This window comes from Pollachius pollachius (assembly GCF_949987615.1).
Source record: "Pollachius pollachius genome assembly, chromosome: 16".
In the NCBI taxonomy this organism is placed as follows: domain Eukaryota; kingdom Metazoa; phylum Chordata; class Actinopteri; order Gadiformes; family Gadidae; genus Pollachius; species Pollachius pollachius.
The window spans coordinates 7,158,111-7,215,610 of record NC_136949.1 but is presented as its reverse complement, the minus strand read 5'-3'; the positions used below and the strand labels follow the sequence as shown (position 1 = coordinate 7,215,610).

Below are 57,500 nucleotides of genomic sequence, written 5' to 3'. Positions count from 1 at the left end.
AACACACACACACACACACACATACACATTGCATTTCACGGGCAACGTTGAAGAGGGTGCCTATCTTCTCCTTTCTCTCATCCCTCCCTTTAGCCCGTATCCTCCGTGCACACTGTTCTTAGCACAGAGCTAATGATAGTGATGAACATATTATTATAGAGATACACACCTGCCAGAGCAGCTCTCCTGCCAGCAACACACCTGCTCCCAGCCCAGCCGGGCTTCCACTCCTGGCCTGGAAGATGGTCGTCTGCCAAAGGTCACACCCATCAACAGAAGAACAACCTGCTTGTGGCGATTACTACGGCATGTCAATCCTCAAAGTCGCTCCTCTATAACTCACTCTAAGGCCATGGCATTGATTTGTTTTTTTAGCCTAGTGCTGTTTATCATTTCTGTGTTTTAGCTGCTTTGGACTGAAGCAACCAAAATGGGATGAAACAATGATTTACTGCATTTTTGATCTGCCAGGGTAAAGTTGAGGTAGAGATAAATGATGTTTCCCTCCGTGAGAATCACAACCGCTTGACATCGGAACATGTGAGGTTACAGCTGGGATGGATGTTTCATGGCGTCATTGTGTGTTGTTAGGGGTGGGTCAGACACAAACAAAGGAACACACAAAAATACACACCCTGCAGGTTGTGCTGGGTCCAGTTCAGTACAGGTTCCAAAGAATAATACAAACCGTGCGTCTTATATTCAGTTCAACTGTTGCAACACGATTGTAAGAGATCACAATGGATCGCAAAGGATGCATTTGGCATGGTTTTCAATAAGAAATGTAATGGTTTCATGTTATATGGTACATTTGATAATGCATCTGTGTGACACTGTCTGTCTCGCTCTACAATGAAAAGAATAAAACCGTCCAAAAAAATGAATAATACTATCTATGTATATATATATATATACATATATACATATATATATATATATATATATATAAAAGGATGATTAGGTACGGGGGGGGGGGTCAAGGCATCAGTGATAGATGGAGAGCCAGGTGGTTGGAGCTCAGCCGTTGTTACAATAAAAACAAGAGGCCTTCCTTGAGTGCCAATACATGTAACAGCGCTGGCACCATGTCACTTTACATGTAACACTAACCCTTAATTCAATTAACGAGCGTCAGCTGTTCGGCATCACGTGCCACCAAAGTGACTGACAACAGACTTGTATCCCAATGTTGTTACATAAAACGGAAACACACTGAAACATGTACATGATACAAAGTAGCTGGCCTGCGGTAACCTGTAGACGGCTGGGATTCAGTAGCACAGCACTCACTCTTGAGTGGATGTGGTTGTATGTTACATTACATTTTGTCTTTAAGAAGGTCGTCTCATATCTAGCTGTGGTGAGTCTTGAAGCTAAGAATTATAGTGTTTGGCATTGCAATTGGTTGTACTAACTTTAACCCTAGTTTGTGCAGTGTTGGTTTTTGCTGTGTTGTTGTTGATAGTAAGGTCGTTGAGTCTAGTTTCGGTCGCAAGGTGTGAACAATAGGCTTGATTGACTGGGCGGAGCTAAGGCTGCCTGAGCTACCATGTGCATTTAAAGGCTAAGTGTTAGCCTTAGTGGTAGAGTCAGCTTTAGCGTCAGGACCCAGTAAACGAAGACCCGGGAAACAAAGACTAAGGGAGTCTCTCTGTGGGAGTCCCTCGAGGAAGACCTTAGAGGCCGCGGTATTGTAGTTATGTGTCGTACTTCAATTATCATTAGAATCTCTACTCATAGACGACGCCACAATAGATCCTCTGCTCGGCGTCGTAACCCATTCAATCTATGCCATTTACCCACCCTCGCCACCACTGACCTTGAAGTGATGGGAGGACTCTGGAATTGCCAGTCAGCGGTCAAAAAGGCAGACTCTATTTCGGCCTACGCGTCCCTCAATACCCTCCATTTCCTGGCCCTGACAGAGACCTGGATCACTCTAGAGAACTCCTGGGCCACTCCTGCTGCCCTTTCCACTGTTTACTCATTCTCACACACCCCTAGACCTTCGGGGCGAGGAGGAGGGACCGGACTCCTCATCTCTCCGATGTGGTCCTATCAGGTCCTTCCACTAGAACACTTGGCCAGATCTGCATTTGAACTCCACGCTGTCACTGTCACCCTTCCTATCTCTTCATTGTGGTAATCTACCGTCCCCCTGGTCCCCTTCGTGACTTCTATGACGAAATGGATGCCCTTCTCAGCTGCTTTCCTGAAAATGGCACACCACTCGTTATACTTGGCGACTTTAACATCCTGCCAGAGAAGTTGCACTCACCTGAATTAACCAACTTTTTGGCCACCTTTGACTTAACACTATCCCCTTCTCCTCCCACACACAGGGCAGGGAACCAGCTTGACCTGATATTCACAAGGTCCTGTGGCACCTCTGCTCTCTCTGTTACCCCACTCCCCGTGTCTGACCATCACTTTGTTGCTTTTTCTCTCCCCTTAAAGTCCTCTCGCCCCTCCTCTCTAGTCCCCACATTGTCACCACCCGCCGCAACCTCAAAACTCTCTCTCCCTCTACGTTTGCCTCAACTGTTCTGTCTTCACTACCTTCTATTGAACAATTCTCTCAACTATCCACAGAGGAATCCTCTGACACTCTGCTATCCTCCCTCTCCTCCTCTTTGGACTCCCTCTGTCCCTTCCACTGAAGACCGGCGCGATCTTCACCCCCCCCTCCTTGGCTGTCTGAATCTCTGCGGACCCATAGAGCAGAGTTGCGGGCAGCTGAGAGGAAATGGAAGAGATCAGACTGTCTATCTCACTATCTCTTTAATGATCTATCTCACTATCTCTTTCTTCTCTCTGATTTCACCTCCACTGTGTCATCAGCCAAATCTGCCTTCTACCGGACCAAAATTAACTCCTCCGCCTCAAACCCCAGGAAACTGTTTTCCTTGTTCTCTTCCCTCCTCAACCCTCCCTCCCCTCCTCCTCCTTCCTGCCTCACTGCTGATGACTTTGTTACCTACTTTACTCAGAAAGTAAAGGACATTAGCTCCTCTTTTATCACTGCCACTATCCTCCCTCCCCCCACCCCCACCTCTGCCTTTACCCAATTCATCCCTCTCACCTCAGACGAGGTCAACAGAATTATAACATCTAACCATGCCACCACCTGCCCCCTGGACACTATCCCTTCCTCCCTCCTCCAGGCTGTGTCAAACGACATCCTGCCATTTCTCACCGCACTTATTAACTCCTCCCTCACTTCTGGCATTGTTCCAACGTCTTTCAAGACTGCCAGAATAAAGCCTCTCCTCAAAAAACCAACCCTTGATACCACTGACATCCAGAATTACAGACCGGTATCTCTTCTTTCAGTCGTCTCTAAAACATTGGAACGTGCCGTCGCTAACCAACTGTCCTCCTATTTCTCAACTAACAACCTGCTTGACCCTCACCAGTCAGGCTTCAAAACAGCACACTCCACTGAGACGGCTCTCCTCGCGGTGACTGAGTCCCTCCGTGCGGCCAGAGCCTCGTCCCTCTCATCGGTTCTCAAAGGGCAGATTCATAGCTGAATCTGCCCTTTCCTGGTTCACATCCTACCTGATGAATCACACTTATCAGGTAACATGGAATGGCTCCTTGTCCAAACCTTGCACGCTTGATACAGGTGTCCCTCAAGGCTCTGTACTGGGGCCTCTTCTGTTCTCCCTCTACACCAGATCTCTGGGCTCTGTAATTACATCCCACGGCTTTTCCTATCACTGCTATGCTGACGACACTCAGCTATTTCTCTCCTTTCCCTCATCTGACAAAGCCCTGATTGCAACACGCATATCTGAATGTCTGGCAGAAGTCAGCACCTGGATAACTGCCCATCACCTAAGGCTTAACCTCAACAAGACTGAGCTCCTCCTAATACCAGGGAAAGATTGCCCACACATGGACTAACTGGTCACTGTTGAGAACATCACTGTATTTCCTTCTCCAACTGCCAAAAACCTTGGTGTAGTGTTGGACAATCAGTTATGCTGCACCGCAAACATCACTGCGGTGGCCCGATCCTGCAGATTTGCACTTTACAACATCCGCAGGATCCGGCCCTTCCTCACAAGGGAAGCAGCTCAGCTTCTAGTCCAATCACTGGTCATCTCCCGCCTCAACTACTGCAACTCGCTCCTGGCTGGACTCCCTGCCTCTGCGATTAAACCCTTGCAGCGCATCCAGAATGCGGCAGCGCGCCTCATGTTCAACCTACCAAAGTTCTCACATGTAACCCCCCTCTTCCGAGACCTCCACTGGCTCCCTGTAATAGCTCGCATTAGATTCAAGATGATGGTACTGGCATACAAGGCAGTCGATGGAACTGCCCCTGCCTACCTCCAAGCATTAGTAAAGCCACACACCCCAGCTCGATCCCTCCGCTCAATTACCTCAGCTGGACGTCTGGTACCGCCATCGCTAAGAGCAAGCAAAGGTCGATCAGCGAAGTCACAACTTTTCTCTGTTTTGGGACCTCAGTGGTGGAACGAACTCCCTACCGATGTCAGGATCGCAGAGTCGCTCACCGGCTTCCGCAAAAGACTCAAAACTCACCTGTTCAGAGTTCACCTCGACTCTGCATAGAAACCAATGCACAGCCACCATTGAATGTTGTACGTCCTGGCACTTGCACATTGCACTTATTCAAGGTACTTAATTGTGTAGCATCTACAGTAGCTGCTATCATTGCTTTACACGGGGAATGGGTTAGCCTAGCGATTGTAATACTTGCATTTGGTTCTAGGAACATCTATAGTGTGCCGACTGTGCGATATATTGTTTCACTTCTTATGACAAATGTACTTATTGTAACAAATGCACTTATTGTAAGTCGCTTTGGATGAAAGCGTCTGCTAAATGCCCTAAATGTAAATGTAAAATGTATCAACAGTTATTTAACGTTGTGCTGTGGTTCGCTCTCTCTCTCTTGCAGTGCCGCTGGGACCCAAGCACACACGCTGAAGTTGTCATGTGAAGAGGAGTGTTGTGGGATTTAGTATAGGCCCCGGTAGGGTCTTGTTGTGTCATTCAGTGGACGTGCCAATAAAGTATTTTTTGTTTCAGAAAGAATTGCCGTCTCTCCTTCCTCAAAGTCCAGCTATGGAACGCAACTCGACACAATGAGGAGGATTATTTGTGTGAGTAGTAGTGGGATTGTTGTTATGACTATGATTATGATTATCCTGATTATCCTGAATATCAAGATTACTAAATAAATAGATGATAAATAATAAGTATTATTATTATTGATGTGTTATTATAATTATAAGTATAAACACTATTACTATTATCAACTTATTGAAACTTTGAAACTCCCATGCAAACTACCACAAGATATATTTGTTACAGATTCATGGTAAATAAGAAGTATTTTAGACAGAGAGAGAGGGAGAGGGAAAGAGAGAGAGAGAGAGAGAGAGAGAGAGAGAGAGAGAGAGAGAGAGAGAGAGAGAGAGAGAGAGAGAGAGGGCCCTGTTATATCCAGTACTTTTAGAGGGGCCTGGAGCCACATATGCCTGGACATTCAGTGTGGATTGGGACATCCCCTATGAGCCTACCTGGAATCACGGTCGTTTGACACAAAGGTTCGCCTATGTGCACGCTATGTTCTCGCTGGTCTATTCTTTCACCAGCTGTTTCCAGAATGGTTTGCACGTGAAGAAAATTACAGAATTGTATTGGAAATGTGCATATTTAAACACAATGTGAACTGCGGTGTCATTGTGTCGGAACAGGTCAGGCCTGATAAATTTTACAGTAAAACACACCAACCAACATATCAGGTGACATGTGTTTTTTAAGCCCAAACCTCCACTTCCCTCCCTCTGTGACGCAAACATGCTCTTTCACTTCCTCTCGGCTCTTAATTTGGGATTGATGGCCGCTTGATAACATAAACCTTTCTCCTTCGAAGTCTCTCTCTCTCTCTCTCTCTCTCTCTCTCTGTCCCTCTGTTTCTTTGTCTCTCTGTCTCTCTCTCTGTCTGTCTCTCTCTCTCTGCCATTTCAAGCATTAGTATGGCAAAACATCTGCAATTTTCGCAGTCAGCCGAAAAGTTAACCAAATCTTTACACACACACACACACGCACACACACACACACGCACACACACACACGCACACAGACAAACACACACACACACACACACACACACACACACACACACACACACACACACACACACACACACACACACACGGGGCAACCTCGCTCAAAGTGAAAAGAGCTGTGTGTGCCTTATTTTAATTCAGGAATACAAATTAAAAAACAGTTTGGTGGATTTGCAGAGGGGAAACTATGCTTTGTGGTTGGTGGAGGCTAGAATGTATCCAAAGCCACCCCGTCTGAAGTCAAAACAACAAAATAGAGAATAACGCCGGACTTCGGGAAAAGAGACGCTATTGTGAGCGTGGTCTCCAATCACAATCGATGGAATCGTCGGGCAAAGGGAAATAAATCGTGGCCGTGCTCGCAGGCATATCCAGCTGATCACATGACCATAACAGGAAATGACGGGTTACATAGTGAAACAAACAACAGTGTTCCCCCCCCCGCCCCCAAGGAAATCGCATTCCTTCTTATCTGATCGGAAGTGTTCAACCGGGATGCTACGACACCCCAGGGAGACCAGGGGATCCTGGAAGTAGAAGTCGTACTGAACTACTCGGGGGGGGGGGGGGGGGTAAGTAGACTGAGTGGCCCGACCCAACAGAGTGGATTATGCAACATGGTCGGTGTAGTCTAATGCAATAGCGTAATGTCATTGGAACAGACACACACTGATTTAAATTAATTTAATCTATTACTTCATTAGACCGCACAATATTAAAGCTAACATTATAAACTCATTGGACCTGACACAGTATTAGAGCTAAAAACAGTTCTGGTTACTTTCTGCTCCAACAGAGTGGTCAAAACAGACCCTAAAGGCGTGACTTCTTCATATGGCAATGAGCCGAACGAGCAAGGCGACAGCCAGCTCATCAGGACCAGCTAGCGTCAGGGACACCTCGACACTCTGGTAGGAGCCGGTGATCCAACTAGCGCGGCTTTTTTGCAGTACTCTGCGGTTAACCGCCATCCCGCTGTACCTCCTGAGCTACTGCCGCCCCATCTCCATCCTGTCTTCATCATGGTATCCTTACCGATATACACTATAGAATTGATTTTTTTTCCCAGAGATGCTTCATGAACCACTTTCCTCCACAGTTCATGTCCCTTGGACTCGTATCTCTGTATATGCCCCCCTGTTTAACCGCTCTTCCAGTCATACCTCGCCCCTCATTCTAGGTATTCTCCTGTCTCACACTGAGGCTATGTTGACCTAAAGGGCCCTCCGGCCGTCAGATCCTCCACAACCTGTGCACAGGTGTGTGACACACACACACACACACACACACACACACACACACATCATATACATAGTATACACACACACACACACACCCACACACACACACACACACACACACACACATCCTACACATCATAGATACACACATACACACACACACACAGACACACAAACACACACACAAAAACACACACACACACACACACACACACACACACACATCATACACAGACTGACCATTACTCAGGCGGGGTCGTGACCTTGGCCCCTGGAGTCGTCTCCAGCATGAGAAGCACAGAGACCCCTTCAGCCAGCACTGTCCCAGTGTACCACCGTCTGTCTCCCTGGCAGCCACACAGTCGGAGTGTATGCACAAGAGGCTCCCGTTTACTATTATAAGAAGGATCATTTATTTACCAAGAGCTCTGCGACGAGACAAATGTCTGAGGAAGCAATTGACTGATCCCAGGAGGGAGATGTGGTCAGTGCACATTGTGTTGTTTGAGTACGACTAGACCAGTGCATGTTTGCACGGGCGACATGGATGGAAGCATAAAAAACTTATCATCATTCATATCTTAATGCGCTGTATGTTTGTTTTTCAAAGGGGGGTCGGTCAACACAGTTGGCAGATGCATGAGAAGGGACGTGGGAGTTGTGAACACCCAGTCTGTCCGCGGCCACAGTGTACTTTGAATCAGAAGGGTGGGGACTGTCGTAAGTGCCCTGTTTGGATGTCGATTAATCAGGTCACATACCAGTCGGCTGTACACCCGGCGTGAATTCATACCTCAGCGTGAGGTGGACAACAGAGCGAGAGAAACTGAAAGGAGAGTGAGAGAGAGACTAAGAGAGAGAGAGAAAGAGAGAGAGAGAGACAGAGAGAGAGAGAGACAGAGAGAGATAGATAGAAACTGAAAGGAGAGTGAGAGAGACTAAGAGAGAAATAGAGAGAGAGAGATGGAGTTGAAGAAAGCAAGGAAGGACAGAAAGATAGATGGAAAGAAAGAAAAGAAAAAAAGGCGCAATGAAATGAAGGGAAGTAACAAATATGAAAAAGTTGCAGAAATAGAAATAATGAAGTAAAAAAGTAAGTACATTTAAACATAGAAAGGGAATGAAGCTTTTACTGTGCGCACTTGGAGAGAGCTCGGGTTCCTCCCTGTGGGGGGAATAAAGCAATAAAGTATGTCTGCTCCTCAGCATATTTTCACAATTCACCTGGCACCTAACCCAGGTCAAGGTGAAGGGTTTGGGGGGGGGGGAAGCGACCAAAAATCTGTAATTACTTTCCTATTAGCCTGAGCAACACACTAATGCGATTACAGTTGAAAAAACGGAAAAATTCCTGACCTCTCGGGAGCACGTCTGTACTAGTCTGTGGCCTCCTGTGAGCTGAGGTCATCTGTTTCATATTGATGTGTTCTTCGACGACAGAGCCACTAATGGAGATGTGACAGCTAGCAAAATATTAAGACTTGGAAAGGGGCAACTTGGATCCCTGTTGATAGTCTATGTGTGTGTGTGTGTGTTTGTGCGTTTGTGTGCATCTGTGTATGAGGGTGTGTGTGTATGTATTTGTATGTGCGCGTAAATATGTGTGTGTATGTGTGTGTACGTGCGTGTGCGCGCGTGCCTGCGTGTGTGCATGTGTGTGCATGCGAAGGTGTGTGCATGTGTACGGGCGTGCACTGCAGTCCACCCTGGCGTTGGTTGTGTTAACGCACATCCAAATCTCCAAAACATGCTGTTCTCTCCCAGAGTCATCTGAGCCCAGCTGGGGTACAGACTGCCGGGGAGAGAGAGGAGCGATCGGGAGACATGAAGGGGGAATGCAATGAGCGAGAGAGGGAGAGAGAGAGAGAGAGAGAGAGAGAGAGAGAGAGAGAGCGAGGTTGACGGAGGGGACAAAGGTAAGCTGGGGTGAGGACAGGCTCACTGGGAGATAATTGTGGTGTAGGCTAACTCAGCGAAGGCACAACGTTGCATAAGAGGAAAAGAATGACACCAAGAAAACGATGGGTTAGATAAATGCTTTCTTGGCTAAGCGTTTAATACTTAAAGGGAAGTCTTATCTGCTTTATCTCTGACAGGATAACAACTTTTCGATACCCGATTTATTGCTCTCTGAAGGCTCCATGATGCTGTTGCAAAAAGTTTGTTTCATGGAGATCCAGGTGTTATATTCATGACTTTGATAGGATTACTACGGAGCCCCCCAGGTTACATAGAGGATTTATTTTTTCGTGGCCAAAATATATTAATTTGTGGCCAGTGGCACAAACTTTAGTAAGATAGCCCAACTTGAATATTTTTTCAGCCAAATCCCCTTTTCACCAGCAGAAAACCTTGAGAGGGGTAAAAAATAATTAAATGAATAGAAGTAATCTATGTGCTGTGGTTTTAGAAAAATCTGACACATTGGGTTCCATAGCAGCAAGCTCGAGGGGCGTGGTCAAAACTCCCGTCACCCTTTAAATGAGTCTTGCAAATAATTAGTTAAGTTAGAATAAGTTATTTATTAAGGTGGAATCATGTTACAGCTGTTTATCACCAATATTAAAACTACAAAAACAACATATTTTCTGAAATGTTGTCAGTGCCCCTGCAATCCATCAAAGTTCCCACAGGGGAACCTTATTTTCCCCCGTTAGAGGCCCGATGATCCAATCATTGTCTCCCCTACAGTTCTTCATTATCGTCAGTTGCTAACTCGATCTCACAGACACACGTTTGCATGGAATCTCTTACTCATTTACTCCGCAGGGATATTCTTGGTTCAGGGAAATCAGCATGGCATATCGTATCATACCTCAACTATAACTCACACAGATAATGTGAGTCAGATGACAATGAGGTAGAAGACGTGGCCAACTATTCTGTTTCTGGCTTAAGATGATCCACTGTTCTCTTTCCAAGCTCAGAGCTGTCTTTACAAAATCATTTCACACCTGTTTTTGACGTGTGCCATTTTGGACAATCTCCATACATACATAGACATTAAAAGCATGTGGACACACACGCATGCACACACACACACACACACACACAATCACACACACACACACATATCAACATGCATACAGACACACAATTGTGCGTGCGCACACACAAGCACAAACATGCACACACACACCCCCACACACACACACACACACAAACACACACACACACACACACTGGTTATTTATCAGACTTTATTTTCTTGACTACAATCTTCCCGCCAGTGAAGTGGACATTTGGAACACCAGTCGGAGCAGCAGGCCTGACCCCTGAAGGTTTTTACGCAGGAGGGATTTTTACTATATAGTACCGTATATATAGATGACATTCCTTCATAGTCAATAACATTACAGATTACCTGAAGAACCTCACTTTTAACAAAATAATGTTCCTTTTCAGAGTTTATATTAAGGATGGATCTTCATGCACAGAGCTGCCTTGCCTTTATTGGAAATAAAGTCTCAAACTAAAACATGATGGTCTCTCAGACCAAATGTTCCACAAACTTGAAGAAGCGACATTGGAGAGGGTTGTGGGACTGAGTTGGCTAATTCACCAGCAAAGTTATTCAGTCGCTAACTGAAACCAGCAGTGGACAACCAAAGGTCCGCTCGCGAAACAAAGGAACCAAAACATTTCCTGTCTATTGACTATTGGGGTTACAACATGCAATGTGGAGACTTTTTCCACTGAATCTCAGAAATATTTTGAACCTGACCCTGTTGATCACAATATAATAGTATAAAATTTAGTAGAATCTGACAGAATATAATATAATCAAATATAATAGAATATGATGGATTTGAAATGAATATAATCAAATTAAATGGAATAAATGATAGTATTATAGTATAATATATGGAGTGTGATAGAATATAACTTAACCAAGGATAAAACAACACAGACAGTTGGATCGAGAAGTGTGCAGTTCCATTAAACATCTGTGGCCAGGAAAAGGAACAAAGACAGAGAAAACTTTCCCCGCCCGCACATGACTCCTGTGAATACCTCAACCATGAGCTGAGCTCACGGCAGAATAAAACTTCTGGCTAGCGAAGACCGCCTTCTGGTGAGATACCTGGAATCCCCTTCAAATTTAGAAACGGAAAATATTCTCCACCAGGCTTCGCGCCACCAGACTGTCTAAAGGGATGAGCCCGCTCGTAATAAAAACTGAGAGTGGAGGAAAAAAACAGATGAAAGCAAAAGTTAAAGCGCATGGAGTTTGTGTTTCACAGGAGCAACAGGTTTACTTCGTGGAATTTGAGGAGTTGCCATTCTGTCGGCTAATATACTGCTTTTACTGTCAAATAACAGCATCAGAACATGATAATGGTGGTTGTGGCCGGTGGCCCATATGAGAAGGCCCATAATCATGTTTTACATCTTAAGGAAGAGGCCCAGGATACATAAGTTGGACAGCATCGTCAATCGTCACTTGAAGATGATGATCATAAACCACCAAAACACACACACACACACAGACACACACACACACACACACACACACACACACACAAAAAGCACACAACAGCACACATACACACACACACACACACTGGTTATCTCTCTGACTGTATCTTCCTGACTACGATCTTGCCTCCAGAGAAGTGGACATTTGGAACGCCAGCCGAAGCAGTGGGGCCTGACCCCTGGAAGTTGACTAGGTGTTATTCTTATCTTTTCAAAATAAAAGTTCACAAGATGGCCTTTAAAGGCTTTGAAAAACGGGAGTGTTCTTTCCTTGATAATAATCATGTTTTGCATCTCGAGGAAGAGCCCGGCCCATAAAACATAGGTTGGACAGCATCATCAATCACCATGGCGATGACTGAAGGGGACGGTGGTAAACCCACCCCCCAACTGGCAGCAAAGAGCAGGGGGACCTCACTGCTCCCAGAGTACAGCTGCTCCTCAAGCCATAGCAGGGGGATTATAATTACACACGGCTCTCACTTTGATTCTGTTTAACCCGTCGCGTCGCCGTCAGCCAACCATCAGCATGGGTCCGTGTGTGTTGTGTTGTCGCTCCCAATTGGAGTATAACAGAGTAACAATAACAATTTGAGTAACAGAATCCAAAAGATAATACATCATTGTGAATAAAGCATTATTTATGGAGATGTAACTCTTGCTAGAGGAACAGTATACCGGAACACCGGGTTAGTCTCAAAAATGTGGGGTCTAACCCCACATTTTTGAGACAAATTTCAATCCGTTGTTCCGGTATAATTTTCCTTTAATTGTTCCTTGTTCATTCCAAACACTGGGATGCAGACACACAATCATTTATTTTTGTTTGTGTTATGGTCAAACACATCCTTTTCCTGCGTGGAACTGAAGAACATCTGGTCCTCGTTGGGAAGGGGCAATGATTGATGTGGAACCACATGTGTGATCGTGTTGTTGTTGTTACTAGCCTCGGGTGCCCCCCCCATCCCACCCTACCCATATCAGAGAGTGACTTTAACATGATCCGACACTGTGAGCCAGAAACCCCACCTGCCCTCCTTCCACCCACAGCAAGGGGTATGCCTGGCCACCACAGGTCAGCGCAGATCTCCCAGGCAGTGACTAAAGATGTCACTCCAAGTGAAGGGAAAACAAGCCTGCAGGAACACTGAGACACACCGGGGCGGCAGTGGCTCAGGACTTAACGGGTTGGCTGGTAAACAGTAGGTTGCTAGTTCCATCCCTGGCTCCTCCTAGCCGAGTGTCGAGGTGTCCCTGAGCAAGCCTCCTGACGAGCTGGCTGTCGCCTTGCATGGTTGACTCCGCCGTTGGTATGCGAATGGGTTTATGTCTGGCAATATTATAAAGTGCTATATAAATGTAGTCCATTTGCACACTCTGAGGGAACTCCACAGCGCTGACTCCCTCCCCTTCACCCTCCATAGACTGTCTGGAGCATGCGCTCCTTGAGGTTGTGCTGGTGGTTCCTGAGAATGTCAGTCTGGTACAGGATCCAAACCATCGTGAAAATGATTAGCAGAATGAGAGTCATTGAGGTGTTTTTTTTTCATCTTGGTAGATATAGATTTTCTTCGATTTTGTACATGATTCCTCCCTCAGATTTACACACGTGGACAAAATTGTTGGTACCCCTCTGTTAATGAAAGAAAAACCCACAATGGTCACTGAAATAACTTGAAACTGACAAAAGTAATAATAAATAAAAATTTACTGAAAATTAACCATTGAAAATCAGACATTGCTTTTGAATTGTGTTTCAACAGAATCATTTTAAAAAACAAACTAATGAAACAGGCCTGGACAAAAATGATGGTACCCCTAGAAAAGATTGAAAATTATTTGACCATAGGGAAATGTTAAACTAAGGTGTGTCCTCTAATTAGCATCACAGGTGTCTTCAAACTTGTAATCAGTCAGTCTGCCTATTTAAAGGGTGATAAGTAGTCATGGTGCTGTTTGGTGACATGGTGTGTACCACACTGAACATGGACCACAGGAAGCAAAGGAGAGAGTTGTCTCAGGAGATTAGAACGAAAATTATAGACAAGCATGTAAAAGGTAAAGGCTATAAGACCATCTCCAAGCAGCTTGATGTTCCTGTGACTACAGTTGCACATATTATTCAAAAGTTTAAGGTCCATGGGATTGTAGCCAACCTCCCTGGACGTGGCCGCAGGAGGAAAATTGATGACAAAATGAAGAGACGGATAATAAGAATGGTAACCAAAGAGCCCAGAACAACCTCCAAAGAAATTAAAGGTGAACTCCAAGGTCAAGGTACATCAGTGTCAGATCGCACCATCCGTCGTTGTTTGAGCCAAAGTGGACTTCATGGGAGACGACCAAGGAGGACACCACTGTTGAAAGCAAATCATAAAAAAGCGAGACTGGAATTTGCCAAAATGCATATTGATAAGCCACAAAGCTTCTGGGAGAATGTCCTATGGACAGATGAGACAAAACTGGAGCTTTTTGGCAAGGCACATCAGCTCTATGTTCACAGACGCAAAAATGAAGCATACCAAGAAAAGAACCCTGTCCCTACTGTGAAACATGGAGAAGGCTCAGTTATGTTCTGGGGCTGCTTTGCTTCATCTGGCACAGGGTGTCTTGAATCTGTGCAGGGTACAATGAAATCTCAAGACTATCAAGGCATTCTGGAGAGAAACGTGCTGCCTAGTGTCAGAAAGCTTGGTCTCAGTCGCAGGTCATGGGTCCTCCAACAAGATAATGACCCAAAACACACAGCTAAAAACACCCAAGAATGGCTAAGAGCAAGACATTGGACTATTCTGAAGTGGCCTTCTATGAGCCCTGATCTAAATCCTATTGAACATCTGTGGAAGGAGCTGAAACATGCCATCTGGAGAAGGCACCCTTCAAACCTGAGACAACTGGAGCAGTTTGCTAATGAAGAGTGGGCCAAAATACCTGTTGACAGGTGCAAAAGTCTCATTGACAGTTACAAAAATCGTTTGATTGCAGTGATTGCCTCAAAAGGTTGTGCAACAAAATATTAAGTTAAGGGTACCATCATTTTTGTCCAGGCCTGTTTAGTTTGTTTTTTAAAATGATTCTGTTGAACCACAATTCAAAAGCAATGTCTGATTTTCATTGGTTAATTTTCAGTCAATTTTTATTTATTATTACTTTTGTCAGTTTCAAGTTATTTCAGTGACCATTGTGGGTTTTTCTTTCATTAACAGATGGGTACCAACAATTTTGTCCACGTCTGTATCATCGCTTATGGTTAAAGTACTCACCGATGCATCCTATAGGTTAAGGCTGGGTGATCCTCTCAGGCAGAGGGACGTGATATGCACTTGTATTCTGTCCTGATCTTCTACCGTGTTTTAACACTTCAGTATTGGACAGGACCTCCGGACCTTATCGTACTCGCTCTGATGATTGACTTCCACATATAGCTCCCAGTGTTCGCACTGAACTTGGGAAATCTGCTTTGAGCCTCCTACATGTGGAACGTTCTAAAATGGACTATACAACTTGATACATCGGTAGCCACTGGTCAGTTTAAATCCTTAATAACCAACCATTTCAGCCCAGTCTGCAGTTGCTTATTAAAGTTAAATCGATTGACTTTTCTTTTCCTTCAAATTGTTTGAAACTTGTGTGATGCACATTCCCTGAATCATTGTTGAGTTGAATCTAAGACATTCCGACTTTAAACATTTGTTGATAAGCTTATCACTCATACTCATAATCTGCTCAGCTGGAGCACTTATATACAAGGAAGGTACTCTTATTTACCCAGAGAGGACATTGTAGCGTGTATTAAAATGGGTCGGCTTAGCTGAGGAGGTAGAGCAGTTGTATTGTAACAGAAAGGTTGCTAGATTGATCCCCAGCTCCTCCTAGTTGAGTGTTGATGTGTCCCTGAGCAAGACATTTAACCCTAACTGCTCCTGACGAGCTGGCTATGGACTTGCATGGTTGACTCTGCCGTCGGTGTGGCAATGTGTGTATTAACCAAACCTCTAAGTCGCTTTGGATAAAAGCGTCTGCTAAATGCCCTAATTGTAATGTTGTGAAACACATTAGATGTGAATGAGTGAAATTTTGGCATTAACCAGACTGCCCGCATTGCAGCTGAACTGCATTCTCCTGCCAAGTGACTAAGGACACGATGGGCCTATTTGAACTTGGAATAAATATTGTGCAATGGAATTCAAAAGTAATTTCAAAGTCCAGACAGACCTGCATTTTGTCATGCGTGTGCATGTGTGCGTGTCATTGAGCGAAAAGCCCCTTATTTCAAGAAAAAAAAAGAAAAAAGTTCACCATACATGATTGTGTATGTCTATCAATCAATTAATCAATCAATCATCTTACCAAAAAGAATTCAAGCATGTGTAAATTTCTGGCACATGTCAGTTTTGACACATTCTTTCCAGTAAAAAACAGCAAAGTGGGGGTCAATTCAAAGGTCAACTCAATTGCTCATACCCAGTTGGGGAAGATGTCTGCTTCTGGTGAGTCAGCAATATTTCACTCATGGTGGGACTGAGCTGGCAGCTGTAAGATGACTCAGCTAAATACAAGCTTATCAAGACCCATGACAGTGGCGGCAGTACCATTTTAAAAATGGTACCATCTAACAACATCAGACCTGCCTGGTTAAACATAATGGGGGACAGAGTGAGAGTCTCGGTTGTGTGTGTGTGTGTGTGTGTGTGTGTGTGTTTGTGTGTGGGTGTGTGTGGGGGCTTGCACATTTGTTTGTTTGTTTCATTCACCCTATCCTGTCTGTGTTCTTGGATTTTGTTGCGTTATTCAATTGGTTTACACTGCCATCCATCATGTTAATTTTGGTGACCTTAAATAATTATTTGTGAGTAATACAATAACATTGGGTCGGCCACATACAATTTCTTCAGATTGACTGGATGTCTAATGGAACAAAACCATTTAAGTGAGGGGAAGTCATGGCTCTTTTTGAAGCCTCATCACCTTGTAAGTGCTTCGCTGAGTATGACAATTACAGCCATCTTGCAACAATTTATCAACATTTTTCCATTTTTCCTTGTTTGACCTTGTTTGAAATGTGTACAGTATGGCCGACACCACAGTTGAATATTCATTCAATTCCATTTATATTATGTCTACTGAATTGACCAGCATTACATATTAGGAGAGACCGCCAAAGGACAAGGCAGGCTTTTGGAAACTTACGAAGATGTTTGCCTGTTCAAGATGTTGTTCTTTAAATCTAAATAAGATGACTACCTACGGAACGCTGATTGTGGCATGAAGGAGACACCGAAGTGTCCCCACATAATGCTATCCACTACAGAGAATTTGGTTTCCTGGCCTTGAAAGCATCAATTAGAATACCAAAAAAATAAAAACACATGGCACAGTTCAATTGAGTGTTTTAAAATTACATGCTTTGAATTTGGTCTATCATTATCTGATTTGGGACCGATTTCAAAAGGAGAATATGTATGAGAGAACAGTTTTATTTCCACAAAGCATAAAATGCAACTATCTATAGAACGAACGCACACACACACACACACACACACACACACACACACACACACACACACACACACACACCCACACACAGACACACACACACACACACACACACACACACAGTTAACATACTGTCATGCAAGTTCCAACATGATAGTGTATGTTATTGCTTTCAGTACAGACCAAAACATAATTTAAAATATGTTTTGAAATCCGTCTACATTCTACATCCTGGAAAACTTGTTAACGCAGTGGAAAGTCATGCTCACAAGTCAGTCAATATTCAACCAAATGTTTAGCAGCTCTTAAACAACCTGGCAGTCCTTGATAAATACTTCACCAAAAACAGGACACAATAAATACTGCGGAGCACAAGAAACCCAACAAGACTATACGCCTTCAGTGCCAAAACCCTGTTGTCTTACCAAAGTAAATGTAAAACAGACCCCAATGTTTCAATGTGGTTCCATTTTTCCTGCCACCACACACACCAGTGCGCTTTATGGGAGAACTGGAGCCCAGACTGGGGATGTTGTTCTGCCCAACTGTATGTTGAGCATGAGGCAAGGCTTCTTGGCCCGTGACCCGATTTTGAATATTCTGCTGAGCTGAGCTCCTGAGCTTCTTATATGCATATGGCATCTCTCCATTATCCCACTATCTGCCCGTCATACCAATGTCCCTGTGATGGAAAGTAGTTGGCCGTGGTTATGATTCAGCAGGCTATTCATATATGAAGGAGCTTCCCCCTTCAGAAATGTCATGGTCTCGTCTCCGGGTATTTCTGTTACTTAGTATTCGTTTTCCACCTGTACACCAGATGTCCTTCCATTTTCCCCCTCGCATCCCATATCCTGCCACTCCCATCGGCCATCACTTCATTCCCCTCACCTGAGCCTCTTTGTCAATCTCCCCCACTTTACCTCTTTCCCTGATCAGTCTCTCCCCAGATAATCGCAAGTTCACCTCCTTGGTTCCCTGGTTGGTTTGTTCAATTTATCATGACCTGATCTTTTTTTAAATCCTTTTCTTTATTAAAGACCCTTTGTAACATTTCCTGAGTCTGCATTCATTTTGGACTCTATCACTTTTGTTCCTGTAGCCCCAGTAGCACTGATCATGAGCAAACAAGGGTAATACAAAATGTACCTCAGAAAATGTATCATATGGCTTATGAATCAGCAATCTTACATGATAAATCAGGTTAAATCAGAGCCCCCCCCCCAGGTTGACTCCTGAACCCGTGGTTTGGGAAAACAGTCCCAAAGCGATGCATCTGATTGTGATAATAATTTTCTAACCAACAACTACCATGGAGACACAATATTTATATGAAATTGCGTATGACATAGAGATATAATTCAATGACTGATAAAATAGTACACCACAACGACAGGATTTCAAATGCCTATAGATAAGGTTGTTGATTCATTGCATGCCTGCTTTGTAACACCCCTTTTTATGGGCAGATATCAAGTATCGCACACTGATACAAGCAGATGTCAAAGTAGATACAGTCAAAAACTCGGTACATATATATTTGTATTGTATATATATTTTACGGGCGGTATATATTGATATTATTCAGTGATACTGATAGTTATTCATCTCACCCAATATGAATGCTTCCATGCCTCTTTCACTGTCTGTATTCACATATTGACACAAAAACACAAATGAGCAAACACATACACTAACTTACACTCCAAAAAAAAGTGTCACTCTCACATTCGATTTCTGTACGGGCTCTCTCTCTCTCTCTCTCTCTCTCTCTCTCTCTCTCTCTCTCTCCCACACTGGGTGTCTTCCCTCCACACCTTCCTACATGGACATCCTCGTTCAATGTAAACATTCTTCCAGTTTGTCTACAGGCTGTCAGGCGAGCAGCGCTGCAGTGGAAGGGCAGCAAGGTGAGGGGAGAGGAGTGCTGTGTGTAGTCTGATGAATGAGGAGGTGAGGAGATACAAGGAGGCCAGCCGATTGGTGGAGAGGCTTTTGATTTGTGGAAGATACTGTCAAAGTATCGGTTATACCTGACGCATATTTGTAGGGCTAACACCAGTCCGACCCTAGTCAGACCCTACAAGCATTGCCTCTTTACCATTACACCCATGCCAAGATCGACTGAAAGCGGAGGAGCACTTTGACCCAGTTCTGATAGACCGAAGGTTTAACTGGGTCAATTAGAACCTGTGGGCACGGCTTATTTACCATTCCACCCATTACCAATATAGACTGAATTTGACCTGTTCGCGGGAAATGCCTCATGAACCACCTCCAGAGTGCAAGCTGGTTAACCTTGTGTCTCTGAATAAACCACGTGTTGAACATTCTCCGAGTCACACCTAGCCCGAAACAAAGATACCGCAGAACATTAAAAGTTGTTTCATCATATCACAGGAACCAACCATAATTTGAGTTACCTTCTTCATCTGTAACATTATTGTTTTTGAATCAATTTAATTTGCGGAAATCGACCATTGTTGTTAATATGAGAGATGTAGTGCCTTGAAATGTAGTGGTGTCCAGTTATTTAAAATATAATTCACACCCTAGGAATGTTACTGACCAATCAGAATCATTCCTGCCGTTGGGCATGAACAATAGCACCCATAACCTCCGGTATAATGTAAGTGTGTAAGTGAGAGTGCTCTCTGGGTCTCTCTGCTAGATAGGGTCACAGGCAGTGGGTCAGACCACTGGCAAGAGTATCCAGGCCAGATTAGCACTAACAGAACGCGACAGCGCTGAGAAGCTTGGCGCTCCCGTGGAACAGTGGATTAAGCAGCCACCGTAGCCGTAGCCATAGCCGTAGCCGTAGCCGTAGCCGTTTATACCTGGCCAGACCAGGGGCAGCGACCTTCTCCCAGGCAGGAAGATACTGTATTGGTATTCAGTTGATATTGGTAATGAGCGGAATGGTAAATAAGCCACGCCACAGGTTCTAATTGACCCAGGTAAACCTTCAGTCTATCTTGGCTTGGGTGGAATGGAAAAGAGGCCATGCTTGTAGGGTCTGATCTTATTTCCAACCCATACAACTGTATAGGGTGTTGTGTTGACCACTCAGAACAAGCTATTAAGGACTGGTGTTAGCCCTACAAATATGTGGCCCAATGAGGTACGGATGTTAGCTTGGATATCAACGGGTATCTTTTGGGGTTCGCTGCAGTGAATCCCAAATGTTGTTATCTTGCTTTAACGTGTCACCGTCACTAGAAAACATGTGCAAGCTTCTTTTTGTTTCTGTCAGCACCGCCGACCCGATGAGATTATGAACCTTGGACTCTGCTCCAAAATTCAGGTTGTGATTCGAGTAAGAGCTGAAACAGAGGGTTGACTTACACTCTAAAGCCATCGTTTCGGGATCCAACAATTAATTTGGCATGGTTTGAAGACTAAACACAAATGACTTAACTTTAGCTTAACTGAATTTACAGCGAGCCATGGATGTGATAATTTAGCCCAACCCTTGGAAAAACCCTGTTAGACATGGAGCACAAACAAAAAGGAATGGTGGAGAAATAGAGGAATGTCCCTTCTATTCTCACCAGAGCACTTTATTTGTTTGAGGCATTACATTTATATTTGAATTCAAGGATGGAATAAACACAGCAGACAGATTTTCTTCGAGAGAAATGCTTCCAAAACCATCAGAACTCTGTCCATATTCCATAATAGTCTCACTGGCAGGTCGGGCTTGCCCTGTTGTCTGCTTTCCACGGAAAATATAAAGGCCTGCTGGCCCCTTTAAAAAGAAACAGTTAAGGACATTGTTCGTTTTTCCTCTGTGTTCTTGAAACCTGATTTCTCCTGCCCCAGTGAGACAGTTCCTGCTATCTGTTTAATTGCACATTCAAACACACATTTTATTCCCAAATATTATTCCTCATGGGTAACGCGGTCCACACTGCTGCTGCTGGGTGAACCGGTTCGCGAGGCCCAAACAGAGTGAACGCGTGCTCTGGGTCAGCTGGGAGGAGGACCTCAGTTCTTCATCTTCTTCTCGGTGTGCCTTGCCCCGTTTGTCATGACTGGAAGGAACAAAATCCCCATGCGCCAAGTTATGGAGCTGCTTGTTATTCTCAACAAGCTGAAGTCCCGGTCACATACAGACACTCTTGGCACAGGACAGCCCTACGATCTAGAGTTTCAAAAGCTGGTTTTGGTTTGAGTTAGGTTAAATTACCTCCCTAGAGCTGTGTCTATGATTCTACTAGATCTATCGTGATCGAAGACATCTCTACTTGTTGTGTTCCGCTGTGTTGTGTTGCAGTAAATGAAGTAAACGGCTATACTTTCCACTGAGAATCTCTTGTTCGTTGCGCGTGTGTGTATGTGTGCATTAAATACATCATTCTAAAATGTTTCATCAATTAGAACTGGGTATACTTCCTCATGAAGAGTTTTTTATTGAAATCACAAGTCAATCACGATATAATCCTTTTATGTGTAAACCCTTGCAAATGAAAGTAATATCTTAAAATCCATTTCTACACCAGTAATGTGAACCCTGGGGATTGACAGTCAGTCAGTGAAGGACGGCAGAGGTCTGGTTGGAATAAAACCCTCTGCAGAAATCATTAAAAAATGTAGCCTGTTAGCAAGAGGAGATAAGGGTTAAACATTACAAAGCAAGAGGCACAGAATTGATCAATACGTCTATCAACCGATCCATCCAGCCCTAATTATATAGTGTCGATCTGTGCTTAACTGCAGTACTAAGTGCTTCACACAGGAAACAAGGAAACAACAATAGTGGAAAGGAGCAAGAGAAGAAATGGGAGAAACAGAGTGAGAGCTTAACATTGGATTGAATAGAAGGAGGAACAGAACAGAACACACTAAATCTTTAAGACCAGACTCCTATTACTGCCAAACGAGAGCCACATGAACTCACGCTAAACTGAGGCAGCCCTCTCTGACATCAGCTGTGTGCTGAGATACTTTCTTCATGTGGACACTTTATTGGGCCACTAAAACAGTGGAGCACCCCACCCCCCACAAAGGCCAAACGAGGACAAGTCAGGTCGCTGTAAGTGTCTGTGTGCATGTGCGCGTGATTGTGTCTGTGTTTGCTTGCATGCATGTGTGTGTGCGTGTGTTTCATGCGTGTGCCTGTGTGTGCGCCTTTATTCCTTTGCGTGAGTCGACTTAAAACCCTGCGTTAATGGGGGCCTTAGTAAGTAAACCTCAAAAGGGTACAAGCTGTGACCGTAACCCACATCACGGCAGCCATGACACACACACTGAGTCACTCACTTGAATCGACCCTACATCCTACGGTGACATCACACGGATGTAGGATGATGAATGGACCACCACCACCAGTTGGTGAAGCCCACTGGGTGGTGGATGCCGGTGGGTTTTTAGTGCAAGTCGGTGGTTCCGTGGACCAGGCCCCACGTATTGATCGTAATGTGTGCTGCGTTGACGTTTTCGTGTCCATAAGTATGCATTTGACCCATTTTCCACCAGCGGTGAGTCATGCTGACCAAACCGTCTCCACCACAGCGCTGCTTCCTGCCTCTTGGCTCCAGCCCCACCCACCACCCCCCGAAAGCAAAACAATGATCTGGACCTTTGGTTTTTAAAATGGTTCACAGCTGGCCTCGTTAGGGTCACTCAACAGCTACTGAACCGTGGAGAAGTTGGATTCTTTTGTTCTAGTTTATATTGAATATGCTACATATACAGACTGACAGACGATTCCGCAAAAGCCGGTTATTTCCGGACTGCACATGCTGTCAGAGAGGCAGGACTCATGTTGACACATCTTGACTGTATTAAGGTGGAAATATCCCCCCTTTCTCCCACATGACAGTGCTCAACATAATCACCCCCTGGCAAAGGCATTGATGCATGTATTTGACGCGTGTTTAATACGCGTTTCAATGTGTATGCAGAGAAGGAGGAGTGTAGACTATGATGTGGACACTCTCCTTGGGTGTTTCAGTGGATACCTTTTGTAGCTCTCAAAACATGACATTGAGGCAGCTGGATCACAGAGCTCTTCCAGTTACGCTGCCTGCATCGATCTCTTCTGACTGCAAGCTGTAATAACAGTCTTAACTATACTGATTAACAGGGATTTTCGGATATTTGGGATTTTCGGCGTCTTTCTGCTATGTTTTGTGACTTATTGTGCCTTTTGAGTTAGCTTTAAACCTTTTACGGCTAGCATGACTACAACGACTATTAAAACGATTTTGGTTCTTCTTCCTGTTGGTTACAGACTATTATGAGTGTTGTGGCTATCACAAGTAGCAGACACTCTGCATGTCTCTGCGTGTGAATGAAGGGGTCCTGTTGAGGAGCTGGAATGAGAGTTACCTCCCGAAAGGCTTTTCAGGAGCCCTGCTCTGCTCTGGTCGGGAGGTATGTGGAAAGTGGCGTGTCCCAGGTGGTGGGCTGTGAATGCGCCCTACAGTATGAAACTTCCTTCACACACCTTCTGCGGTTTGTGCAGTGTGCCCCAGCATAAATCATACATTCATATATCTCTGATGAATTCCCTCTGGGCCCCGGAGACGACTGCTTTCGCTCACATGCTCGGAAATGGCACTGGCAGATGGGGTAAAAAGGAAAAAAATTGAAAAGAAAATCAGAAAAAAGGAAGTAGCAATTTCATAACGAGGCAATTTAAAAGGAACCTTTAGAAAATGAATCCAAACTGTAAACCAGGAAACAAGATGAAGTGTTAAAGGCGCACACACACACACACACACACACACACACGACCGCACGCAGGCACGCATGCACACGCGCGCATGCACACACACACACACACACACACACACACACACAGGCAGACAGACAGACAGACAGACAGACACTCACACACACACACGTACACACGCAAGCATGCATTCACAAGCATATACATGCCCAATAACAGACAGAAAAGCCTGGCTATTTGGCAATTCTGCCATAACCACTTTTTTATAAGGTCTCAAAATGTTACCAATGCTTTCCAACCCAGCAATCAAAACAATGTGGAAGCATAACAGACATAATCCAGCATGAGCCGGATATTGAAGTATTATTAGAGCATACACTGTAATCGAATACACATAAAATAAAAATGTGCTTTCACTCTGTTGTTAGAAGTTAAGATTAGAAAGATGGGGTGTATTACAGCACCAACTGTATTCTTTCTCCCATTGACCATCCTGAGTTTAGACATTTAAGGGGTCATATTATGCTTTGGGTTTTTTTCCCTTTCCTTTACTGCAGGGGTGTCCAAACTACGGACGGCGGGCCAACTGTGGCCCGCGGCCCACTTTTGATTGGCCCGCAGCACATTTTAAAAATATAATGTAATATGGCCCTTTTAATTTTTATTTTTATTCATTTATATTTTTGCTTGACTTTATTGCATTTCTTAGTTGACCCACTAGTGCAGGGGTGTCAAAACTGATTGATTGGCCCGCGGCACATTTTAAGAATATAATGTAATATGGCCCTTTTAATTTTTTATTTTTTTGCTTGACTTTATTGCATTTCTTAGTTAACCCACTAGGTGGAGCTACTGTTCGAACAAGTGAGGCGACTTCCCATTAAAAGAGCAATCAACGAAAAATGTTCCCGCCAGTGAGAAAAGATGGCAGAACCAAAGAAACCGAAGATCCAAAGTGAGTGCAGAAAATTCCAGCCACGGTGGGAAAATTAATACTTCTTCACAGAAGTCAAGGGGAAGTGTGTCTGTTTATTTTGCAAGGAAAGTGTGATGAAGGATTACAATTTACGAAGACACTATGAAACTAAACATCAGAGCAGCTACGTGTCCTATACTGGTGCAGAGCAACAAATTAAAGTCATACAGATAGCAGCAAGCCTGCAAACTCAGTTTTTTAGAACAGTTTTTTAGCCGGGCCAACAAAACACAAGAAAGCGCCACAATGGCGAGCTATGAGGTAGATGAATTTGTAAAGCAGTGTCTCACAAAAGTTGCTGAAATAATGTGCCCTGAGAAAATGCAGGAATTTAACAATGTTAGCATGTCCAGGAACACAGTTGTGTGGAGAATTGAAGACCTATCAGCAAACGTAAGACACCAAGTGTTGGAAAAAGCCTGTGCTTTGGATTTTTATTCAATTGCATGCGAAGAGAGCAGAGATGCCACCGACACCGCTCAGCTATTGATATTTTTGCGGGAAGTTGACGACAACTTTTTCACTACAGAGAAGCTGCTTGATCTGAGGAGTTTAAAGGGCACAACAACGATATATAAGATATAAAGGCATCAAGTTATGTGGTTTCATATGGTTAAAATTGTGTTATTTTTGCCAAGTGGCCCGGCCCTTCGTAGATTTCTCTGTATGTGGCCCTCAGTGAAAAAAGTTTGGACACCCCTGCTTTAGTGTGTGAAATAGCTTGTTTATTCATGTATAAGGCCTGCCAAGCTACAAAGCTCAAAGTCTATGCCAAATGAAGTCCCCTACTGCCACAGAAAACACCTCTCCTGAACTGCCTGAAACAGCTCAATTACAGTCAGAACATACTCCTGTGACATTGTGACATCCCTCACGAAATATTAGAAAGCTAGAACATAATTACCCACCACTATGAATGTCCTGCTCTACTCTTGGTTTTTATGGTGTTTTGGGTCAATACGATTGTTCGGCCTGAATTTTAGATGCAATATCAACCGCAGCTCGAAAACGTACGTGGTTCTGCAGCAATGAACAGTATGAATAATGTATTTTAACATAAAAAAAATATAATCCTATTGTAGAAGGACCTTGAAATTAAATTATTATGAAAACTAAATTTATGGTATGACCACTTTAACTGCAACATAAATATTATCCCTGTTTCTCAAATTATTTTCCATCTTAGGTTTCCTTAAATTCTAAAACTATTTTGCTTGGCACTCGGTTACATTTTCATCTAATTCTCAGTCCAAATCCCATGCTCAGTGGCACCAACTGTCTTGACTAAATCAACACATCCACCTTACACCAAATGTTCCACATTGAATCATGTCAAACTGGTGGCTGAGCCCGGTTCGTTTTAGCCTGGCCATTAAGCCCACCGCCTGCACTCGTCCGCACCACCTTCCGCACTGGCTTTGAACAGGTGCCCTCATGTGGTTGCCATTGGTTGCAGGACTACAGGTTGGCATGTTTGGCACGGTTATGATGTGTCTAATTATGGGATGGCCACTCCCTTTCCCTTGCTTGCTCTGTTTGCCATGCTCTGGATTGGCCAAGCCGAGGTGGAAGCTGGACCACACAGACTCAAAGTCATCTCAATCCGGACCTGAATTCACAGAATGTATGTGTGTGTGTGTGTGTTTGTGTGTGGTGTGTGTGTGTGTGTGTGTGTGTGTGTGTGTGTGTGTGTATGTGTGTGTGTGTGTGTGTGTGTGTAGGTGTGTGTATGTTGGTGTTTGGTGTGTGTGTCTGTGTGTTTGTGTGTGTCTGTGTGTTTGTGTGTGTTTGTGTTTGCGTGTGGTGTGTGGTGTGTGTGTGTGTATGCCTGAAAGAGAGTGGTTCGTACAAATATAGGCATATACTGTAAACTGCCTCATGCAATGAAACTCACTCACAGTCTTATTCTCTATCATTCTCTCTCTCTCACACACAGACACACACACACACACAGACACACAGATAAGCACACACAAACTCACACAGACACAGACACACACATGCAGACACAGTCACACGTACACAAACCCCACACACAGACGCACACATGCACACGTGCAAACACACACACACTCACGAAGAAACACAGACATGCACACACATAGACACACACATGAAAACACACACGCAGACACACAAACACACACACACACACAAGCAGACACACACACACACACACACACACACACACACACACACACACACAGACACACCTTCTCCCCTTTGTCTTTGTCAGTGCCTGGGTCCTTGGCCGTGGAGAGTGAAGGAGCCTCCAGTTGGACCTGGCCTCCCGGCCCCTCAAGCGGGTCCCGGTCTGGAGGAGTGCTCTGTAAACGTCAGCGGGGACGCCTGGAGACCGGGGGGGGGGGGGGGGGGGGGGGGGATTTCTCCCTCGTTTAATTTGAATGTACCAGGTGCTGCCCTTGGAAGAGCATTCCATCCCAAGCCAAAACCTGCGCTTTAAAAAAAAGAATCCAAACGCCAATCTGCAAATTCAGACGGCTTTTACAACGTTTTTTCTTCTCTTTCTCCGTCTTCTTCTTTCTACACGGTAGATATGCTCTGTTTCCCCCGCAGCTGTCAGTGTTGTTTAGAGGGAGACATTCGAACTCAGTCAACATGTTGGATGGCTCTCAGGGCGGGTTTCACACTCAGAGCAGCACCTCCAGAGTTGGACCTTCCAGTGGTGTTTATGGTGGTATTTTCCCTCTTGAACAAAACACGACACTGCTTCATCTTGCAGACGGACTTTGGCTGCATGAGCATTCTCTCTCTCTGACTCTCTCGCTCATCTTCTCTTATATGAGCTATCTTCCTCCCTCTCTTTCCCTCTCTCTTTCTCTATCTCTCTCTTTCTCTCGTTCTCATCATCTCTCCCTCTTCCTCTCTCTCTAGCTCTCATCATCTCCCCCTCTCCCTTACTCGGTCTCTCATACTCTCTCTCCTTTGCTAAATGATCCAGTTCCCAGTGTTTCTTTCCAAAACCCATTCTTGTTCATGGGTTTCACGCCAATCGCAGCAGACCAGAAAGGGAATGGGATGACCATAATTGCCTGGAAACCAAAACACATCCAAAGGCCTATGTAACGTCAGTCAAATTCATTGTAACTGGCAAAAACAAAAACTGATATCTTGGTCAAAAGTAAGCTGCTACAAATTCGCATAATCTGGTAAAAAAAAAAGATGTGTACAATGTAGCCAGAATTCAGGAGTCAGACATATATTGTGGACTTTGCCTTTAGGGGGCAGTGGGGAGCCTTAAATTAAACCGTCAGCTTATTACGTTTTAAATGTGTTTTACCGATGGGTGGATTTGTGAATGAAGAATAGAATAGATAATGGATATATATATATATATATATATATATATATATATATATATATAAAATTTATTTTATGTTTTATTTCATCCAATCTATGTTTTATTCTGTAAAAAGCATTTCTTAATAATGATGATTTAAATATGGTAAAGGGATAATGAATACAAGTTATATTATTTATGTCAAAAGGCCGTCTGAGAAAGCAGAACAGGTGGTTTACAAAGCAGTGCAGTCCGAGTAGGTCATATACCCCTTAACAGGACAACAGCGCCATCTAGTGAGAAACTCCATACACTGCGACCATCTGCTTGTCTCCAATAACACACATTATCCACGTTTTTCCAATTACTGGCCTATTAAGAAATAGCTGGCTATATATGTAGGAGAAAACGCCATTGACAATAAAATCTATTTGCATCGAAATTCACAACGCAGTTCGCAACGCAAACACACACACACACACACACACACACACACACACACACACACACACACACACACACACACACACGCATACACGGACACACACACACACACACACTTAACATGTAACTATAGAGACATAACAATGTATTCGCTAAGAGGGTTGCATACAGATGAGGTACATGATATCAGTCAGACAAAGCGATCAGCTTGCGGCTCTGCCCGCGTGGAAACGAAGGCAACGGTGCCAACTGCGCATGCGCAAAGCCACATGGCTTTACGGTATCTAGGAGGTGGCTGGAGATGATGTTCTTGTTTGGCCGGCCAGGACCATATGCAATATCTTAACATAGATGTAATTCTTCTTGCCTTGCAGAGTTGTTTTGCCAAAATCAGCATTTGATGTCTGCTTGCAGGCTACATGCTGTGGTGTATGACATAATCTATTTTTAGAGATATAATACAAAAGTTGACTGAACACGGTGACTGAACAGTGGGAATCATATTGCACCGGATGTCATTACAGGCTTTTGAGTAGCGCGGAGGTACGTACACGCCTTTTTCCATCAAAGTTTAATTGAATTGTGTGTTAGGTTTAATGTTGACCGGAGGCTCTTCTCATTCATCTGTTGGGGGTGGATTCACGTGTAGCTGATCCTCTGGGTGTAATCGTTTCCCCGTGTCCTTTTCAGTTCAATAAACCTGCCAAATAACATATAGGCCTGTTCTAATAACTATTACACCTTAAGACTACATCCAAACCTAGCCTGCTGTTTATGTTTGTATTTCCTAACTGTCGATAGAACAAGTTCCGTCCTCGTCCTCTCCCTTTAGCGTGTGATGGCGACGCGCACATACACCCACCGCCGCGCTCCCCTTCTCTGAGAGCGAACGGGTTTTGTTTTTTTTCTCTCGTTTTTTTCTGTGAGGATCCTTGCCTTAAGTGAAGATTAACTAGTCTTATATTGTATTTATATTTCAGTGTGTTCTCTAGCTTTGCATTCATTATTGACAGTTTTTCCCCTGACCATGGCTGCATGGTTTTCCGAGCAATGACTAGGCCTACCGAATATGTGCGTTATTTATCATATTGGACGTAGCGCATTGCGAGTTCGGGTCGCGCCACATTTGCAGCCTACTTAGACCTAAGCTTGTACATTGAATTGAGTTTAAGCCTCTTTTGACCGCTTCGCGCGAAACCTGCTGACGCATACGGTACCAGCTCTTTGTGTGTTCGCGCATGTTTCCAGTGGGGCGCCCGTGGCCAAACCGTTATACAGTGAGCGGTTCACCCCTCCACGCTGTCTATATCTTTTTCACCCTAGGTACAGGAAACAAATCGGAACACATTCTACACCCCGGATGTCCGAGCGCCTGTGTGTGTGTGTGTGTGTGTGTGTGTGTGTGTGTATGTGTGTGTGTGTGGGGGGGGGGGGGGGGGAAAGGGTGTTTCAGAGAGAGAGATAGGGAGAGAAGGGGTGTTGTTTTAAGTTCTTGAAAAGAATTTCAGTGCTCACTCCAAAGCTATGTTAAAAAAGTTTGATGAGTGACGTTGTGAGTCTGGCATCTGGTGGACGAGCTACAAAAACACCATCAATAATTGAGCGAAGAACTGAGATGTTTGTTCTGAATTAATAATAGATTGATACACACAGGGACTGATCAGGCCAATTTAGTCCTTTAAGCCTCTCACATAGGCTCCCTTTATCTGACCACTTTTCTCTCTCTCTATCTCTCTCTTTCTCTCCCTCTCTTTCTCCCTCTCTCCCTCCATCCACCCTCTCTCTGGCGCCCTCCACCCCTCTCTTTCTCCCCCTCTCTCCATCCATCCACCCCTCTCTTTCTCCCTCCCTCCGTCCATCCTCGCTCTCTCTCTCTCTCTCTCTCTCCCTCTTTCTCGCTCCCCAGCCCCCTTGCTCTCTTTTGCTCTCTCTTGCTCTCTCTGCTTTCACTTAATAATGTTGGTTGTAATTACAGAGCGACTAATGTCATTACTCAATATCACCATTCCTCCCCTCTTCATAAGTATCACATGCCGTGCATTAACCCGTGCGACTGACTGTTAGTGGCCAGGATCAACAGAAACCTATTTTGCAAGATGTGTGCGGTTCAACGTCGCCATCCATCTGCTATAGTCGCAGGTTGTAGGCAGCGGCGATGAGATGAAAGCGTACAAGAAGCAGGAGATCTTGGAGTATCCTCAGGAGGCTAATTATACTCCCCCTTTAATAATGATGACCTACACTTGCCCACACTGCCACCGTTTTTAGAGTAGGAGAGTGAGCGGTGATTGCATAGTAGGACTCAATGTTAGTGGACACAGACACATAGATACAGACACACAGACACACACACATACACGCACACACACACACACACACACACACACACACACACACACACACACACACACACACACACACACACACACACACACTATCCGGGAACCCTCAAGATCTTTTGATGATTGGCTCTAACCCCCTCTTTCTCTTTCCTTCTCTCTTGCTCTTTCATCCTTTATTTTTCTCTGCAGTGTAATCAAGATGGAAGTTGCAGCACATTTTGTGAATGACTCTGTAGAATTCTACAAATGGAGCCTTACTATATCAGGTAAACATACAAGTCATACAAGATAGTGTGTATACTATAGTCATGGATGTATAGCAGGTTCACTTTAGTTGTAAAAAACTATCATCATGTAACCTATCGTCATATTTGATTCTCTGTAAACCGAACATGGCTGGCCTAGTTTTTCCAATGCTACCTTATACTTGTGTCAGGCACGGGATAGCGACCGGTATTGTATTGCTTTGCAATGAGGAGTCACGCGTCTTCAGTATTATTAACCGCCTTGAACATATGTTCCAGCACCTAGCATTGTGGTCAGCATATAACATTGTACGTTATAGCCTATAAAACAACAACAGGGATTCCTCATAGCCCTTTCTTCAAATAGGACCCATTTTGATGTTGACACACTGTAACCCCCTCTCTCCCCGCAGACAAAAGGGTCGAAAAATGGCCAATGATGTCATCGCCCCTCCCCACTCTGGCCATCAGCTGCCTGTACCTGCTCTTCCTGTGGGCGGGACCTAGATACATGAGGGACCGGCAGCCATTCGTCCTTAGGAAGAGCCTTATAGTCTACAACTTCAGCATGGTGGTCCTCAACTTCTATATCGCCAAAGAGGTATGGCGCCTAATGTGTGCATTTTGGATAAAAGCTGTTTGGGTTGGTCTGTAGATAGCTACACTTCCTTGGGCATGCCATTTTTTTTTTTGGGCAGATTGCGACGCAAAGTGAATCTCCCTCCCTGAGCACTGATTGCTCCTATCATTTTTTTAACCTTGATGATCTCACGATGGTCTCACTCTCAACACACCGTACATTTGAGGAATGGACATGCGCGTGTGTTTGGTGTGTATTGATGTTCAACATTACTCAGGAGATATGATTGACTGCAGAACATAATCTGTCAATCAAGTGGATGAATAAAGCAACATCTTGGCGTGAAAAAAAAAGACAAATTGATATATGAATGACCCATATATCTATTATTCATAAATCTATTTGTCCAACAACATTTCTCATGGACATTTCCATTACAATGAACAGCATCCTCTCCGTTCTGCGTCATGTCCAGACTCATTTAGCCCCAGATCACACCCGTTTTTTGATTGACAATTTTCCAATAAACGTATACAGCCACATTTCCAAAAATGTGGCTGATTTGAGTGTCCAAAAAAAGCCCAATCCAATGTTAAGCGGGCGGGGTCATGTAGTCCCATAGTCACACCCTTGTCCTCATCGCGTCACCACATTGCAATTCATTACAATGTATCCACACGGCACAACTATGGCTTGAATGGACCTGCCATTAGCCGACCCCTTGTTTGTGCTCTGACGTCTCCTGTTCTTCTCTGGTTCCTCAGCTCCTGATAGCCTCCAGAGCGGCCGGGTACAGCTACCTCTGCCAGCCCGTCAACTACTCTGAGGATGAAAATGAAGTCAGGGTGGGTGAACACATACACACATACACGCATATGCATCAATGACATGAGGCATGAGGAGGCAGGATTAGTTAAGATTACTACCGCAACACATAATCTTACTAGTTAAGGTTAGCGGGGTGAAATCCCAGCTGGTGGGTTCTGGGTTTGAACCCCCTGAACCTTATACACACTCTTGCAAGACGTCCATGAGCAAGATACGTGTTCATTAATCACATGTACGTGCAACAAAGAGTGAATAGTAAAATAGTAAATAGTAAATATCCCTTACTAAAAAGAACTCAATGCCTAATCATAATTCAACCCAACTTTCAGGATTGAAACAGAACAATGTTCTGATGGTGACAAGGAGTGGGGAGTCTCGCTACAATTTCCTAAATCTCTGGTGTAAATTATTCTTTAATCCTATTGTTGAGGTTAAGAAGATCCCTATTACTGCAGTGTGTTGGTGTGTGTCTGTGTGTGTGTGTGTGTGTGTGTTGTGTGTGTGTGTGTGTGTTGTGTGTGTGTGTGTGTGTGTGTGTGTGTTTTGTGTGTGTGTGTGTGTGTCTCTGTGTCTGTGTGTGGGTGTAGGTGTGGGGTGTGTGTGGTTGTGTGTGTGTGTGTGTGTGTGTGTGTGTGTGTATGTGTGTTCAAAAGGGATCCTCCAGGGATTTAGAATATTTTAGGGCTTCCATTATCAAACGGGTGTGGCCTATGAGCATGAAGGGTGGGGTTAGTCCTCTTACCACTTTAATACTCCACCCCTAATCTCTAGCCACTGGCTCTGCCAACAGGATGGCAGTAGAGGAGAGGAACCACGGCTTAAAAAGCCATGGTGTACAACAGGTCACATCGGGGGGGGGGGGGGGGGGGGGGGGGGGGGGGGTGTCAGGCACGGGATAGCGACCGGCTGTCTTCCAATTGGTTTACTAGACTTGGCTCTCCATCAATGTGCTATGTTTAAAAACCCATAGCATATGTTGTGGAGAAACACTATTAATGTAAAAATGGATAGACACATTGAGGGTTTAGTCATGCATGTTCATATGCGGGTGTAATGAAGACTGCTGTTTGGATAAGACATTATACTGTCAATTCAATATAATGCCTATTTGTATTGGGGTTCATTTTATGCGCTCAACTGAAATAATCAAGATATATTTGCTTGGTTGGCTGACTAAGGCTCTGTATGTTCAACAGCAGCTGTTGCCTGGGGTTGTCTTCAGACCGAAGAAAGTTGTCTGACATGCAGAATTCAATTTCGAGGATTCGATTTCTGAATTGGCGTTACGTGACTGCTTGCAGAATTTAACCATGAGAGAGGGACACTGTAGCCACTCAGCGAGCCAGGTTAAGCCTATGCTGACAGTGAGGTGTCTGGTCATCGGATAGGACTCTAACAAATTGAACCACACAACAGAGACTGTTTCAATAGTAAATAATTACATCAGTGTTTAATTTATGAATCAAATCAGTGACTATTTGCCCTGAAGCCAAACGTCTAGCTGCAACCAACCATTCAGTACTTCTCAGTTGACTGATTGAAAACCGTAACCGAGGTGCTACCTGGCCCAACACCGAGTGCTATAGCATCTTAGCCGCTTTAATAACATAGGGGGTACTCTGGTTTTCAGATAGCGTCAGCCCTATGGTGGTACTACATCTCCAAGGGGGTGGAGTTTCTGGACACGGTGTTCTTCATCCTGAGGAAGAAGTTCAACCAGGTCAGCTTCCTCCACGTCTACCACCATTGCACCATGTTCATCTTGTGGTGGATCGGCATGAAGTGGGTCCCTGGAGGACAGGGTAAGTGTGTGTGTGTGTGTGTGCGTGTGTGTGTCAAGTGTAGGTGTAAATGTGTGTCTGTATTTTCAAGTAGCAGTGAATTATGATATTTGAGTCGGACAGCGTGTGCTTCAGTATGTAAACGTGTGTGTGTGTGTGTGTGTGTGTGTGTGTGTGAGTGTCTGTGTGTATATGTGTGTCCTTGCTCGTGTTTGCCGTTGAATGTTCATAGTGTGCATATATGCATAAACTACCGATAAGAAAAGTCAGATGGCAATGTCGAATTGAACAGTGACTCCTCCCTTCATGAGTTCATTGTGTTCTTCATCCTATTCTGATAATAACGGTATTGCTCTATTAACACACTGGCCGTTCACACTGACCAGTCAGCCAACCGGGGCTGCTGCACATCACTCTCTTCCGTCTTCATCCACAGCCTTTTTCGGTGCCGGCATCAACTCCTCCATCCATGTGCTCATGTACGGCTACTATGGTCTGGCCGCCCTGGGGCCCCAGATTCAGAAGTACCTCTGGTGGAAGAAATACCTCACCATCATCCAGATGGTGATGATCCATTTAAATACCTTTTCTTCATTGGTTCTTCATCTGCCTCCTCAATTTTCATTACTGTGCTTTTCATTACTAGTCACACTAGTATTAATATAAAACCAAAAGCTTGGTATATTTTGTGAATTTATCAAGATTTAATACCCAGTTTATTACTATATTTGCTGTATTTCCCACGTAAACGTCATTCTGATACATTCTGATACAGATCATCCTAATACGTTTGTTTAAATTATTTGCACAGATTATTTACTGAGATCAAGTTATAATCGGTTATCTTGATAAACGGCTCTAAATTGGGTCGCTTAGATGCCCTGATCACTTCTTGTCAGATTCAGAACTTAATTCTTCTAATGAACACGATGTGATGCAATTTCTTACATGCTTATGTTTGTTACACACGTTCGCGTGAAAGCCACCACATGAGGAGGTCTCTAACTCTTTACAAAGTTTGTCCACTAACCATGTCCGGTTTTTGTGTGTATGTGTGTGTGTGTGTGTGTGTGTGTGTGCGTGTGTGTGTGTGTGTGTGTGTGTGCGGGTGTGTGTGTGTGTGTGTGCCTGTGTGTGCTTGAGCCTGCACTTGTACTTTTGTGTGTGTGTGTGTTTGTGTCCCTGCGCCTGCACGCATGTGTGCACGTGTGTGCGTGTGTGTGTGTATGTTTGTGTGCGCCTGCACGTGTGTGTGCATGTGTGTGTGTATGTGTCTGTGTGTGTATGTGTGTGTGTTCACTTGTGTGTGTGTGTGCCTGCGTGTGTGTGTGTGTGTGTTTGTGTGTGTGCCCTTGTGTATGTGTGTGTGTGTGTGTGTCTGTGCCTGCGCCTGCACGTGTGTGTGCACTATGTGTGTGTGTGTATGTATGTGTGTGTGTGTGTGTGTGTGTTTGATCAGATCCAGTTCCACGTGACCATCGGCCACGCCGGCTACTCCCTCTACACCGGCTGCCGGTTCCCCAGCTGGATGCAGTGGGCCCTGATTGGCTACGCCGTCACCTTCATCGTCCTCTTCGCCAACTTCTACTACCACGCCTACCGGAGGAAACCGGCCGGCGCCCGCAAGCCCGTCGCCAACGGCGTCTCCACGGCGACCAACGGCCACAGCAAGGTGGAGGAGGAGGAGCCGCAGGACAACGGGAAGAAGTTGCGGAAAGGCCGTCCGAAGAAAGAGTGAAAAAAAAAACGCATCCGTGGAAAAGGACGGGAGGAAGAGGAGTCAGGAAGAGAGCGAGGGTGGGGGGGTGGGCAGCTCTCGACAAACTGACTGGAGGAAGAGGAGGACAGTAGAGTCAAACAGGCGGAGGAAGGTAGGCGAGGTGGGTTGAGGGTGGGGGGGGTGGCAGGCATCGCTTAGATGGTAGGAGGATGTGATGTCAGAGCGACGGGGTGAAAGGTCATTGGGAGGGGGGTAGGGGTAGAAGTGTGTGTTTTATTGGTGTGTCTGTGTGTGCGCTTGTGTGTGTGTGTGTGTGTGTGGGGGGGGGGGGGGGCAGTAGGGAGTAGGGAGAGCAGGAGTAGGGAGGAGAGGGGGCAATGGGTTATGAGTGTGGGCAGTCTGCACTTTTTTTTACAACCAGAACTCCAAATAGATGAGTAGTCTACGGTCTGAGAGCCTCTGTTCTGTTGAGTGTTGTCAGGTCCAGGAAAAAGCAGCGTCTGTTTCACCTTCTACACCGAAGCTCACTGCTAACCTTTAACTTGGCGTGTTGTGATTGTTTTCGGATGAAAGGGTTTATATAGTTGTGTCAATGTTGATCTATTTTTTAGCGGTCTAAAGAGTTTTTATGAATTCAACTCGAATAAATGCAAAAGGTGTACAGCGATGAGCAAGATTTGGTCTTGTCTTGGGCGGTTGAGGTGGAATTCTGCTGGATGACTTCTTAGACACAACAGATGCCTCTTTTCGAAGAGAAAGACTCACAAGATCTACACCAGACCATTACAACATCGATTCCATATGCTTCCCATCATATGCAGTATCAAATGGACCTTTTTACATGTAGTCGTGGTAGCAATTATAAATATAAAACATATCTTATCTTTGGTATTATTTGGGTTATTCAAACATCCTATCGTAATTAAAACGTAAATAAAATCATGAGGGGATATTAGAATTCTATATTTTTTCTGTATTATTGTGAATATTTGCGGGTATTTCTGTCATTACGTGTTTTCGGTTGGTCCTCATTTTATTTTTTTTCGCTGGGTAACATTAGCTGAAACACACGAGTCAAACTAGTCAAGCTAACCTCAGCACTCTCTCACTGCCACATAGAACTGACCGGAAACCTGATCCTTAAAATTAGCTTTTTCTCTTGTTTTTCTTTACTTGTATTTTCATTGTTTAACTTTTAAAATACAACCCACACACAGCTTCTGGGTGTAAAACATGATGACAATAAAGAGGATGCCAACACCCTTTTATGTGTATCTGTATGTCTATACAGATATATGTATCACAGGTGTTTCAGTACTGAACAAACTGTATGACTTGATGAGCTCCACCAACAATTAATTATCTACACTTCCTTGGACCCAATTATAACCTTCCCCTTTCTATCCCGGTTGCCTCCATAAATGTTTAGATTCCTACTAAAGCATAGGGAGAGAGAGGCAGACAGACAAGAGAGATAGAGAGAGAGCTGGCTTGTGTCTTTGGCCTGTCCAGACAGATCTACCCTAATCTTAAAGGCTAAATTGGCTTTAGCTGCAAAAGAGCTTATTTCCACGTCACTCTGATGGTTAGTCCAGAAAATCAGGTCACCTGGAAGACGAGCCCCTAACAACCTTCCACCGGTCTTCTGCTGTGGCTTTCGCTGTACGGAAATCGCTACGAGGGAAGGGTTTTACAAATGCTCTTATTTTGAAATGCATCCCATTCTCAGGGACTCTTATTTGCGTGTTCCCTAACCTCCCATTGGGTATCTGCTCCGGCTCTCTCTCCTGCTGAGAAAGGGTTTCATAAATACAATAACAATTTGTATTTATACTTTATTTATAAATATGAAATGCATCATGTTCTCGAGGACTCTTATTTATTCCTATCCACTTCATATACTCCCAACCCGTGCAACTAGATATTTCCATTAATCTCCTAGATTCCCGGTTCATTCCACATCCCTATTAGAATTCACTTAATGCCACACAATCATGGATGATCAATCATTGATCCATTACCCTGCTTCCTGTGGCAGTCCCCCCCAGCACAGAATGATGACACCCCACATCTCAAATCCCTGATTCGTTGCCCGGCAACATCTCATCCCTCGACACTAAAAAACTCTGGTACTCTCCTCGTTCTGAGAATGCTGACGTAAAGCCTGGAGAAGTTTTGGGACCGAACTTCGAGACCTTTGCGGCCCTGATTCCCAGAGGGCAACAACTTAACACACACATCCTCTAATGTCCTCGCTCCACCACATATGGTGGGTTAAACCCAGCCCCTGGTGAGGGTGCTGAAACCGTGTGCTATACCATTTTGAGAGATCCAATTCAAGTCTGTTAAGCCTTTACTGGCGTCCCAGTATATACAACCCCCTAAACCCAATATGGAACAACACCAGGAAAAACATGACAAAACCCATGGGAAGGGAGGAAAACTTTGAGAAGGAGCACAGAAGAGGCATCCCTCCTTCCAGGGACGACTAGGAGACCAATAGCTGCCGGGTTTGCAGATGAGCAGAAATGTTAAGCTTATGTACAATTAAGGGATTTGAAAGATGGTTGATTGAGGTAAAAAAAAAACACCAATCAAGACTGTAGAGATGAAGAAGTGGGAGAATGAGAGAGAGAGAGAGAGAGAGAGAGAGAGGGGGGGGGGGGGTAATAAAAGGTATGAGGTCTGTGGAGAAGGATGCATGCAGGATACGACCAAGGTGTAAGAGGATTACAGCTCCAGGCCAAAGCTTTTCTATCAGAGGCGTTTAGCACAGCTCACTATAACATGCATGCGTGCCAAGGAAACCTGCAGGTGTATGTGTGTGACTGTGTTTGTGTGTGGGTGCTTGCGTTCTAGCATAGAATACCTTCTACCAATCCGGGGTGGTAGTGGCTGTAATAAAGAGACTAGATTATTGGTTATAGGCCCATGCTGTAGCATAGCATTGTACTGCATTTCTCCATATCATCTCACGTCCAAACTCATCTGTTTCTAGGATGGAACACACTTTAAAACCCACTGCATATCATAAATAAATCAACCCACATATAGACCAATATATATTTTATTTCATTCGTTCATTTGAGGATTTTTGGACGACCCCACAACCCCCTCCCTCCTTTTTGTCGTCCAGATAGGGACATCAAGTTGGAAAAGGCTGGGGCAGTTTGTCGGGGTTAAGTCCAGGAGACAAGCCAGAGTTGACCCATCACTCCCTCATCTCATTAGCAATTACATGACTAAGGAGCTCATTCTACTCCAAGGTAGTGAAAACAGTCAGCGTTTGTCGACGCGCCTTCTGCAAGACTACTGTGGCACAGCAGAGCACACAGGTGGCTGTGTTCTAGCGCCAAGTCTGTCAAATGCATTAAGACCGCTCTCTTGTGGCGACAAGATGTACATGCGGGCTTTTAAGATTATACACGAGGGGATGATGGAAAGGAGGGGGTTGACCGAGAAATCAGAAAAAATATCTAGTCCTTCTATTGATGCATGAAATATCAGGAATACCCAAACTACATTGAAAATATTACCAATTTCCACAGCTGCACCCAAATCATTTGTAGGCCATGTATCTACTTTCTTTATTGTTTTCGGCCACCCTTTTTTTCACACTCCTAACATTTTTAAAAGTGTGTTGTTGAATACAAGTGCAACGTCGGTTGAAAACGTGCTTGTTCGGCGCGGGCCAAGCTGCAAGCATCCGGTATTGCTGCTTGCAGCTTTCTCGAGAACCGCTCATCCAAACACCTTTACACTCGACACAGCACTTCCTTGGGTGCTCGGCAATAAACCCACGTGTGAGGTCGATCGGCTGAACGGTTGTCGGAGAAGATCCAACAGTCGCTTCGACAGACATACTGAGAGACCCAACTATAGCTCGATGATAGGTTGAGGTTCCCTGTGTTAACGTAGGCCTTGTCCTCCACCTCACGTCATCGTCTCCGTATATAGCCCGTGCACGCCCGGTGGTACCCCCCCCCCCCCCCCCCCCATACCCCGTCTCTCAAATCACCATCGCCATGCCAACAACACTCGCACTAACAACTGTGCGTCATATAATATCAACACATTTTAAATCACCAGCATATAGGCCATCCTATCTGCAAGCCAAGGCTAAATGTTGACTTACAAAGCGGTAGCTTTTAACTAGACATACTGTTCGTGTATGCACATTTAAATGAGTTCGAGAAGATATGTTCTCCTTGTAATAGGCCAGACTTCCCTTTCAACAGAAATGGCAACAGGATGCAGGCCAGAATGGACATCCCAGTAGAACAGCGACATCTAGCGGCCAGTAGGCGTTTGGGGCTACGTTGCGTTTTATCATGTTGGCCTATTTAATGAACACCACGTAAAAGCTCACCCTCAAAACAATGACATTCTGCTCCTGTAAGACCCAATGTGAAGCTAGGCCTCCAGGATGTAGGCCTATACGTGTGACGAATCAGCTGCATTCTAATATTAGACTTATTAAAAAAGAAATCCGATTGACAGTTTACCATATCCTTCTTTAATCTAAAAGGACGCCTTTTATTATAGCTTTTTAACATTGCGACGCTCAGATAAATTAAACGTATACAAAAAGTTATAAACGATAAAGGCCCAGAAATGCCCCCTGTCGCTAGAGGCGCTGTATCCTCATTTTCACCGGCAGACAGGAGAGCAAGCAGCAGCATCTCCGAAGTCTCCTCCAAACACGAACCACCAGCACCAACTCAACAGTGTCTCTTTCTACGACACGCAAGGGAGAATCAAAACCAACACGAAAGCCAGTTTGAGGAGGAGGAGGAGGACAGCTGTCAAGGAGAGGGAGCGAGAGAGCCAAGAGCAGGCAGCTGTTCCTCCGGATGGTGGTGCTGAAATCGATTCTGTCAGACCAAACAGGGCGGATGCTGTGGATGATAAGGGGAGACATCCCGAGCGATTTGCCCTCCCTTCGTTGCTTATCCTCCCTGCGCCTTTCTGCTTTCAAAGGGGAACACGATTTCACGTTTTGGTGCGTGAAACCGGCCTGCTCCGACAGACAGCGAAGAAACGCAGCGGGGAGAAGATAGGTCTGCCTGCCGCAGAGATAGATAACCGGCGAATTTAAGGGGTTGCGGCTCAGGCCTGGGTTTATGGAGCAAAGGATGCCCACAAGCTAAACTGACAAGTTCAATTCCATCTGCAAAAAGCGACCGAAGAAAAGCCTCGCAAAGATGCAAACCAAGGCAGGCACCGCAGACGGGGAGGAGGCCGCTCAGCCAGAGGTACACGCCGCCTCTGGGTCTCTAGAGGCGGGGTCCGTGACACAGCAAGACCAGGGCCTTCTGGATGAGATGGAGAAATTACTGGAGGAAAACGATGATCTTAAGGTATGGCACCCTCGTCTCATATTTTGGATAAATGTAGTATCTATTGGTCTACATCAGCGAGTAAAAAGAGACAATATGTTCCCAGCACAATTTTTTCCGACATGAAGAGCTTGTCCAGAGTTAATTTATATTGCTTGATAAAGGTTGACATGCGCGTAACAGCTAATTTATCTGATCAAATCAGCCCAAGCGAACCTGTTGACCCAATGTCTGCAGCATCATACTGACGTATTCTGTAGACCGCTCCTAGAAAGCAACAACATAAATCATCAACGCTGAATGAATATATATAACAACAAGTTGAAACAAACAAGATGTACCCACAGTAACCTGTAGTAAATTGGTCAACATCAACATAGCCAACATTAAGAGGTCCATTTATCTAAAATAAACACTTGAGGTGGATAAAAAGGCTTTGCATGAAACACAATTCCATAACAAAAACGACTAACCTTGATGCCTGAATCCTGTATGCTCTGCACTCTCTCCAGTTGTCTCACTCCTGTACTGAATATATGCTACGATGCTGAGCCTCACTTAAAAAAATAACGATTAAAGCGTCTCAAAGCTAAATGTACGTGTGAAATATACACGTAGACCTTCGTTTTGTTTTACGTCTTTGGTCTGCTCATTTTTTTTCCCCATTCCTGTCCCCCCGCACCGGTGCCCTCTGGTGGTCAAACACGAACACTGCCGCCTGCCTCCAGTGTGAGATCGAGGAGATGCGGAACGAGATGGACGAGATGCGCGACACCTTCTACGAAGAGGACACCTGCCAGCTGCAGGAAATGAGGCGTGAGCTGGAGAGAGCCAATAAGAACTGCCGGATCCTTCAGTACCGCTTGAGGAAGGCGGAGCGGAAGAGGATGCGCTACGCACAGACGGGGGAGATCGATGAAGACCTGCTGAGGAGCCTTGAGCAGGACCTCAAGGTAGGAGTGGAGGAGGATGAGGAGGAGGAGAAGAGGGAAAGGATTTGAGGAGGGGAAGGAAAGGAAGAGGAGGGGTAGGACAGGAAGGAGAGGGGAAGGAGAGGAGATGGGGAATGAGGGGAGGAGGAGGGGGAAGAGGAAGGAAAATAGGAGGCGGGGGAGGAGGGGACAGAGAGGAGGAGGAGAAGGAGGGGATGGAGAGGAGGGGAAGAGGAGAGGGGAAGAGAGGAAGGAATAATCCAAAGAAAGAAAGAAAGAATGGAAGGAAGAAGGACGTTTTCGGCGTTTTGGTGTGAATGTAATGAAACCTAAGCTAGCCCATGGCGCTCAAGGGTTTGCGTTCCCCGCAGGTCGCCAAAGACGTGTCGGTACGACTCCACCACGAGCTGGAGAACGTGGAGGAGAAGCGCACCAAGACAGAAGACGAGAACGACAAACTGAGGCAGAAGCTCATCGAGGTGGAGGTGACCAAGCAAGCCCTGCAGAACGAACTGGACAAAACCAAAGAGGTGGGGAACCCGGGCCATCGCAGACAAGGCGCTTGTAGCTGCCGCAGGATTAGCATCTCACTGCAGACTCTCATTTTAAAAGCGGCCGTGAACCGTAACGTTTCTTCTTGTCTCTGCTAGTCTCAAAAGCGACGAGGAAGCAAAGATTTACTGAAGACAGACAAGAAGTCGGCTGGGACGCCTGCTGAGGTGAGCTGTGAGGGTCGCTGCGTCCCATCCACACACCTCCGCATCGGAGTCCGTCCTTCCAAGGGCTGGGCGATCTGGAAGAAAGTATTATTACCCTTAACATGAGTATCTTGACACCATGTAAAATAATTAATATCATGATGAAGGCCCAGATAAAGGCCTGGAGGAAGGCCTGGACTGGAGATATATATATTTTTTTTTTATTTAACCTTTATTCATACTCGAAAAAGCAATTGAGGTGTGACCCTCATTTGCAATGATGTCGAGTCAATAATATAATGTAATAGCTTGTGAATTCAAACTGACATTCTGAACAGTCTAGCTGAGGGGCCATTTCATTGAGGCATATGGATAGGTCACGTACTGTAGCAGACTAAAGTTGTTTTCCTTACTCTCTGAGGTTTCATTACCTTGTATATTGATCAGTTTGAGGGCATATCTACTCATTGTTTTTGGACCATGAAACTGGGTTATTGGTTTACGGTAAGTTGATATTTGCATTTTATGACGATAAAATACAATTCAAAGACAATAAGAGAAAACATTGAATAATGGCCCAGCATTAACCAATGCAATTGCTTTTTCCTAGTATACAAAACCCAAAAGATTCAAATTGACCAGACCAGAGAGCCGAGATTTATAGTTTGTCTTTCTGATGTCAATGTTGTCTTTTAAGTGAATCGATTCCTCTCACTCAAAACAGACCAAAGAAAATATGAAATCAACTGCTGTCTAGAGATTTACATTTATATTTATAATATTATACATATTCAATTACTTTGCAATTTCCCCTTGATCTGAAGATAGTAGACCTATGGGCTTAGAAAGATGTCATCGTCCAAAATCTTCTGTTCGCATAACCTTCAATCCTTGAACTGCTCAGTTCTGCTAGCTCACAAATACTTTGTTGATTCATTTGTTGAATTATACTATTGTCTATTTTCCTTGAAGCGCAACAGAACTTTGACTACAAGTATCACTAGTATTTAGTCATTTAGCAGAAACTTTCATCCCAAGCGACCGACAGTTAAGAGTCCTTAATGAGCCAGAAGGGATGAGGCATCTCGCTGGAGGATGACGAGGATGGAGGATGGAGGATGATGTAGATTGCAGACATTGGGGTTACCCCAGAATCATGGGTTACGTCGGGCGTGGCACGCCCTCACCACTAGACCATCTCACCCACTACACCCGCCCCTTCCTCTTCTCCTATAGGAGGACAACGAGGACCTCAAGTGCCAGCTGGCCTTCATCAAAGAGGAGGCGGTGCTGATGAGGAAGAAGACGGCCACCATCGACAAGGAGAAGGACCGCCTGGAGCAGGAGCTCCAGAAGTACCGCTCCTTCTACGGGGACCTGGACAGCCCCCACCCCAAGGGCGAGGCCGGGGGCCCGCCCACCACCCGCGAGTCTGAGCTGAAGCTCCGCCTCCGCCTGGTGGAGGAGGAGGCCAACATCCTCGGGAGGAAGATCGTGGAGCTGGAGGTGAGAGCAAATAAGTGAAAGAACCCTAAAATAGATGAACGTATATGCCACCGAACAAGAGTATGCATCAAAGTCACTTAAGGCGGCCTTGCGTCCGTTCCTGTTGACGTTCATGTTCATGTCTAATTCGAATGATATTCACTAAACAGTCACTAAGCAGACACTTTTATCCCAAACAACTTTCGTTGAATTTATAGCCTTACAATGTTGTTTACGAGACAACCGTGTCCTAAACCTGACAAACACATTTACGACCACTGTCACCACTAATGAGTTTCCCTCTCTCCCACCCCAATACATCCCCTCCATCCCCTGCCCCCCTCTGCCCCTCTGTCCCATCCCTAATTCCATCCCATCCCCCCCCTCCTTCTGTCTCCCCCCATCCCCTCCCCCCCTCCATCCTCTCCCCCCTCCGTCCCCTCCCCCCCTCCATCCCCCCTCTATCCTCTCCCCCCCTCCATCCTCTCCCCCCCTCCATCCTCTCCCCCCTCCGTCCCCTCCCCCCCTCCGTCCCCTCCCCCCCTCCATCCTCTCCCCCCTCCAACCCCCCCCCCCCCCGACCCCAGGTGGAGAACCGGGGCCTGCGCGCCGAGCTGGACGACCAGCGGGGCGAGGGGGAGGGGGGGGAGGGCGGGGGCCGGGGGATGGGCGGGGGGCGGGGCCTGCGGGAGGACCTGACGGAGCTGCGGCAGCAGCTGCAGCTGGTGGAGGACGAGGCGGAGCTCCTGAGGAGGAACCTGGCCGACTCGGAGGACCAGAACAAGAGGGTGACCACCGAGCTCAACAAGATGCGCTTCAAGGCCGGCACCCTGGAGGGGGGCGGGCGCCACAGCGGGGGGGCCGCGGCCGCTGCGCTGGCCATGGACAGCGCCAAGGTGGACGCCCTGCAGGAGGAGCTGAAGACGGCCAGGCTGCAGATCAACGACCTCAGCGGCAAGGTGCGTCCCCGTAGAGCCCCCCTGCACAGCAAGGGGTACGCGCCGAGCGCGGCCGGAGGCTGAGCGGGGGCCTTCTGGGCCTCACGCCGGGGGGGGTGTAGAGAACAGCACGGCCTCGCTAGCGGGGCCACTGAGGTGCATTATTCATGCAATCTCACTTTAGTTGCTCGGACACTTTCGACCCAAACACAGAAACTGCCAATAATGAATAGTGTTGATAATTAATTAATCAATAATGTCCGCCGTAACTTTTGATAATGTTAACTTATTGTAGCTGTTATTTGTAGCTCTCTCTCTCTCTCTCTCTCTCTCTCTCTCTCTCTCTCTCTCTCACTCTATCTTGTTTTTTATTATACAGATACTCATATTCTATTATCTATGTTTCACTACTACTGTCCTGTACTACTCGATTGGACCCCCAATTACCCATCTGGCATTATGAGAGCACCATGTAGTCCAATCTACACCGCAGCCCCATCGTCCCTCATCCACGTCCCGTGCTGCCCCCTGCAGGTGATGCAGCTGCAGTACGAGAACCGCGTGCTGCTGTCCAACATGCAGCGCTATGACCTGGCCTCGCACCTCTCGCTGCGGGGCAGCCCGCGCGACAGCGACGCCGACAGCGACGCGGGCGGCGGCGGCGGCGGCGACGACTCCGCCCCCTCGGCCCGGCTGCAGCCCCCGCACCGCAAGCGCGAGGGTCCCGTGGGCGGGGAGAGCGACCCGGACGAGGTCAGAAACGGAAGCAACGGCGGTGGCGGCAACGGCGGCGGCGGCGGCGGCGGCGTTGGGCGCTGCTTGACCCCCACCCGGGGGCTCTACACCCCCACGGGGCTGGACGGGGGCGCCCTCCCCTCGTCGGCCTCCTCCTCCCCCACGGCCGCCTTCGCCCGCTTCCTGCCCGGCGGCGGTGGCGGCGGCGGCGGCCGCGGCGTCGGCGGCCTGCGCGAGAGGCAGCAGATGATGGACATCCGCATGGAGGCGGAGCGGCTGGTGCGCACCATGGACCGCCTCATCGCCGACACGGCCTCCATCATCTCGGACGCGCGGGTCTACGGCGGCGGCGGCGGCGGCGGCGGTGAGCTGATGTTCGGCCGGGGGGGCAGCGGCGGGGAGGAGCGGGGGAGGGAGGAGGAGCAGGAGGGCGCGGGGATCGGGATGGGAGGGCGGTTCCGGGAGCACGAGCTGCTGTACCGCATCAACGCCCAGATGAAGGCCTTCCGGAAGGAGCTGCAGGCCTTCATCGACCGCCTGGAGCTGCCCCAGCTGGAGGGAAGGGACACGGAGGAGCCGCTGTCGGTGAGAGAGAGAGAGTGTGTGTGTGTGTGTGTGTGTGTGTGTGTGTGTGTGTGTGTGTGTGTGTGTGTTTGATTCGGTGTGTGTGTGTGTGTGTGTGTCTGTGTGTGTGGTTGTGTGCGTGTGTGTGTGTGTGTGTGTGCGTGTCTGTGTGAGTGTTTGATTCGGTGTGTGTGTGTGTGTGTGTGTCTGTGTGTGTGGTTGTGTGCGTGTGTGTATGTGTGTGTGCTTGCCTCGGTGTGTGTGTATGGGTGTATGTGTGTGCATATATGTGTGTGCTTCACTCGCTGTGTGTGTGTGTGTGTTTGCTTGGCCCTGTGTTTGTGTGTGTGTGTGTGTGTGTGTGTGTTTTACTTGGTCTTGACCACCTTGACCAGGCCCGCCGGACTGGGGGTGTAAGGTGGACAGGCTTGGGGGGGGGCAAGGCAGAGGGGGCCCATGGGAATGTAAAAAATATTTGTATTTTCTTTGATTCTTCTATTATCACCTAGTGGCAGGAGCCCCACATTGCACTCAGTGGCCATATGCCGCTAGGTCACATCTCGGCCCCCCCCCCCCCCCATCAACAACTGTTCTCCCCCCCCCCCCCCCCCCCCCCCCCCGTCAACAATTCTGCGCAGGGGGCTGGTAGAAGGAATTCGGGGGGGCCCCATCAGTACCTCTTGTATATAGGGCCAAGAATTTGGTGCCACGCCCCTGACCTTGACTAAGACATTTTCTGGGGGAAACACTGGTATGTGTGTGTGCTTCACTCTGTGTGTGTGTGTGTGTGTGTGTGTGTGTGTGCTTCACTTGGTGTGTGTCTGTGTGTATGCGTTGTAATGCATTGAATGAGAGTAAACGTGTGTACATGATTCTAACGATGCGCACGTCACAAATAATGAAGGAAGGGGGTTTGAAATGTCCTGGCATTGGCATGACATGTCTTTGCACTGTGTTACCTTAACACTAATCGCTCTTCCTCTTCATTCAACCTCTTCCCCTTGTCTCTTGTCGTTCCATTCTTCCTCTCTCTAGATGTTCCAGCCCATAATTCTTCTCATCCTCATTCTTGTGTTGTTCTCATCTCTATCCTACGCCACCATCTTCAAACTAGTCTTTCTTTTTACCCTTTTCTTCGTCCTGTGATTTTTCTTCCCCACCTTTTCGTTATGTTTTCGTTTTCTTCTGAGTTTCATCCCTGTTCTTTTTGCTCTGTTGATGTTTTTTCCTCCCCCCCCCCCCCTCCCCAACACATTCATTGCCATGGTAACCAATAGCACAGGACATTTGCTCTGGCCACAGATGCATCCAAGGAAACACTGTTAGGTTCCACTCTGACGTCTACATTACCCATAATGCCTTGCCGACTGCTTCGCCTCATGGGAAGGTGAGTTTCAAAATGTTATTTTTACAATTTCAAGTCGCGTTGAACGCAATCAGGTTCCTACACAAATACTTCCATAGTGAGATACAAAGCACAAATTAGCCTGATACTTGATTGACGTTTTAAAGGCAAAACTCAAATATTTAGTCAATCTTTTAACTTAACTTTGCTGCTAAATGTCCTGTCCTCTGTTGGTTAGGTTAGACATGTGCCAGTCATCTGAGATGGTTGTACCCATCTCAAAATAATCCTTTGTTTTGGCTTTTTGCCTTTAAAACCCATAAAACTTCAAACGGCAGTTGGTGGGAGGCGGCGACGGTGGGGAACTGGGGCAGGCGGGAGGGGCCGGTCCTTATGATCATCAGGGGGCGACAAATGTTGGGGGGCCTCCGGGGGATTCCCAGAGCGCCCCCCGGCCGGAGTCAGAAATACTTAGTAATTGATGGCGTGTTGGATGAATGGTGACAAGAGTCTCCCTGACACGACAAGGCGGCTCCAGGGATGTCCAGGGAACACGGTCACCTGCGCACATGACGTGCACTGTGTGGAGCGCTCGTGCACTGGTGGTCACGTGTGCACTAGTGGAGCAGTAGTGCACGACTGGAGCGCTTGTGCACTAGTGAGGCTCTTTGTGCTAGTGGCGCGCTGTTGCACTAGCGGTCACGTGTGCAACTAGTGGAGCACCGGTGTACTAGTGGAGCGCTCGTGCACTAGTGGAGTGCTCGTGCACTAGAGGAGCGCTCGTGCACTAGAGGTCACGTGTGCACTCACTGCCTGGGAGAGGCCTCTCTTATGTTTATTGTGTACTGCCTGGTGTTCCCTTAACTGTTGACATGACAAAAGTTAAATGCACATATCCCCCAGGAAACAAACTTTATGGTTTTCTAATTTGATTCTTCGGTTGTGTTTGAGCTTGTGCACTTCAATATTTAGGTTATTATTTTTGACCATAACTAGTTGGTGGTGCATGCTGCACGCGAATACAAGTGACACAAGTCATTTTTTTGTTCGTATGTTTATAATACTGGAATAACTGCACCCGTTTTGACCGAGGCCTATAGTGAGTAGCGAGTAATTTTCATTCTAGCTGTTCATCCAATAAGCAGCCTGAGGAAAGCTTTGAGTAAAAGCTTCTCAGCCAATCAGCGGCTTCTACCCCACGTGTGGACTGCCTGCCCACAGGCTGCAATACGCACGTTGATTCTATTCTATTCAAATCATCACCTGTACAGCAAAACTCAGACCTACAGAAATGATGGAATGACTGGACAAGCAGATGATGGAGCTGAACACTCGTTTCAAGCCCGACACATACGGCTTTAGGAGAGCCGCTGCTGCCTGCTTGCCACGGGCAGACACCTTTGGTGACAAGGCTCTCATCCGGCACGCCTGCACGCACTTTTCCATTCCGGTGGAAGATGCAGAGCACACTGTGTTTGTGCAGCAGCTTAAAAGAAAGGCAAAAGGCCAACAAGACCATGAACGAGAAAAATGAAACACTCGTAGAAGTGCTCGACGCATGCCCCCGTGATATTTTCCCCAACATGAACAGTCTCCTGCGGGCCCTCCTCACATTGCCCATGACGAGATAGACTGCACTCTTTGTCCCTGCTTTCATTTGAAAGGGAATTGACTGGTTCACTGGAATATCAAGAAATTCTTGCTGTGTTCAGCACGAAACCCCGCCGTCTCCTGTTGTCAGCCCCAAGTCCCACAAGCAAGTTTTAATTGAATTGTGTGCATTTGTGATTATTTATCAGTTATCTCGGATTGTTATGCTTTTGTTTATATGGTTGGATATGTTATTCATTTAATTATTCTTAAGAAATAAGCTACAGGAGAAATATTTTTTTAACGTTTTCCTGCTGTTTGTGTTTAGCAGCTGTGTCAGATTCAATACTACTGTTATTTCATGTCCATACAGTTCGTCTGTCATTCTGAATTTATAAGAAACAGCAAAATAATTTTGGACAGTTCCCTGCCCGCCGTGCTGGGTAAATAAATGGAGAGAGAAACAGACCCTCCAAAGATATAATTACGTTTCAGTCTTTTTGTGTATTGAACGTTCAAACGAGATAAATGAAGTTAGGCTTACTGCTAAGGTGTATTTCTTTGTCCGCTTCAGCACTGAGCTAAGGACAGCAACATAAGAGCCACACAGGTAGGCTACTGAGTCGCTGTCCTCAGTGCCGCAGAAATGCGCTGAAACGGAGATGAAGGGGAACCAGGTTTTTATTTTTGGCTTATTTTAACTGTCCCATCCAGTTTTCTGGAGGCCCACCCACAATCAAAATCCTGGCGCCGCTAGTGATCGGCGGTATCTGTCTTGCAGTCTTGCAGTCTTTCCGTGAGAGGCAGCCGCTGTTAAATAAAGATATTATCAACAGGGACATATTATTATTCATAGTGTCACATACATCAACCTGGTGGCATCCCTCGGAAAAATGAATTGCATCTCGGGCTGGTCACAAGGCGAAATCTGCCCAGCATCCTAAAGCAGAGTAGCAACAGAGACGCTGATTGGCTAAGAGGTCCCCCTCAGCTCAAACAGCTATGCAAACACTTTCCCTCTCTCACTCTCCGAGCGCCAGGTAATTATAGCCAGGATGTTGGTGACGACAGTTGTCCCAACGAGACTTCAAATGCTGGAATAAATTTGACATTATGACACTTGATCCCGGCACCAATGACGAGTCCGAGTAAACACTGCCCCGCAGTATAAATGCAGGGTCCCCCTTTGGAACAGAAGTTGTTTACCCCCTTACTCAACATATCTGCTCCATGCTTAACCTCGCTGCTGCCGGGGTAGGAAACAGGGACCTTTAAATTCAATCCGCGAAACTTAACGTAACGTGAGGGGCAAAAGAAATCCGAGGAGTAGAAAGCTATCAGCTTAAAGGTGGACTGCCGTCCAGTTGGGTGTCTGGAGCGCATGCTGTTGCGGAGGGAACGGCCAGGAGCGCACATTGGAGGGACGCACTTGACAGAATAAGGGAAATAAAGCGCAGTTGTATTCTAGCAAGGTAAGGATTGATGTTGATAGCGGTTTATTTCAGTGGAAAAACACGTGTTTCAGCATGGACGTATTTCTAAGGATGGTGCGCACGTTAGTGTCTTCTTAAGGCCTCTAATGGGCTACAAAACCTATTTTCCAGCTTTGTATTTACGTTCTTTAGTAGCAGATTATAATATATCTATTTAGCCTACATATTCATCATTTTTTTTATTTTCATATTCTCACACAATTATCCGTTGCTCAGACCAACAGGCTACACGACAGACACAAAATATCCCAGAGTTTACGATGCATAGTTACAAGAGTATAAATATCCACTCTTGCATCACAATCCGGATGCAGGCTACGTGGACTGTATGTTCCTTCCATGAAAACAGTCACGCCGCTGATCCCCAAATGCCGTAACTAAGATCGAGCAAAGCACAAAATAGTGCGTGGCACATTGTCAAAAACATGCAGTTGTGTCATGACAACGTTACACGGCCAACTGGGCCTTGTAATTAGTTGGGCACATTAACTGACACATTAATAAGATAGAGATTGTCTCTGTCAACCAGAGACAGAGATTGCCTTATTTCTTTAAAACCGGTAGGAATGCGACATCTTCGGCTATGACGTCTGCGGTAAATACCTCCCAAGTTCCTCACCGGATTCTGAACCAGTGATGCGTCGGCGGGTCAAGCTCCAGGCCAAAGCGATCAAGGGGCTAAAAAGCCACGCTGTCACGCGACCCTTTGACCACGCGTGCGAAGGGAGAATACGTAGGATCGCTCGGCTGTACATCTTTGCGCAAGAATGTGTTTTTGCGGGAACCTAAAAATACAAGACCTTGGCCATGAATAGGTGGACAAATTCTGAGTATCCTTAAGGTCAGGTTCTTGATGATACAAGCCCACGTGTGACTGCCTATAATAATAAATAAATAAATAAATAAATTCTATTTTGTTATAGGCTACCCCATACAATCATAACCTCCTGAATCTCCTAACCCCCATTCCCCTTTTCTCTTTCCAGTGTCCCTCACTCCTCCAGACGTCCGCCATCGCCTCTCTTGGGAACCAGAGCGACACAGCGCGAGAGAGACCGAGATAGACAGACAGAGAGGCTAAATCTGCCATTTGACACCGGGTGCCTCTCTGCATCCAGCGGGCTGCGTGATGGCGGCCATCGACCTGCGGCGGGGTCTGGAGCATGGCGGCCTCGGCTGGAGCCCGGAGCGGGCCGACGCGAGCGACGGCTTCGACTCGGAGATGCAGGAGTGGGAGGACCAGCTGCAGGACATGCAGAAGAAGATTGAGGAGGTGAGCCCTGGTAGAAGAAGAGCTAGAATTCCTTGAGGAAGGAAATAAAGCTTGGCACTACGCAGCACTGCACTATATCACACCGTGCTGCATTGTACTGTACTGCACTGAACCTGACCCAAACAAGGCAAACGAAAGATTGTCCGAACTTGTCCTCGATATACACTGTTGTGAAGTATCTTGAGAAGTTATTGGGGAAGGGCAGTTAGGGCAACGCAGGATCTGGGCTTGCATCGTGGTGTCCTTTGGTCAGAATGATGTTATGAATCGTAGAGAATCCCAGGGCCGATTGCTTGATTGGGAGCATGAGTTCGGAAATCAATGCTCTTTGACATAGTAAGGGCAACAAATCAATGGTGTTTTCACGGAAAATCTATAACAACACGCATGCAATCACACGACTCTGTCTCCAATACTGAGCAAGATAATACATTGCTTTAGTGTTTGCAAAGATCAAAATATATTGGATTTGTAATAAGTGTGTGCGTGTGGGTGTGTGTATATGCATACGTGTGTGGTGTTAGTGTGTGTGTAGGTGTGTGTTGTGTATGCACACGTGTGTGCGCCTTTTTGTGGCGTGAGAGTACGTGTGTGTGCTCTATAATAACCTTTGGCAGAACACTCAAGTCAGCCTCGTTGGCTGAAGCAATGATAAAGGCAAATGTTAACAAGCTAATTAAACCGGCATGTGCTGACGGACCACGCCGAACAGACACACACACAAAACAAACACGCCCCTACCACGTGCGCCTCCACACACGCACAACCTGAAAGTGGATCCTAATGAACGCATTAAAGGGGATTGGTGTAGCGATGAGGGGAAACACAAGTTTACACCGAGGGGAATAGCTCGCGCCAGTTATGTTATGCAAACCGTTTATGTAAAGACAAATATATGCCGTGTTTTGTACAATCACATGAAATGGGGAGAGGTGTTTTCCCAGCACACTATGCTTCATGTCATGTACCATGGAACACATTTGTGTCGGTCCGACAACTAGTCCCTTTGTTGTTATTAAAGATTTAGTTGCTCATGTTTTATTCCTATCCCCGCCTCAGCTGTACAATGAAGTCCAGGCACGCAGAGGAGGAAGTGACATCACCACCGACAAGCAGAAGAACGGCGGCGCCCGGGAGTTTGGCCTGGGGCACGCCGGCCACAATGGCTACTACAACGGTGCCACGGGTAACCACCCGGTAACCGCGGCGACCGCCCCCAAGCACCGCGGCGGCGACGGGTTCGGCTGCGGCTACGGCCCCGACGGCTACGGCTACGCCGCGGACCACCGGAACGGCGGCTATGGCTACGGCTGCCACGGAAACGGCGTGGCGTCGGAGATCGGAGACCTGCTGCAGGACTACCTGGGACAGGGCAAGGACATGAGGCGGAAGAACAACGGCGCTCGGCGCGTGGTGAGTACCCGTACTCCAACCCGAACTTCCCTCTTGGTGAAATAGTCGAATTGCGATTATTCCGACCAATAATGCAAATTTCTTTTTAAAGTTCCTTATGTTCAGTATTATTCACTTAACAAGCAATAAATCATTCTGTAGTATGTCCAACACAACATTGGAAGCAGTCAACACATAAAAAATGCTCTTTTCTTTTGGCCAAGCCTATGGCATTTTTATTTAACTATTGAATTTTAAAAGTAAAAAATAAACATGAATCTTACTGAGTCAGTAACAGTAGCAAATCACCCAAAGTAATCTGCGCTCTATTACATTGCAATGTCGGTTTGAATTCGATTAATCGCTCAGCCTTAGCTTGGTATGTGCAGACGGGAGGAAATGTGAGCGACGAAGGTGCCCTGACTAAAGACCAGTTTGAGTCAGAGCGTATTGATTACCCCCCCCCCCCCAGTCCCTGGTTCCCCTCGCTGGGGGCTGGGGGCTGGTGGGGGAGAGAGAAAAGGGGAGAAGGGCTTACCAGATATCAGCCACTTTCAGATTTCACTCCCCCCTGCTGCGTCTGACTTAACACCCTCCCCCCCCTCGCAAGAGAGCATTCACACACATTCCGGGAATTAACCCCATGTCCCGCCTGGAAGGAAATTCAATATGGAACACGTCCTGGCTGTTGAAATACCATCGGCTCCTCGGGGGCGAAAAACAGACTCATTACTAAGAATTCAGATTGTCGACTGGGAAATGGGGAACTTACTTGTGATTCAAAGTGGGAAGTACTAATGGGAAGCCTGGGGGGCTTGTACAATTTGTTAGAGTTCACTTGAATGTATATTTAATTTCGTCGTTGTGTTTTCGTCCTCAGCACTTCAACGACACTATCGCTGTGAGCCGGGACCTCCCCAAACATCAGGACGAGGCCAGGAGCAGCGCCGGAAACGGAAGGTAATTGATTCAATTAGATTCTCGTGCCGCCGCACAAAGATCCGGCCTGATCCTTACAGTGGCGTCAAACACTGTGAATGTATTATTAAAGATTTGTTCCCGCGGTAACAGGATTTGTCACAACCAGCTGTCGGGAAGCGTGGAGGAGACGGAGAACCACAAGAACCGCGCGTCCCGAACGAAAGGCAAGGAGAACACCTGCGCCAAGCCCCCCCTCCGACAGAGGGACCCCTCCCCCTCCTCCGCGGCGCCCCGCTCCGTCCCCCAGCCGCACCCCGGCAGCGCGCACTGCGACTCTCCCGCCCTGGACAGGAAGCCCTTCGGCCAGGGGGCGCTGGCGGACAGGAAGTGCGGCAGCCCCTCCGTCCTGCGCAAGTTCGGCGCCATGCTGCACGAGAACGAGGGCAAGACGCTCACCGAGTGCGGCGTGGTCACCCAGCGGGACCCCTGCCCGGAGAGCCCCAAGGTCCCCACGACCGGCTGTCAACGCCGGGCTCAGGGTGTGCCCGCCGCCGCCGGCCGGGCGCCCGCTCGCATGCCCGCCGCCGCCCCGAAATGCCAGGCGGGGGATTCCGACGCCCTGACACCGGAGTCGGAGCTGGGCCAACGGAGGAGGGCCCCGGCGGCCGGCAGCCCCAAGCCCAGACCCAGGGCCAACAGCGGCTCGGAGAGGGACGCGGGGGGCCGGCGGGGGTGCGCCCCGTCCCGCTACGGGGAGCAGCCCAGGGCGGACTTCAAGGCGCTGGGTGGCAGCGGCCAGAGGAGCCAGAGGGGCCAGGGGGGCCAGGGGGAGGGGCCGAGCGGGGGCCGCGGGAGGGACGACGACGGACTCATGGAGCTGCTGGACATGCTGGACATTCAACACGAGTACAGCGCTGCGGGGCCCAGGGGGGGACACGCCGCACACAGACAGGGGCCACCGCAGGTGAGGGGCCCTGTGTGCACGCACACGCATGCACACATGTACACGCACGCAGACGCACGCACACACACACCCACACACTATCACACTTTGTTAAAACTTAGAATGATCCTGAGCTGAACTTCTATCAGGACAACATGAAACTAAATGTCACTCTCTCTCTCTCTCTCTCTCTCTCTCTCTCTCTTTCTCTCTCTCTCTTTCTCTCTCTCTCTCTCTCCAGATCAACCCGGCTGAGTCATCCACAGCAACACACACGAACAATTTCTCCCGGCCTGCCCGGCCAGCCAATCAGCGTCCTCCTTCCAGATGGGCAAGCCGCACCCCTTCCGCCAAGATCACCGCCCCTTCCGGCCCAATGTACCGCCCCCCCAGTCCCCTGGCACGCCCCGCTAGCCCACTGGCTCGCAGCCCAAGTCCCGCCCCCAAACACAAGTCTCCTATCTGCTACTCTCGCCAAATCGAGACTGTCATCATGTGAGAATCTGACAAATGCCCGCCGGCCCTCGGCAACAGCCCACCCTAACCCCCCCCCCCCGAAATGCCTGCATCTCACCTCGAACCCTGTGTAAATAGGACAGACTATTTACCTACGATTTTTCTAAAAATACTTGATCATGCCATGGCCAAGAGAGGGAGCAATCAAATACATTCTCCAGTGTTGCTGTGGCTTTCTCCCCTCGACTACTTCTTTGGTTTTCCCTGTGCCAAAACCATCGTTTTTCTTATTTCTTATTTCTTTCTTATTTCGTTCTGTTCTTTTTTTTCATTACTTTTGTATGGACTTTCAAGTGGTTACTATGTGTAATGTACTCAAGCATGCTCCCCTTGTTTGAGGGCGCATGCTCCAGTGTTTAACCCCATCCGCGTGGACGGCCATGTTGGCTGGCATTAGGAGCAAGACTGAAGTTGCACCTGTTGCATCAGTCCAAGCAGCAACACGCTAAACTGTTTATTGTGTGTGTGCTTGTACTGTATCCTATTATAAAATAAACATAATTCACCATGTCGAGACGACATCGGTGGAGAAATAAGTATGATAAGCCTTTAATGTACATATCATTTTTCTTTTCCTTCTTGATAATAAACATAAAATGTGCTTTGATATAAAGCGTCCTATCCCTCTCTTTTTCCGATTCCCAACAGCGCTTTGTCTGATATAAGAGGGGTCATATTTCAAGTGGGGCCTGACAATTTACTGCGTGTCATGCTTATGGCCGTTTGACACCACTTGTCCCTGCTCACCCTGCATTTCAGAACTTGCACGACACACTTCAACCTAAATCAACCTGCCTGCGTCATCCCCGCCTCCCCCACCACTGCCCTGCCCCCCAGAAAACACACACATTCTCCCCTTAAAAGTCTCTTGGCAAAGGATGCTTGGTGAACTGTATAGAGCACTTCACACAGACTTAGGTGGATACAGAATATCATGTGAAATGGGAACTCATGTTCTTATTCTGAAGCCCTGTAAAAGAAAGCCAGAGTCTGAGGAAGAGATGTCACTATTGTTTGCGGTGCTTTTCAGGTGCCAGGTTTCCCCCTTGTAAAAGTGCGGGAATGACCTTTCCAAGGTCACACACACATGTGTGTACCCCTACAACCTTACACA

General features: G+C 46.5%; 2 protein-coding genes across 2 annotated transcripts; both read left to right on the top strand.

Annotated features, from left to right (window-relative positions):
• Positions 1 to 31,261: 31,261 nt before the first annotated feature.
• On the top strand, positions 31,262 to 36,240 carry LOC307087601 (very long chain fatty acid elongase 4-like; the record flags this gene model as incomplete). Its single annotated transcript, XM_079753220.1, has 6 exons — positions 31,262 to 31,334; positions 31,727 to 31,914; positions 32,658 to 32,738; positions 34,352 to 34,523; positions 34,939 to 35,066; positions 35,962 to 36,240. The coding sequence occupies exons 1-6, from the start codon at positions 31,268 to 31,270 to the stop codon at positions 36,238 to 36,240; spliced, it is 915 nt and encodes a 304-aa protein (XP_079609346.1). The 5' UTR covers positions 31,262 to 31,267.
• A 5,186-nt stretch (positions 36,241 to 41,426) lies between these two features.
• LOC307087881 (microtubule cross-linking factor 3-like) lies at positions 41,427 to 48,059 on the top strand (the record flags this gene model as incomplete). The annotated part of the gene is made up of 8 exons (XM_079753556.1): positions 41,427 to 41,582; positions 42,290 to 42,514; positions 42,865 to 43,023; positions 43,144 to 43,212; positions 44,428 to 44,697; positions 45,264 to 45,635; positions 46,149 to 46,934; positions 47,949 to 48,059. The coding sequence occupies 8 exons, from the start codon at positions 41,427 to 41,429 to the stop codon at positions 48,057 to 48,059; spliced, it is 2,148 nt and encodes a 715-aa protein (XP_079609682.1).
• Positions 48,060 to 57,500: the final 9,441 nt, after the last annotated feature.